The sequence below is a fragment of the Talpa europaea genome (assembly GCF_964194135.1).
Source record: "Talpa europaea genome assembly, chromosome: 16".
Classification (NCBI taxonomy): domain Eukaryota; kingdom Metazoa; phylum Chordata; class Mammalia; order Eulipotyphla; family Talpidae; genus Talpa; species Talpa europaea.
This window is the reverse complement of record NC_140084.1, coordinates 23,311,138-23,382,646: the sequence shown is the minus strand read 5'-3', so window position 1 is coordinate 23,382,646 and position 71,509 is coordinate 23,311,138. Positions and strand designations below refer to the sequence as shown.

General features: G+C 47.2%; 1 protein-coding gene across 1 annotated transcript; it reads left to right on the top strand.

Moving 5' to 3' along the window:
• Positions 1–22,900: 22,900 nt before the first annotated feature.
• Positions 22,901–54,648, top strand: GPT2 (glutamic--pyruvic transaminase 2; the record flags this gene model as incomplete). Its single annotated transcript, XM_084257254.1, has 11 exons — positions 22,901–23,143; positions 30,538–30,627; positions 32,672–32,780; positions 37,480–37,610; positions 39,691–39,934; positions 45,456–45,535; positions 47,597–47,733; positions 50,863–51,037; positions 52,688–52,843; positions 53,302–53,414; positions 54,558–54,648. The coding sequence occupies 11 exons, from the start codon at positions 22,901–22,903 to the stop codon at positions 54,646–54,648; spliced, it is 1,569 nt and encodes a 522-aa protein (XP_084113380.1).
• Positions 54,649–71,509: the final 16,861 nt, after the last annotated feature.

Here is a 71,509-nt window from a genome sequence, read left to right as displayed (position 1 = left end):
ACAGTAATTATAGGCAGTAATCATATAGGTTTTCTTTCTTTTAGCTAAGCCAATTCCTCTTTTAAAAAGAGAAAGAGAAAAAGGGGGTATGGTGTCAAAAGTAGAACTGTTTGGACAAAAAAATTAGCTTAAAAGGATATGGAGGAAGTTCTCTGCTACGTTAGCACCTGGCAACTGCCACACAGTAGGTCCTCAGTAAATGTGTGAATTTCAGGATGAAAATAATTAGAATTGATGTGTCTCTTAAAACAGAAAACAAACTCAAGGATATGGCCCATTAGGAATCCTAGCGGACTCCTAAAGGCACACACACCCACAAATAAAGGGCAAAATAAATTAAAACAGGAAGCTTTATATAACCTGCCTCTGTAGAATAAAGATGTGCCCAGTTTCACATGCCACATGCTGCCAAGACCTGAGGTTGTTACTAAGAAAGGGGTGGGAGGAGGCTGTTGAGGGAAATAAGATGCTAGGCGCAGAGAATTCAACATTTGAAGACTTGAAAAGAAAGCTTGAACACAAGCCTCTTTTGTTTTCCAGGCTTCTCTTAATTACAATGTTTGAGACCTGGAATATGAAGAAAGCACTATTTCAAAAGGACAGTTTACTCTTCATTGTAGAGAAAGTTCAATTCCAGTCCCTAATTTCCCCTCTAGTTACAACCGGAGTCATTTGTTGAATGGCTGTGTGTTAATCAGGGAAGAGGGCTATAAATGGTCTATAAATCAGTGTGTTGCATCACAAGTGAAGGCAGTTGCTCTTCCCCTGGCTGGCAGCGAAATCATGAATCACAGTTTAAAGTTCCAGATCAATGTTTGTGAATCAAATCTCACAATACAGATTACCCTTGTTGGCATTCAACAGTTAAGCTTTCACCCCAGATCTCAAGGCGAACCACAGGCCAGCACCCAGATGCCTGGAACCTGAGAGCACCTCACTCCAAGCTAAGTGAGCTGATAAAAGGGGTTACTACTAGTCACCATATCTCACAGCCTCAGGCCAAAAGAACCTTTATTCAATACTTGTCATATTGAACATTTCCTCTACACTCTCCTTGGAATCATGAAAGCTTTCTCAATAATGGCAAAGACTTATCTAGGTCTTCTCCCATGCCAGTCACTGTTCTATGTGTTTTATACACATTTTACCAATTTTGTGTCACAACAATCTGTGGGGGATGTGCTATCACCCTCCACTTTATAGATTAAGTTGAATCAAAGACATTTGGTAACTTGCCCAAGATCACACAGCCCTTAAATAATAAAGCTAGTATTAGAACAAAGGTCATCTGGTGCCACAGTCATAAGACAAGATGCCATCCAAGCCAGGATGAGCTATTTCTTGTCACTGCCCCACTCAACCATGTCTGCTTCCCTCCTTCCTGCTTCGTTCAAGAAGTTCTAAGCTGCTAACCTTGACCAAGTATGACCAGGGAACACCAGCGTTCCTTTCACCTCAGTGACTGGCTCAGAGCTGGGCCTCTGACCCAATCAGAGCTATGAAGCATGATGGGCTTTTCCTAGGGACCCTGGGAGAAGGAAGTCCTGTGTTCTCTCTTGGTTCTTGGTGATGAAAAGAGGCTGCTACAGCCCTCTTATTACTATGAGGGGAGGTCACCAAGGAGAGTTAAGCAACAGAGAAAGCAAGACAAAGGGAGGGACACACAGCACAGGGTTCCAGATCATCACCAAGAGGAGCAATTTTGGGTTCATGCCATGCAAAATAGCCAGAGCACGTGGGTGGGCAAGGCAGTCCTGTCATGACCTGATTCGAGCCCTAAATCCAGCTGCTCCTGAAATGCCAAACACCTCACACTGTTTGGTCCCATGAGCCAATGCATACCTCTTCAAAAACCAACTTGAATAGGATTTTCTGCAATTTGAACCATAATGCATCCTAATCAAAACAATCTTAGTGAAACTTGTGAAGGTTGAGCCAAAAAGCCCTTTAGTTATTAATACTATGAAGAAATCATAATACTATGAAAAAACGGGTCAAAGAGAAGACCATGACTGAAGACCCTCATCATGCTAAAGAGAAACAGCTGGGCTTCTCAAATTCTCAACCATTGTCAAGCTTTACGTTTATGTACAAGTGGAGGACAGCAACAGCACACATACTCCCCCCAAAATGGCTGTTTAGGGATCCACTTTCAAATTTACACTTAGCTCTGGTTAGTGTTAAGATGACTTTAAATGCTCTCTCAGCAGGGCAGAAGGTCATGGACTGTTGAAGATGGGTCAAAGTCAGCCAGGCATCAAAAAACAGCCAAGGGACTGGGTTGGTGATGAGTGGCTAAGGACTTTAGCCTTATCTATGTGTTAATCTATTATAAAGGAATGTATTTGTAAATTATTCATATAATTAAAAATTAACTTTAAAATAGGGTTAAAGAACAAGTCATGCACTTGCATTATCTGAGATGAGTGTTATCAGCCTTTCTTTTTCAGTAGTTGAACTTCTCGATAAAACATGAAATACTGTGATGAACACCTGTTATGTTTCTCCTTTTTTAGGATAGAATTTTAAAATATGATCACTCTTCCTGGGAACCACCTTCTCCGATTCACATCTTATTGTGCTTAAGCACATGGTCCTGGCTAGGGTGCAAATAGCCATGAGTGCAAATATACTAATATATGTCCTGGCTCTTTTCCCCTCCCCAACAATTCTGGAAAGACACCAGAATGGCATAGTTTTTCAATCTCCCTTAATCCTTTCCCCATAAAACAACAGCTGCAACAACAGACAGAACAACTAGCTGATAAAACCAAAGTCTCTGGACAAAATGCAAGTTATCTCCTGCCCTCCTCCCTCATCTCCAAAATACTGAAGAGTGAAGACAGCCACCACCAAAACTGCATGATATCCAGATATCGGAGGCAAGGACCTCACTGGTGGCGTAAGGGGTTAAGCACAGCACTATGAAGCTATCTGGAGCCTCTGAAGCATGAGTTCGATGCCCAGCCAGCCAGGGACATACCCACATGGTGCAGCAGACCTCTCCTGTCTTGCCCACTGCTCCCCTCAACAATGTATTGCGGTCAATCTGCCTGTTCTGCTCCCCATTCTGTCTCTGGTGAATCCTCTCACCCACCCCACACCTCTGGCCTGTACCCCAGTTCTTGTATGCATAAATAAATAAATCTTTTCTAAAAAGAATAGGAGAAAGCAAAGGGCATCTGATGAGCAGAAAAAGGTTTTGGCAGGAAGGCAGAATGGATTGATTTGGGATTAGTGCAAGGGATCTCTGATAAATGTGAATGGAGTAAAGCTGTCGAGGCAACATGAACTCTTTTTTTTTTTTTTAAAGATTTATTTATTTATGCACACAAGAACTGGGGTATAGGCCAGAGGAGCAGGGGGATGAGAGGATTCATCAGAGACAGAGTGGGAAACAGAACAGGCAGACTGACTGAAATACACTGCTGAGGGGAGCAGCGGGCAAGACAGGAGAGGTCTGGTGCACCATGTGGGTATCTCCCTGGCTGGCCAGGGATCGAACTCATGCTTCAGAGGCTGCGGATCACTTCATAGTGCTGTGCTTAATCCCTTGTGCCACCAGGGAGGTCCTCAACATGAACTCTTAAAGCTAAATGATCAGTGTTGGCAGCTACTGCTGCTTCCTTCTCTGGCTCCAGCCCAAGGAGAAGGCAGGTAAGTAAGGTGGACTCTGTACCACGGCTGGTACAAAGCTGACTCAGGAACTCAAAGGCTAGTAAGACATCCAGAAAGCAGCTGGCTACAAAAGCAGCTGAAGAATGCGCCCTCCATTAGAGGGGTAAAGAAATCTTGTTGTTACAGACCTAGTACTGTGGTGCTAAGTGAAATTAGACGTTATTAGAAAACCACTGATCTCCTGATTCACAAACTTCCCGACAAGTGCTTGGTGTGAGAAATTGCTCAGAACTTCAAAACAGAGTGCAGTTGCCCTTCCAGAGTGCAGTTGTTGCTTTGCTTGACGAAAGTGGGGTCTATCTGGATGACCTTTTTTGAAGACATGCCAGGTGTGTGCTATCCATGCCAAATGTGTAACAATGATGCCAGAATTCATCCAGCTAACATGCTGCATAAGTGGCGAACAGTAAAAAGCCATATGATGGGGCCTCCCCGGTGGCGCAGCGGTTGAGCACTGGGTTGCGAAGCTGCCCACAGCCTCTGCAGAGCCAGTTCGATCCCTGGCTGCTCCCTGGCCACCAGAGGAGGGTCCCACAGGGCGCGCAGACCTCTCCTGCCACCCGCTGCTCCCCTCAGCAGTGTACCTCGGTCCTTCTGCCTGCTCTGCTCCCCGCTCTGGCTCTGGTGAATTCTGTCACCCTCCCGCGCGTCTGACTGTACCCAGTGCTTGTATAAACAAAACAAACAAACAAACAAATAAATAAAACATGCTTTTATTAAAAAAAAAAAGCCATATGATGGGAAATATTGCACACGCACATACACAAACACACAGACTCTTCTTCCTGTTATTGGTAGTGCTGAACATTAGATATTCTTCCCCCATGGAGTCAGAGTGTATGATTGCAAGCAGAAAAATATAAGACAGAAATCAGGTATTGGTAGTTTTTCCATTTTCATTTGTATGTGAATTTTTAATATAAACACAGGGACATAAAGTAAGTTTGCTATTAAAATGCATTCAACTCTTTAAAAAGCTAATTTATAAAGCTCCCTTCACCAAATTTGATGAACAGTATAAGCCAGTACCTTAAAACTGGCTAAAAGACATTTAAAAAGTTACAAGATATCAAAAGAATAAGAAAAAGAGAACTAGAAAATTTTTTCTAAAAAAATTTGGAAACTAAGTGATGAAGCTCAGGAAAAATTGGAGATAAATGAAAAGTTATTTCACAGATAAAATGAGTCAGAAAGAAAATGAGTGAATACACACTACTGATATTTCCTTATGAGAAACAGAAAGTGGAAAAAGTTTTAAAATCAAAAATGAAGAAAGAAAAATAGTTCAAGAGAAAGTGAAGAATGTTGAAGTCATATAAATAAAAGCCAATATATAGAAATAACTGCAAAAGGAAGCCAAACCAAGGGAACATCATAACAAATACTAGAAATTAGGATTCAAGAATACTTTTTAAATATAGATATTTGAGGGCCTCCCCAGTGGCGCAGCGGTTGAGCGCTGGGTTGCGAAGCTGCCCGCGGCCTCTGCGGCGCCGGTTCGATCCCCGGCTGCTCCCAGGCCACCGGAGGAGGGTCCCACATGGCGCGCAGACCTCTCCTGCCGCCCGCTGCTCCCCTCAGCAGCGTGCTTCGGTCCTTCTGCCTGCTCTGCTCCCCGCTCCCGTGCTTCTGACTGTACCCAGTGCATGTATAAACAAACAAATAAATAAATAAATACATGCCTCTTTAAAAAAAAAAAAAAGAAAAAGAAAAGTAACGCTGGATAAAGAATGAGGTACTTCACATTAACTCTGGAATAACTACACAGCAAATAAATAAATAAATAAATATAAATATTTGAAACTACATATTGAAAAGGCACACCTTGTACTTGAAAATTTTGATTCAGAATGACCAAAAGGGTATCTTCCGAAGGTTAAAGAAAAAGACTAAAATTGGCCCTTTGCGTATCTAGGCAAAAAGGCCAAGGGAATTATAATGGACAGAAAATTAGATTTTTACTAGACTTTCAGCAGCAGTGCTTTATGCTGAGAGAAAATGGTGACGTATTTAAGATATTCAAAGTAAGAAAATGACAGCCAAGAGTTAGTATCCAGGCAAACTAAATATAAAGGGCACAGAAACAACCAACCTGTTTTCAACATGCAAAACTCAGGGAATTATGCTCAGAATTGTGACCACTTTGAGAGAGGGGTGGTTGTGATTGAGATGAGGTATGTGGGTGGTTTCTGCAGTGACCTGCAAGTTTCTATTTCATGTCCTGAGTGAAGGTTTTAAGAGTATTCACCTTATAATTCACTATGTTAAATGGATGTTTGGTACAATTATTTGTATTAATGTGTTTTATCTTATAATAATTTCTTTTTAAGTAAAACAGATAACAATTACACTTAGAAAAATTTGAACATGGACTAAGGATGTTAGGGAACTATTGTTAATTTTTTTATATATGCCATACAAGTGTTTTTGTGGGGGACAATCAGGTTTAGGCTGGAGGCATGGGCAGGGGAAAGAGCTCACCGGAAACTGAGTGGAAAATGGAGCAGGTGGGTTTATTGAAGTGCACTGCTAATAGAAGCAGAAGAGGGGCTGAAGGCTCTATTTATACTTGAGCATCATTGACTGGTTAGAGTGACTGGTCTTGGGTGTGTCCTGACTGATGAATTAGCATGAAGGATCATCAGCTCTTGGGAGCATCAACTTAATGCAGGTTCCCATGGCAGTTCCATCCACTCCCTTTCTCCATTCAAGCCTCCCAAACTTGCCTGCTGGGCGAGGAATTTGGGCTTGGGGGGGATTTTGTTTTTTATTTTAAGATTTATTTATTTATGCATACAAGAACTTGGGTACAGGCCAGAGGTGCAGGGGGTGAGTGGGGGGGGGGTGAGAGGATTCACCAGAGATAGAGAGGGGAATCAAACAGGTGGATCTACTGAAATACACTGCTGAGGGGAGCAGCAGGAGAGATAGGAGAGGTCTGCTACACCAAGTGGGTAGCTCCCTGGCCGGGGATCGAATTCATGCTACAGTGGCTGCAGATAGCTTCATAGTGCTGCGTCTTAACCCCTAGCACCACCAGGGAGGCCCAGGGCTTGGGTTTTAAATTTAGCAATGATACCATGACAGTATTGTTATTATGTAGTGTATATTCTTTATTTTGGAGATGCATGCTGAAGAATTTACTAAACTTGCTCTAGCAAAAAAGTTGATTCCAAGTCACATTATTTTAATTTTTTAATGAAGATATAACACAATCATGTACAGATCTTACCATTAAATGGTTTTTGAAAAATGCCACTACCTTACCAAATACAAAATATTTTCCCCAGAAAATTTCCTCCTGCTTCTTCCTCATCAATATTCTACCCCTGACTGAGGGAGCCACTGCTGTGATGATCTTTTACCACAGATTAGTTTTACCTGGGCTAGACTTTCACCTAATGGAATTAGACAATACATATTCCTTAGACAGACTTGTGTTTACATTTTGATATCCCTGAAATTGGAAAGTATCTTAGAAATTGATGACTTAACCATTAAATGGCAGAGTTTTTTCTTTTTTATTATTATATAAAAATGTGGGGTATCTTATAATCTTATGTCTTTGATTTGATTATATAGCTGGAGCAAATATGGCAAAAATGTTACTAGCTGTTGAATCTGGCTGGTGGGTATGTTAGGGGGAAAGGATGTACTGAGCAAATTCCATACAGGCTTTGTGGACTCCACCCCCACTCCAGACCAATTCTATCAAGACACTGGAAATGACAAATCCCATCATCACCAAAGGGAGGGTTGCTGGGACCTGAGGGTGGAGTTAAGCTGCCAGGTTTGGTAGAAAACCAGACATGTGGGCTTTGGGTCTCTCTCTTGGCCTCACGGCTCCTGGCTTGCGGCCACCTCTCAGTGTGCCTTTGGGATTCTAGGTCAGTGGAATGGGTAGGATGAATTCATGAGTTTATGTTCCTCATTTTCTCTCTGAGTTATTCATTTCTTCATTTTCCCTTTCTTTTGTAAATAAACCTTTTATTAACCTTCAGTGTGTGCCTGCAGTTTAAGTCCCTTTCAAGCATGTAGTTGAGGACCCACAGTCAGGCAACCTGTTTTAGAGAGGGGTTGCCTTGTAACAGGTATATGGGCATTCTTTTCTATGAGTTTAAAATTTTATGTGAAGAAGTTTGCTAAGTACACAAATAAATAAGCGGATATTGCAGTTGTACCTTGTTTTGTTCTTTGTCCTTCTTAAAGTGACCCTCAAAAAAAATAGAATTTACTGGAGAATTTCTGGACCTTAAGGCCCTGGGTGCTTTAGATTAGTACACACTCAGCGAGATTTATAATATTTTTTTTTTCTCAAACACATTTCTTTTTCTCTGCTATTTCCCCAAACTTTTCACAAGCCAAGAGTCTGATCAAATATTTAATCCAACAGGGCCTCCCTTGTGGCACAAGGGGTTACGACACAACCTATGAAGCTCTCCACTGCTACTGCAGCATGAGTTCAATCCCAGGTCAGGGAGCAACCCATATGGCACAGCAGACCTCTCCTGCCTCGCCCGCGGCTCCCCTCAGCAGTGTATTTCAGTCAGTCTGCCTGTTCTGCTCCCCACTCTGTCTCTGGTGAATCCTCTCACCCCTTGCGTCTCTGGCCTGTACCCCAGATCTTGGATGCATAAATAAATAAATCTTTAAAAAAAATATTTAATCCAACAAATTGAATGGCCATGTCTGAGATGACAAAGTAAAGATGGGGTATAAATGCAAAACCTTGCTGCTACCAAAGTACTAGCTCTCCTTGAGTAGAAATACTTACAGTTCCTTCTTGTGAATTATATTCTTGGCTTGGGAGCTGACACTTTTGCAATTCTAGGAAAGGAGACTGTGACGAGTAGCCCCGGTACTGTGCATTACTGTTGTATCATCTTAAACAATAGTCCTGGGCCTCCCTGGTGGCGCAGTGGTTGAGCGCTGGGCTGCGAAGCTGCCTGCAGCCTCTGCAGCACCGGTTCGATCCCCAGCCACCGGGTGAGGGTCCCACATGGCGCGCAGACCTCTCCTGCCGCCAACTGCTCCCCTCAGCAGTGTATTTCAGTCAGTCTGCCTGTTCTGCTCCCTGCTCTGGCTCTGGTGAATTCTCTCACCCTCCAGCGCTTCTGACTGTACCGAGTGCTTGTATAAATAACTAAATAAATCTTTAAAAAAAAAAAATAGTCCTGAAAAATCTGTTTCCTGTCCTGGGATCCAGCTTTCTTAATCCCTTACCCTTTAGAAGGAGGCAGCGTGCCCCTTTGGAGACAGAGAAAGTGACTCCACATGGAATGTGTGACTCCAGCCATAGGCAGAATTATAGCTGATAACACCATGGCACAGGCATAAATTTCCTATTGGAAGTTGTAACTCTGCCACTATGCAACCCACATTCCCCAGATGAGAGCTCTAGCTTTCTCAGTTCCAGTTTCCTCAACTGTCAAACAGGTTAATAGCACCCATCTCTCAGGTGGTTGGAAAATCAAGTGAAAGGACAAAAGGAAAACAGCAAAATATCAAATTGTAAGGCTGTTTTCAATACAGGAAGATGATTTTATTCCTAGGAAGGGAGAAACACTTCATTTCAGATCTTAATTGATGATCCAGGGGCAGCAATAGCCCCCATTATCCTTCTCTTGAAGCAAGGGACCTTTTGGCTTTGATATTCTAGTGTTCCTTCAACATGAAGGAAATAAAATGCCAGCATCCTTAGGCAGGCCCTGACTGGTCCCACTTCTTATACTGAGGGATGTAAAGGAACAGCTAAGATCTTTTTAAAAATCAGAAGTCAGATTTAGGGATATTAAGGGAAATTTAGGGAAATTAAGGAAAATTTTAGGGAAATTAAGACTTTTAAATGCTGCTGTGCATATGGGAGAATTGGGGGAAAGTATGTCACCCAGTGAAGGCCCAGAGAAGCCTGATGCCCAGAAAAAGTGAGAACACCTTAAGCCTTCACACCAAACTGATTAGTGAATTCCTTCCACAGCATGGAGCCAGTCTGCAAAGATTGGGAGATGTGCCTGTTTTTTCAAATGCCAAATATTGAACAAAAGATCACAAGGAATATTAAAAAAAAAAAAAAAACCACGAAAAATGGTCTATCCAATGGCTTAAAATAAATCATTTCTGAAGAAACACAGGTATTGGACTTGTAACAGGGTGGTGCCCAGGAAAAGGGAAAGTTCTAGGTTCCCTGCCCCACCCAAGGGAGGGTGGAGCTGAGCAGGGAGGAGGGGAGGCTGGAGAGGGTACAGGAAAAGGAAGGAAGCAGCATGGAGAGGCAGAGGAGACCTGGAGGAGGCGCATGGAGCAGAGAGACACATGAAGAAACTACACTTGCCTTTTGGTCCTGGACTGGGTGACACAGGCGTGGGTGAGAGACCCTTGGGGAGGTGACAATGGCGGGTTTTGTCTTGATTTTGATTTTGCTCTTCTCCTCCCAGACTTGTCTGCCTGTTTCTTGGGTCCTTTTCTGTGGGTCCCTGCTGAAAGGCGCTTTAGACCGAGGCTTAGCAGGCTTTAGCAGGCTTTCGGGCCTTGCTCTGGGCCAATCCCGTTTGAAGGAATGAGAAACTGTGGGTACTTGATTTAGAAACTGTATATTCTTCGTCTTTTCTGTATTCTTCTCTAATTGTATTAAAGTTCCTTTCCATTAAAGGTCTTATATGTTTGTCTTGATGCGGCGGATGGCAGAACCTATCTAGAGCGGGCAGGTTTGGGGGTTCTTGGGTGCCTCCTCTCCCTGCCCTGTAACACTCTCTAGACAAGGACTTTTAAACAAATGTGGTCAGAATCAAAAGAAAACAGGGTAAACCGGGGCCTCCCCGGTGGCGCAGCGGTTGAGCGCTGGCTTGCGAAGCTGCCCGCGGCCTCTGTGGCGCCGGTTCCATCCCCGGCTACTCCCCGGCCACCAGAGGAGGGTCCCACATGGCGCGCAGACCTCTCCTGCCGCCCGCTGCTCCCCTCAGCAGTGTACTTCGGTCCTTCTGCCTGCTCTGCTCCCCGCTCTGGCTCTGGTGAATTCTCTCACCCTCCCGCGCTTCTGACTGTACCCAGTGCATATATAAACAAAACAAACAAATAAATAAAACATGCCTCTATTAAAAAAAAATTAAAAAACAAAAAAAACAGGGTAAACCGTATGAATAAAATGAGAATACCCACAGAGACTTACAGAGCAGAGCAGGCATGAAAGCTGAATGAGGAGCTCCCCGGTGTCATAGGGGTTAGGTCTCAGTGTTATCACACTGTTACCACAGCACCTGAGTTCAATCCCCGGCCAGGGAGCTGACCCACATGGCACAGCAGGGTTCTCTTGTCTCGCCCACTGCTCCCCTCAGCGGTGTATTTCAGTAGATCTGGCTGTTCTGCTCCCCACTCTGTCTCTGGTGAATCCTCTCCCTCCTGCACCTCTGGCTTAGACCCAGCTCTTCTATGCATAAATAAATTTTAAAAAATTAAAAAAAAATCACTACCCATAGAAAAGGATCAGAAACAGGCAGACAAGTCTGGGAAGAAAAGAGCAAAATCAAGATAAAAGCTGCCATTGTCACCTCCCCACGGGTCTCTCACCCACATCTGTGTCACCCAGTCCACAACCAAAATGCAAGTGTAGATTAAAAAAAAAATCCCTAGTGGCACAGGGGGTTAAGACATAGCCTGAGAAGCTATCCGCAGCCACTGCAGCATGGGTTCTATCTCCAACCAGAGAGCTACCCACATGGCGCAGCAGACCTCTCCTGTCTCGCCCACTGCTTCCTGAAAGGTTCAGTGCGGTAAATAAGAGAAGAGCCAGGCTAACTTTCTCAAAGGAAGGGAAAATTTGTGCCCTGGGAGGAATTCGCAGACCCAAGGTGGGGGTTGGTGAAGTCGCACACATTGTCAGGGGGAGGCAGGCTTTTATAGGGTGAGGAGAGGTCAGGTGGAAGACAGGGTTTCCAGGGCAGGAAAAAATTCTAGGGCAGGGAGGGGTTTGTAGTCTGAATTTTCTAGGCAGGCTTCCTCATTCCTGTCCCCAGGTGGGCTTCCTGGTGGGTTTTTGCATTCCAGCCTCCTGCATCAACCTTTCACTCCCCTCAGCAGTGTATTCAATCCCCCTGTTCTGTTCCCCACTGTCTCTGGTGAATCCTCTCACACTGCTCCCACCCCCCGCACAGCCCCCCCACACCTCTGGCCTCTACCCGAGTTCTTGTATGCATAAATAAATAAATCTTTTAAAAAAAATCACTACAAAAAAATCAGTGAAACACAGATATGCAGTAATGGAGGAAAGAAGGCTAAAACAATGTAAGTCATACAGGAAACAACTAACAAAATGTCAATAGCAAGTACCTTCCTAACAGTCAACACTTTAAATGTAATTGGATTAAACCCCCCAATCAAAAGATGTTGATTCACAGCATGACTTTAATAAAAGAACAAACAAAACAAAAAACAGGGATTCAATTATAAGCTGTGGGTGGTGTAATAAATGTATTTGGTCTTTGTCCCCAGTTCCTGGCACAGAGCTCCTAAAACCCTTGGAATTTCCTGAGTGATAGGAGTATCTTTTGTTACTCTTAACAAGGTCCTTTTAACAGATACCTGAGTTTATGCTAACAAGGTGGCTCAAGGTGAGCCTCAGACAGATCAAGGGAGAGACTGGCCTGCTCCTGATTAGAGGGTTGGAACTTTCAGCCCAACTTCCCAAGCTCCAGGGAAAGAATGAGTCTAGAGGCTGAGTTCAGTCACCAGTGGTCAAAGATGTAATCAATCATGCCTCAGTAAAAACTCTTGAATGAAGAGGTTGAAAACCTATGAGCTGGTGAACACAGTGGTGTCCCGGGAGCATGATGCTCCTAGACAGGGCATGAAAACTCTGCACTCCCCTCCTCTGTACTTTGCCCTATGTGTCGCTTCTGTTTGGCTGTTCCTGAGTTGTATGCTTTGTAATAAAACTATAATCAAAAGTGGAGCACTTTCCGAGTCCTCTGAGTCATTTTATTTTATTTTATTTTATTTTTAAATAGAGGCATGTATTTATTTATTTATTTATTTGTTTGTTTGTTTGTTTGTTTGTTTAGTTTATACATGCACTGGGTACAGTCAGAAGCGCGGGAGGGTGAGAGAATTCACCAGAGCCAGAGCGGGGAGCAGAGCAGGCAGAAGGACCGAAGTACACTGCTGAGGGGAGCAGCGGGCGGCAGGAGAGGTCTGCGCGCCATGTGGGACCCTCCTCTGGTGGCCTGGGAGCAGCCGGGGATCGAACCGGCGCCGCAGAAGCCACGGGCAGCTTCGCAACCCAGCGCTCAACCGCTGCGCCACCGGGGAGGCTCCCTCTGTCATTTTAGAGAGTTATTGGATCTGAGTGGGGGGTCCTGAGTAGGGAACCCTTGAGTTTGTCGTTTTCTGCATAGAGATCCTGGTAACTTGGGGACTCCACTTGTGTCTGGTATTGGAAGTAGAGGTGGTCTTATGGGCTGAGCCTTTAACCTTTGCAGTTCTAAATTCACGTCTCAGTTCTGCCACATACAATCTGATCTTGACAAATAGCCCAATTCTCTGATCAATTTTCCTGTCTGTGTATTGAGGATAATAATAATAAGTATATCATAGGGTTGTTCTGATACTTGCAGGAGATAATGCAATAAAGCATAGTAACATATTAAGAATGCTTAATAGATACCAGCTATAATTCAAATAAAATTATTGATAAAACTTTTTGCCAGGCCACCCTGAGCTAACTCAAATCACAGATGTTCTAACTAAACATCTGTTCCTGTTTCTCTAGGCATAAAATAGGAAACAAATCTTTTTTAAAACACAGAGAGGTGTGAAGAATGGATAAGGACTTGAAAAACAAAAGAAGTAAATGATTCTGCAATGCATTAGGGCTTACAGTATTGCATAAATATTTTGTTTTCTAAGCTTCTAGATCCGGAAACTATTTTGCAAGTTTCTTTAGGTGAAAGATTCTGTGGTTTCATGAAGAAAATATCTGGGGAAACTCAGAGTGTAAACTAGCTGGAAATATTGATTTGCGTTGTTGCTTAATATTTTGTCTGTGTTTCAGGTCACTCAATAGCTTAAGTCACTGAGTTTGCTGCTAAGGATTCTCTTTGTTTTAATCCCTTGGACTGTTTCTTTCCCAAATGTCCTACATGGCAGAAGTAAAGGCAAAATGTCCCTGCAAGACTGGGAAACAAATCAAAGAATGTGGAACAACACACACTGAATGAAAGAGGTTGTATTTATTCATGAAGCTTATACAATAACTCTTGCTTCACTCTTCTACCCTTTCTCTCTTCACTCTTTTCTGTTGCTAAGATTATCATATGACTGCCTCTTCCCCAAATTGTAGCAATGCAATCCTGAACTGTAAATAACTTGCTTTTGTGAAATGTCTTTATTTAGTCTCAATTGCCATAAATCACACATATGTTGAATGTGCCGGTTGCCTGTGTCCAGCTTGGCTTTACATCACAAGTTTGTCTTTCACCCCTTGGCATGTCATTTTGAAAACTCAGATACATGTGTCCTGGCTCTTAGCTCACCTGAACTAATATTTGCTTGTTAGAGAGGCGATAGTATGTTTCCATAAGATTCAGAGCAGATGAGATCTCAACAAAACCCTCTAACTTTCCCCTAAAAGCTCAAGAGTGCATGACTTTTTAAAAAATGAGACCCTTATTTTGAAAGGAAAACAGGAGAGGTAAGCTTGGGAGATCACCAATATGGAGCGAGAGAAGGAAAATCCTGAGCAAATGCCTCTTCAGCAAAATAACCCACAGGGCCTCCCTGATGGCACAAGGGGTTAAGCACAGCGCTGTGAAGCAGTCCACAGCCTCTGCAGCACGAGTTCGATCCCCAGTCGGCCAAGGAGATACCCACATGGCACAGGAGACCTCTCCTGACTCGCCCGCTACTCCCCTGAGCAGTGTATTTCAGTCAGTCTGCCTGTTCTGTTCCCCACTCTGTCTCTGGTAAATCTTCTCACCCGCGCACCTCTGGCCTGTACCCCAGTTATTGTATGGATAAATAAATATATCTTAAAAAAATAAACAAAATTAAATAAAGCAACTGACAGTTAAAAAAAAATGGATTCAGCAACCATTTCTGAAACAAGATCATAATAAGCATTCTAAGATTGTTTCCCTTTAGAAATGTTCCTGCTTTATTTAAAAAAATTCACTTTTATGGTAAAATATAAATATGATATTTACCATTTAGACTATTTTTAGATGTATAGTTCAGTGGTATTAAATATATTTACATGGCTGAGCAACTATTACCACCACACATCTCCAGAAGCTTCTCATCATACCAGATCGAAATTCTGTACCCATTAAACATGAGCTCCCCATCCTACCTTTGCCCCACTCCTTGGTAATCAATTCTAATTTCTGTCTCTATAAATTTATCTGTTCCAGGCACTTCTAGAAATGAAACCAGAGTTTTTTTGTTTGCGTCTGTTTAACGTGCTTGCATCCTTTTCACTTGGCATAATGTAACTATTTCATCCATGTTGTAGCAAGTGTCAGAATGTCCTTCCTTTTACAGACTGAATAATATTCCACTATGTATTGTTTATCCATTCATCTACTGATGAAAATTTAGATTGTTTTTACCTTCTGAGTGTAAATAAATTCTACTATGAACATATACCCAAATGTCTGTTCTAGTCCTAGCTCTCAATTTTTTGTGTGTATATGCCTAGAAGTGGAATTGCTGGATTATATGGTGAGTCTATTTTAATTTCCCTAACTTATTTTTACTTTTTAACATTATTTTATGTTTTATCATTATTTCTTAAAGCATTGATAATATTTTAAGCAAAAAAAAAATTAGTCACCAAGAATCCTAGCCCTTAAAAAAAACCCCGCCATTAACAATGGAGTGTTGGGCCTTCCCGGTGGCACAGCGGTTTAATGCCGGGCTGCGAAGCTGCCTGCAGCCTCTGCAGTGCCGGTTCGATCCCTGGCCACTGGAGAGGGTCCCACATGGCACGCAGACCTCTCCTGCGGCGCCCGCTGCTCCCCTCAGCAGTGTATTTCATCATTCTGCCTGTTCTGCTCTCCTCTCTGGCTCTGGTGAATTCTCTCACCCTCCCATGCTTCTGACTGTGCCCAATGCTTGTATAGATAACTAAATTAAAAAATCTTAAAAATAAATAAATAAATAAATAAATAAATAAAGGAGTGTTTACACTTTCAGAATTTGTAATTTACCCAGCATGCACAAGGAAAATGAATGTTAAAGATATCGTAGCTACACAATGGAATACTAGCAGCAATCAGAAAGATAAATGCATGCCATTCACAGCAACATGGATGGAACTAGAAGGGATTTTGCTCAGTGAAATAAGTCGGAAGGAAAAAGAAAAAATATTGGGCAATTTCACTTATAAGAGGAATACAGGGAAACTGAGCAAAGGACAAAGAAGAAGAGAGAAAAGAGAGAGAGACAAACTTGCAGGCAAACTATAGATCTGAGGCAGCCAGCAGAGGGGGAGGGGTCAAAACAGGGTCAAAGGACTGTGATGATGGTTCATGGGTGATGTGTGGTGGGAGATTTATGAGGACTACATATGAGCAGAGATATCAAATATTGTGCAAAGATAAACAACAATATAAGAAAAGAAAAAGTTTAATAAAAAATAAAAATAAAAAAGTACATGAGAGGAAAAAAAAATCATGTCTATTCTCAGTGACCCTCTGTGGCAGATACTATCATCACCTCACTGATGGGGAGGAGATGGGGGCTCAGAGAGCACAGGCTGGGCTGTGATGGGGAAGCCAGCCAATTTGGAAGGGGAGGCTGGAATGTTTCAGGCTTCTCAGAAGAGCAAGTAAGTCAAAATCAGGTAGCCATGCATGTAGTTCTGAGATGAGGCAGCTAAGGCCCCCCAAAAGGTGTTACAAAATTCTTTGGAATAAATTTGGGGAAAAAAAGAATAAATTTGGAGATCTAATTGACTGTTAAACCACTTATAAATCAGGCTGCATCCTGCTAGCAAGTCGCAGGGCATTCAAAGGGGCTTGCACAGAATGGAAAGTTTTTTGTAGTCAGAAAGGGGGTTGGGGGGCAAGGCTATTAGCAAGAGGAAAGATTATTTTAGGCAAAGCCACTATTTAGGCAAGAGGAGGTCTTATCATTGATGTTTCCTCACTAGTGCTAATCCTGCAACTCCAGCTTAATTGGTATAAGATTACAGTTTTGGAAGAGGATGAAACTATAATTAGGTTAGATATATGCTTGGGTAGGCCCAGCAAAATGGGACATATATTTTCTTTTTTCTTTTTTTTTTTTCCAACAAGGGAGAGTATTGGCTCAAGGTCTCACATCAGATTAATGACAAATTTGTAACCAGAATTCAGAACCCCCTTGTCTCTGGACCTTCCCCACAATGATTACCGGCCACCCTTGCCACACACATGTGGTTCTCAAACCTCAGTGCACATCAGAATCCTGAGCAGAAGACCAGCCTTGGGCAAACCCATCCCTAGAGTTCAGAATCTGCATTTTAAGCAAACAATCAAGGGCTCCTTGGAGAAAGATTTAGAATCACTATTAGCAAAGGCATTTCACTACCGCAATCAGTAACTTCCACCCCACTTCCCAATGATAACACCTCCTCTTGCCTAAATAGTGGTTTTGCCTAAAATAATCTTTCCTCTTGCTAATAGCCTAAGAATTACTTTTGAGTCACCACAGCACCCAGCCCAAGCCGGATTTGCCATTCTGGGAGGTCATCCCTCTCTCCCTGCAGTCCCACAGAGCACTGTGATGTTCTTGAAAGACCCTCCCTCTCTTGTTCTGCGCTAAGGTTATTTGTGAATGTCCTCATATTCCTGCTGGGGCTAGTGACCCCAAGAGCTGACTGCTCTGTACTCTATGGGGCTGCCTTCACATACTTTCCACCACTGCCCTGTCCTGCTGCATGGTAAACACCTGAGAGCATGGATCTCATAGACTCAACTTCCTCATTTAGTCATTTGAAAAAACTTACAGAAAACCCCCGTGTGGCAGGTGATAGGCTGGGTTCTGGGAATGCCCAAGAACCTGTCCATTTCCTATTACCCACACCCCAGTCCAGGCCAGCTCTGAACCTTTTTGGTACCACAGTTCATAGCCCTGCGCTCTCCATTACACGCTCCCACCCTCCTCCAAGTAGTAGAATTTTATTTTTTATTTTTATTTTTAAAAGATTTATTTTATTTTATTTATTTATACAAGCACTGGGTACAGTCAGAAGCACGGGGGGGGGGGTGAGAGAATTCACCAGAGCCAGAGAGGGGAGCAGAACAGGCAGAAGGACCGAAGCACACTGCTGAGGGGAGCAGCGGGCAGCAGGAGAGGTCTGCACGCCATGTGGGACCCTCCTCTGGTGGCCGGGGAGCAGCCGGGGATCGAACCGGCGCCGCAGAGGCTGCGGGCAGCTTTGCAACCCAGCGCTCAACCGCTGCACCACCGGGGAGGCCCCACATAGAAGAATTTTAAACATAAATATGACCACGTCACTCTCATACTATAAGCCTTCCAAAGGCTTCTAATTGTTCTTAGGACCAAAATGCTTACATTCAGAACCTGGCCTGTTTTTCCTAACACCACTGCCCTCTGACCCCTGTCTTCCAGCCCTGCCCCTCCCTTGCAGTCACCCTAGCCTTCTTGGATCTCCTCATATTTTTAGGCCTTCTGTGGTGCCCGGACTAGGACGCTATCCAGCTTACCGCTGGCACTATGATGGAGTTTGAGGTGTACTGTTGATGGATATTAGGCATTCACTCCTGTAAGAGGGACTGGGAGGAGGCAGGATGGGTCAGAGAGAGAAAAACCATGATGCAGGCCTGCTAGGACCTCAGTCAACCTAGAGCGGACCTGGAGCAAATATTGCCCCAGAGAGTCCAGAGTCTTTGCTCAGTCCCTAAGCTAAGGTTCTCCAGTTAGGGCATGAAAGCAAGGCATGTAGGCGAGGCCAGGAGACCCAGATAGCACTGACAGGTGGAGGGTGTCACCTGACCCTTACTCCTATTCCTATCGACCACACCCACAGGTACTACTATCCCTTCTCATCTTGCCAGGCCTCTGGGTAATTCATGGGCCATCTTTTCCTGGGAGATCTTCAGAACTCAGGCTGTTCTAGGGCAGCCCCGATATTGAACGGGTTGCCTGGCTGTGGGTCCTCACCCACGCACTTAAAAGGGACTTATTAATACTCCACTACAGGCACACACAAAAGGTTAATAAAAGGTTTATTTACAAGGGAAAAGGAAATAAGGAAAATGTACAACTCAGGGAGAAAATAGGGAAATAGTCTTTACTGCGTCCTACCCTATCCGCCGACCTGGAAACCCAAAGGCACTCTCAGAGCTGGCCGGACCCTGCGAGCTGGCGGGAAGCCAAAATGGGGGGCCCCCCAAAGCCCATGTGTCTGGTTTTATACCAACCTGGCTGCTTAACCCCACCCTCAGGTCCCAGCCACCTTTCCTATGGTGGTGATGGGATTTGGAGTTTCCAGTGTCTTTGGCTTTGGTCTGGGGTGGGGGTGGAGTCCACAAAGCCTGTATGGAATTAGCTTTAGTACATCCTCTCCCCCTAACAAGACCTCTAGGCTATAAGCTCATATGAAATTCCTTTTCTCCCCAGCAGTTATCATAGTTCCTAATCACTTGTTTCTATGTGTGATTAGGAATCAATGTCTGCCTTCTGCAAAGAAACTGTATGTTCTGTGCAGGCAGGGACTGTCTGCGACTCACTATAATCCCAGAGTTTAACCCAGTAAAAACTTGTTAAGAAGTGAAAACAGGGCCTCCCCGGTGGCGCAGCGGTTGAGCGCTGAGTTGCAAGGCTGCCGGCGGCCTCTGCAGCACCGGTTTGATCCCCGGTTGCTCCCCGGCCACCGGAGGAGGGTCCCACATGGCGCGCAGACCTCTCCTGCTGCCCGCTGCTCCCCTCAGCAGTGTGCTTCGGTCCCTCTGCCTGCTCTGCTCCCTGCTCTGGCTCTGGTGAATTCTGTCACCCTCCCCCGCTTCTGACTGTACCCAGTGCTTGCATAAATAAATAAATAAATAAATCTTTAAAAAAAAAAAAAAGTGAAAACAGGTACCATGTCTTGTAAACATTCAACTGTCCCAACTGTGTGGGTCATTAAGATTTTGCCATGTATTTGGTCCCCTCGTCCTGCTCACAGGGAAATGCAATAGTATTTAGGAGCTTACTCTTGCCCCACCCCCATGTGGACTAGAGGGCCGAGGGCCGAATAAGGCAAAGTTCACCCTATTACCATGATTATCATCACCACAACCACCACCCAAAAGCCTTTTAAGGCTCAGTACATTGCCAAAAGCTCACATTTTCAAACCTAGAGGACTGTCCTGACCTGGTCCCCAGGTGTGTGAACTGCAGCGCGGGGTTAGGAATTACAGTTCCTGCTCTACCACGGTGCCACCCGAACAAGTAAGTAAATCGCTTACTACTAAGCCTCATCTGTAAACTGGGGTAATAATGCCTCCCTTTCTACTTCATTGGTGTCTGTCAGGTTTAAGAAAGAGTTTTGCAAACTGTAAAGTGTGGTTTGCAAAAAAGCAAGGGAGCTTCCTTCTCATGCAGTCATAAAGGTTGGCAGAGGATCTATTTGGGACACTAATTTGTTTTCCACAATGATGACGTGGGAGCCACGTAGATGGGCTGTGTGTTTTTCTCAGTTGTGCAACTGAATTTGTGCTCTTGTTTCTAAGTCTGGCCTCTCTTCCAGCTCCCCTGTCCCTTCTGATCAGAGGTGGAAACAGCAGGAAACACACAGGCCTACTTCTTGCTATTCACCTAGGGTGAACAGCAAAATTTATTAGAGAAGCAAAGTTTTTTTTGGGAAGAATCTTTTACCTGGAGACTAAATATTTGGCCATTGAAATAGGGGCTGGGAAGGAGATAGGAATAGATACTGGTGTGGGGCTAGAAACAGTAATAAGAAGCCCAAATAACTTGACCCTCAGTGGGACAAGCCAATTTGCTAATGGAGAAACATCCAGATCTTTTGTTTCTGTTGTTTTCCCTACCCCCTTAATGGGTAATCAATTTATTTATTTATTTATTTATTTATTTCAGTATTGATTTAATTTATTTAATCAAATATGTGTCATTCGCCTGACAAGGATGAACAAGAACTAAGTTCTAAACTCAGCTTTTATATAGTTAACTCACTGAATTTTTTTTCTTTGTGGTCTCACTAGGTAGATATGTTACCCCATTTTACAGATGGGACAACTAGGCTTACAAAGAGTTAAAAAGAAGAAACAACAGGCCCAAGATTGAGTTATTTATACCAAGGCCTAACAAGACTTAATACCTAACCTAACTCAGTCTCTCCCAAAAGTGGAATTTTACCCAAATAACCTGGAATTTCCTGGTTAGCACTAATCAGGTATTCAGCATGATAAAACTAAGACATCCCCTACACCCTTCTCCTAGAGGAAGGTGTCTTTACTGGAAATAACCTTTCATTTCTTTTGCTAACAGCCTTGTCCCACTCTCTTTTTGACTATCAAAACCTTCCATTTGCACAGTTCCTTGCAGCACCTTTCTGCTTGCTAGATGGGATGCTACCGGATTGTTGTGCCACTTAGTAAGGTCAATTGGATCTCTAAATTTATTCTGATAAAATTAGTTTTTGAATAAGTTTTTTGAGTAACACACTCAAAGCCAGCCAATTGTAAGTGGCTGTATGCACCTATATTTAAATCTAGATATTCTAGTACATTCTCCCCCACACTTCTTTAAAGTGCTTCCTGATCCCTGTTTCACAAATCTAATGTGTGTGTGTTTGGGGGGCTAGGGAGCTTTGGTTTGTTTTCTCCCTGAAAACATCTAGACACGGTATTCCCAAAATGGGAAGGGACCCTAGAGGTCCTTTAATCCAATTTATTTTGCAGAAAATCCGAGACCCAGACAAGGGACTTGACTTCTCTCATCCTCTGTTGACACTGATGTCTCAGACCCGGTTTCTTCTATTTTTGCTCCTGCCAGGCACTGACCCTGGGTGAACCAGGAAACCTTTGCCTGGGGATAGCCTTTGCCAAAAATAATAGCCACCCTGTGCTGAGCATTCATTCTCCAACCAAGACTTACTGAGTGCTCGCTGTGTGAGGGGAACCCTTAGGGATGCAGCGACCATGACCAACAAAAGCTGTGCCTGCCCCTTCTGAACCTACATGGTTAGAGGGGGTGGAGGCCATAACGCAGTAAAAAAGTATCAAGATAATTCGATACCCAGCAAGATAATTACTGCTACCTGGAAGGAAATAAAGAGATAAGGGACGTGGGGGAGGGCATCAATCGAATGGTCAGAACAAGCCCGACTATCTGCCCCTTGAATTGTTACAAGGATTCCCTGAGATCCCGACGAGGAAACCTTAGTTCAGCCGGGGTAAGAGAGGCAGTCATTCCCCAAATTCCCAAGCTCCACTTTCCAGCCCCCCCAGTCGAGCGAAGCAGCCACCGTGGGGCCCTAGATGATGAAACTCGGGGCGAGGACTACACCATCTCTCAGGCTGCGTCCTTGCAGGTATTGGGGGTAGGTTGGAGCGTGCCAGGAGGTGGACGCACCTCCCTGGAGAAGCTGCAAATACATCTAAATTCTAACAAGGCTCAGGACAGCCCCGCCTGGTCCCTTCAGCCAGGACAAAGGGCCAGCCCACCTCCAGGGAGAGTCGGACCACCGTTCCCGCCTCCCGCCCTGCCCAGAGCGCACCAGCACGGGGCACTATGGGGTTTGTGGTTCGGCCACCCCCCCGCACCTGCTCAGGAAGCAGACTAGAGAACTACAAGGCCCAGGAGCCCGCGGGCAGGTCCGGGGCGGGCTCTTGGGCGGTGGGTGTGCGAAGCGCAGGAGGCCGGGCGGAGCGGGCGCAGGGAGCTGGGATGCGGCTGCGGGCGCCAGAGCCGAGGAGCAGCTCCACACCCGCGCGCTAGCCGGGCGCAGCAGGGGGCTGCCGGCCGCGACAGGCACGTTGTGGGCATGCATTGGGCGCAGCCTTTGCACAACTCGGCCATGCAGAGGCTTAGCTCTGCAGTGGAGGGTCCGAGTCCCCGGGGGATGGGCACCCAGCCGCGGATCCAGGCTGGCACTGCGAGCTTGCAAGATCCCTTGGCTGGGTTTGGGGGCTGGGGAACGGGTGCCCGCCGGAGGCTGTGCGCGACGTGCCTGTTAAATCCCTCTCTTTTTTGTGTGGCAAGGTTTCTCAGGGACAGGCGCGCCATGCACCGGGCGGCGGCGTTGGTCCGGCGGGGCTGCTGCCCCCGAACCCGGGGCCCATGGAGCCGTAGTCAGAGCAGCGCTGCTGCCGAGGCCTCGACCGTGCTCAAGGTGCGGCCCGAGCGGAGCCCGCGCGAGCGCATCCTGACGCTGGAGTCCATGAACCCGCAGGTGAAGGCGGTGGAGTACGCGGTGCGGGGACCCATCGTGCTCAAGGCGGGCGAGATCGAGATGGAGCTTCGGCGGGTGAGCTCCCCGGACGCAGGGCTGGAGGGCTCGGGGAGACCAGGGGTGCTGATGTGGTGCGAGGGGAGGGGAGGGGAGCAGTCTTGTCCCCTGCTGGGGTCTGCTCGCCGGACTGTCTTCTACTCTGTGACCAGGTCCCCTTCCTGCCCTAAACTTGACCAAAGCAAGAGAATGCCTTCCCTTCCCTTCACCCACTCATGCCTTCAGGTCATCAGATACTGTTCACTTGTTGCATTGAATTATAATTATATTATAATGTGAGCGGCCAGTGCACATTATGTGGCAATCCTCCTACCCATATGGAGGCAAGATCCTTGGGGGTAAGGGGAGGGCCAAGCAGTAAAGAAATAAACAAGAGACTTCAGAGACTGAGTTAGTGCTTTGTGGAAAGAGGAATAGAGCAGGGGCGTGGGGGTACTGGGTGGGATGAGGAGGAGGAGATTCCATTAGGTAGGAAGGGAAGGATTCCAGAAGGCTCTGAGGAGACCAGGTTTGTGCCCAAAGGGTGTGAGCAGCATCCTGCAGAATTCCTTCCTTTGGTCCCCCTCTGGAAACTTGGCCGACTGCCATCCCTGGTGGGTAGTCAGAAGCTTGGATCTTGGGAAGGTGGCCTGGGACTTTCTTTGTCTTGATGACTGGCCAACTGGACTCTAGGCTTGAGTTTGTAGCTGTGTGTAAAGTGACCACACTTTACACCAGGAGTGGTTTCTGCCTCCCTCCAACCTGGGTGGCTGTCTTGAATGTAAGGGATGCCCCTGTAGATTACTGGAACTCTCACCTGGCTGAACCTCAGGCGGAGTCAAGAGTAGTGCCAGAAAAGTAAACACTCCAAAGACATGTTAGATACCGATGGAATAGTCACCCAGCTGCTTGGTTGGGGCAGTTCTGACTCAGAATGGCTGTGGTGGGAAGGGGACAAGTTGGTAATTAGTGTCCCACAATCTTAGGAGTAAGCAGTGGTGGGATTAGAACATTTCACCCCGATTCCCTAAGGGACTCTGGGGTTTTGTTGATCTCATGGTCGGCCAAGACCTCATTGGGACACCCAGTTCTGCTGACTTGAAACAGTGAGCTGACCAAGTTAGAGTGCCATGTCCCCCTCTGACTCCTTGTAGGGCTAAGTTTAAATCTTGGCCTGCTGAAGGCCGGCTCAGTTTTTGTGCCTCCCTGGCCTAAGGTGGACCAGGGGCAGAGAACACTGATTTTTCTGCTCTGTTCGTTCCTCTCTGGCCAATTGGAGCTGACCCCGCAGGAGACAACAGTCACCCTGTTAAACCAAAGCTGAGATGAAATGTTCATGGTTTATCACTTTACAGTGATTTCTCCCGGTCCAGAGCTGCCAAGGGCCCCAGGGGTAACCACTACCTTTTATAAAGCAACAACTTGGGTGTGGGCTCTGAGAAGTATGAGGGTGGTTAGGACAATGTTTTTGCCTTCAGGGAGCTGACTGCCATATTGCTTCCTGGGCCAGGACCTCTATCTCTCCTCCCCCAATTCTTTAGGGTTGTTGGGATTTTTTTTTTTTTTTAACATGCAGAGAAAATGTGACCACATTCCACATGGGAGCAGGGCTATGAGCAAGGACAGAAGTGTAGGAAGTTCTGGGCACTTGGAGAAGAAATGGGTGTTGTTTGGAGAACACTGGCTGGCAGAGGGATGTGGGAGAGAAATGAGGCGAAAGGTGGGCTGAAGTCTTTTGTGCCAGACTCAGGACTTTGTGATGCCAAGTTTTGGTGGAAAGTGGGGAGTCAGGAAGGATTTCTAACAGGCTATGACTTGATGCTTGAAGTGGACAGATTTCTTGGTCATTTGAGCCAGAGGCACCTTCTATTTCTGGGATAGATGCCCCCCCACTCCCACATCTTGCCCTGGAGTTAGTGGGGATGTCCTTTCTGTACACCTACTTTTTCTGGTATTTTCATTCAAGCTCTTTCACAGGTTCTCTTCTGATTTTGTTTGAGTTGCCTGGCTCTAGTCACTGGAGACAGTAGCCCCGCCAAGCCAGTATAGCCCCCCTTAAACCTTTCTTCCTTGGAAGCCAGCCTCTTTCCCACCTGCTTAAACAGTGCCCCTTCTGAGCCATTTTTTTTCTTTTCTTTCTTACTTTTTTTTTTTTTTTTTTTTTGGCTTGATTCAGCTTTCACAGCTTCAGTTTTTCTACCTCTGTTTTGATTCGGTTAGAGATGAGATGAGCAAGCATGTGCAGGGCGTGGAGTGACTTGGGGCGAATCGCAGATCCTCTCTAGGCTTTGGTGTAAAAAGAGAGACATGTTCTAGTGGATTTGTTCTAGTGGTTCCTCCCTGCCTGCATTTTGCCTCGTTGCCCTGCCACACCCTAGGTAGCTCTGTGTACTTCATGTTGTGGAATCGGCTCACCAGGTGCCCTAGGTGTTTAGCTGGACTAGTGGCTCGGCGTGTGACTTGGGGGTGGCTTGCTGTGTGACTTGGGGGTGGCTTGCCAGGCGAGTTTATCCTTGCTTTTCTGATAAGAGTGGAGAATGCTTGGGAGGCTGAGGGAGGAGAAGAGGTGGGTTAAGTGGGTGTGGAAGGGCCATTTTCTCCTGTGGTCTGTGTTCTGTGAGGGAGGCTGTTTCTTCCTGACAGAAGCTGCAAAGGGAGAAACTCTCTTAGCTCTTCAGATTCTGGTGTTCATTGGGAGCAGCACTTAAAAATAAGCTGCAATTACTAGGATTTTGCAAAGATCTGTCAGTTCTTCCTCAACCTACTTTTCCCCTTATTCTATTGGGGGAGGGGAGGAGTTTGCATAAGTAGAGACAAGAATGGCTTGACTTCTAGTTGTAAAAGAACACACAACTGGGACAAAACATTCTGAAATGGAGGAGGAAATTGATCACTACAGTTAACTCAGAGTGAGCTGCATCCAAGCCCCGGTGAAAACAGGGTACTGTAGCATACCTTACAGTTAGCTCAGGAACTGGATTAGAAATGCTGGACGTGCCAAGCACCACAGGTGAGATCTTATTGGTATTTCCTCTAGAATTTTGATGCTACTCTAAAATAAACATATTTTTAGTGTAGACTTCCAATGGGAGTAACCCTCTACCCACCCACCCCACCCAGCCACCCTGGACCTACGTCTTGGACTTTGTTTTTAAGTGCCTTGGGCCTCAGGCAAGTCATTCCACTTTGGCCTTAGTTTGTTCTTCCAAACTGGGTCAGTTGATTTGTCCTCTAGACTCGTTTGAGATGATATTGATGATGCTGTGAAGTGAAGCCCATCGGAATGCCAGAGTTTTTCTTCTCAAGCTAAGGAGAATTGCTTAGGGAGACACACCGAGGGGCCCTGTTCCCTTGCCTTACTCCTGAGCCCCTGGGTGTGGGAACCTGCTCAGGGTCTCACTCTCTTCTGCTTGGGCCTTACCTTGCTGTCGTGAATTATCCTGTTTGGAGCTCATTCAGCTTTTTTTTTTTTTTTTTAAAGATTTATTTATTTATGCATATAAGAACTGAGGTATAGGCCAGAGGTGTGAGTGTGGGGTTGAGAGGATTCATCAGAGACAGAGTGGGGAGCAGAACAGGCAGATCTACTGAGATACACTGCTGAGAGGAGCAGCAAGTAAGACAGGAGAGGTCTGCTGCACCATGTGGGTCAGCATCCTGGCCCGGGATCGAACTCGTGCTGCAGTGGCTGTGGATAGCTTCATAGTGCTGCGACTTAACCCCTTGTACCACCAGGGAGGCCCTAATTCAGCTTCCATCCCTGCTTCTGCTCTGTAAGTCTCCACTTCTATGATTGACCCTCCCACTGTCGCCCCTGAGCTCAGGAGCCTGCACCCAGCCTTCCTACCTTCAGTGGTTAGGAAACTCGGCCCTTGGCATGCACCCACATAATCTCTCAATTATGGTTGTGTATTGAGCTGTTTCTTCCAGTTTTGCTTGTCTTTCCAGAAGGGCTGGGGCTAAACCCCATGCTGAGTTTACTCACCTGTTCTCAGGGACTGTGGGGTCTTGTTGGTGTTTATCTCTGAGGCCTCCTTCTGGAGCTTTCTATAAGACTTCCTGCCTCTCTGGTCCTGTCCAGGTCTTTGGGGTCCGTTCACAGGGTGTGCCTGGCCTGGGGGCTGCCCAGTCTTCTCCTTTCCCTGAGTCTACTTGTTATTCCTCAGCAGCCTGGGCTTTGATGGGTGGTAGTCTCCACGGCCTCGCTCCCTCTTCTGATGGGGCTTGAGTGATCCGTCAGCACAGTAAGTCCTCACTCAGGATCATCGACAGGGTCTTAGAACTGTGACGTTAAGTCAAACAGTGTATGATGAAAACAAGCCCTCGAATAACATTCTTTCATTCTTGGCCAGGATGTTTTTTTCTCATCCATGTTATAACAAAATGACATTGTTTGAGGACCTGCTGTATTTGTTGAGTGAGAGGGAGGCTCCTGGGGAGTGACCACACCTACCAAGCCCTCCTGCTTATGTGTGGCCTACAGTGATGGGAGCCATCTGGCTTGAGGAAATTGCTGTGCCCGTTAGAGTCATGTGTCGTTTCCTGGACCCTCCCGGTGATGCTGGGCCTGTGAGCAGGGGAGAACACCGATAACTTCTCTCTTCAAAGCTCTCAAGGATGCCATCCCTGGAGCTGGGGGCCTACTCCCCTGATCCCTACTTGAGCTGAATTGTGGAAAAGGAGCTCCACAGGGTAGGACCTTCTGTCAGTGCCCCACAGTGGGCAGCTGTAGGCAGGATTGTCCAGGGACATTAGACAAGGGGCTCTTGGAAGCTGTGAGAGAGAACTGGGGACCCTGTGTGCTACCTGGCTGGCTCCTGGAGGCTGGGCTAAGGCCAAGTCACCGTTGGGTGTGCCTGCCAGGCCTGTATGAGTCACTGTGGCAGAATCTTTGAATCTTTCCCAATCCCTGGAGACCTCAAGTGCCTCAATGCCGAAGTCTGCCCCGAGCTGTCTCTTCTGTGTGGCCACCCTGGGCTGGGCAGGCTGATCTGCTTGCCCATTCAGGGATGCCCGTTTCCCATCCCCCTAGCTCATTGGTCATAGCAGTGTCTACCCAACCCAAGAAAAGAGATGCTGAGTGATCCCAGACTCATGGGCAGGCCCTGAAGTGGTTGAGCAGTGTGTGTGTGTGTGTGTGTGTGTGCGCGCGCGCGCGTTGCGGGGTGACACATAGGAAAGAATATCAGGGCTCCACCCCAGGCATGATCTTCTCCCTGCATTGGGCTAGCCCAGGGCCTGCCGCTGGGTGTTGGTTCCTATCAAGGAATGGACTGTGCCCACACCATGGAATCACCTGAGTTCAGCTGGCCAGACCTGGGCAATTCTGGCAGTTCAGTCAGGCTGACAGATGGCCCTGTGCCAGGAGCCCAGGCCAGTGCCAAGGGGTGGGTCAAGCCCGCCCCTTTGCACACAGTGACCGGGTCCCTCCCCCACTCCCAGCCTTCTTGGCTCCTGCTTGTGGGGTGAGCCCTGAGGCCACATGCCCTGCAGCCTGTCTCTAGGCTGCCCGCCCTCACCCTGGCCTAGCCCAGCAACAGAGAGTGGCACTGCCCCTGGACACTTGGTTGCTTCTCTTATTGACCAGTCCTGAAGAACTGGATGGAAGGGCACAAGGGAATTAAAATGCTTCTCCTCTCTTGGGCCTCCCTGATGGTGTAAGGGGTTGAGTCTCAGCACTATGAAGCTATCCGCAGCCACTGCAGTGTGAGTTCAATTGCTGGCCAGGGAGATACCCACATGGCTCAGCAGACCTCTCCTGACTCGCCCACTGCTCCCCTCAGCAGAGTATTTTAGTCGATCTGCCTGTTCTTTTCACCACTCTGTCTCTGGTGAATCCTCTCACACACAACTCTGATGCCCCTTGGGTGAATCCTCTCACACACAACTCTGATTCCGCCCCCCCAACTCTGGCCTGTACCCCAGTTCTTGTATGCATAAATAAATAAATCTTTTAAAAAAAGCCTTCTCTTCTCAACTTCCCCTGTTCCCAAACAGCTCTTGGAGACTCTTCATGCCCTGTTTATGCAGGTGCAGGGCCATTTCTGGTGTGCTTTCCACAGCCCCCAGGAAGCCTCTTCGCTCCAGAAGCAGCTGGAGAAAATTTGCATGGGAGATGCTTGGGGTGCAAGTGAAAAGTACTTGTTTGGCAGCTACTTTCAGCCCTTAAGCCCACTGGTTTTTGCTTAGGTTGATTTTTTTTTTTTTTTAAAGATTTGTTTATTTATTTATTTATACAAGCACTGGGTACAGTCAGAAGCGCGGGAGGGTGAGAGAATTCACCAGAGCCAGAGCAGGGAGCAGAGCAGGCAGAGGGATCAAAGTACACTGCTGAGGGGAGCAGCGGGCGGCAGGAGAGGTCTGCGCGCCATGTGGGACCCTCAGCCAGTGGCCGGGAATCGAACCAGCGCGGCAGAGGCTGCGGGCAACTTCACAGCCCAGCGCTCAACCACTGTGCCACTGGGGAGGCCCTGCTTAGGTTGATTTTATAAAGGAAAGTCTTCTAAAGTTGATTTTATTCACATACATTGTATCATATGGAGAAAAAGAAAAGTGTCAAAACCATAATTTTACACCTTCAAGATTTGTATCTGGGGTCCCTCTGGGGAAAGGGCTGCTGGAGACAGGAAGGTGACCGGGTTCCAGCCAGTCCACCACTCACTGCCCCTTCTTGCCTGCCACCTTCTTCCTCCACCATGACCCTTGAGACCTGGGGCCCATCCGGATTTGTAAGATGATATTTGTACGCTGCCAAGTGCTTTCATAGCGCTTGACTCAGATAATCCTGTTAGCCGCCTTGGGAGGCCCTGGAACCTGCTGCTGAGTCTAACTCGTCCGGTGGCCAGTTCTAGGTTTGTCAGGGAGCTGTGTGCAATTCCCACAGTCCCAGAGCCCCATAGTCCTCCGTCTGAACCACCTTTTCTCCTTTGTAGAGCATGGTGTCATTTAGTCACCTCCCCAGCAATGTCGGGGTCGCAGTGCCTCCGTCTCAGACAGTGGCCTCAACTTTGCTCTTCAGCCAGTCTTTTCATCCCTGGTGCCTTTCTTTAAAAATATGAAAAATCAGTCCATATTCTGCATTTTGCAAAGTCAAGCTTGCCAGGAAATGATGGACTGAGAGACTCTACTGATCAGGGTCTTCCAGAAAAGGGAGGCCTCGGTGTCCCTGGCCATTTGCTTAGGCTGTGGAAGTGGAGCTGCACTTGGGGGCAGGGAGCCCGGGAGCTATGGGATCCTCTCCCTGACATTTGTGGGTTCTGTTGCTGACCCCTGCCTCTCTCCCATGAGACCTGTGGGACCAGGCCTGTTAGGGGCTTGGCACTATGCCTGACACCCGGTAAGGCTCAAAATAGGGCTGCTTATTTTATCCTGTGGGAGCACTGTCTGTGGAATCCAGCCTCTAAGTAACCACCTGTTGCCTTCTCTCTGCTCAGGGTATCAAAAAACCGTTCACTGAGGTCATCCGTGCCAACATCGGGGATGCACATGCTATGGGGCAGCAGCCAATCACCTTCCTCCGACAGGTGAGCTGAGTCTTGGAGCACAGGGAAAGCAGGGAACTGGTGTGGTGCGCCCAGCCTTTTCTCTCATCTCTGCCTCCTGGCCTGTCCAGCCACCTCAGGACACAGCAGGCCCCAGAATCACACAAGGAGGTGGAGCAACAGCCCCCTCCAGTTCCTGATGTCCCTGGTCCTCTCCCTTACGTCTCCCCTTCCAAGGTTGCCTACAGTTCCTAGGCTGGCTCTGGGGTTGCTCTAGTGAACCCCAGGGGCTGCTCCTCTGTGTACATGGTCTGGATGCTGAGTCTGGAACTTGGCTAGTGGGAGCATAGAGAGGTAGGCTGGAGACATAAATACCCAGGCCGCTGGGAGGTGGTGTGGGGGTTCAAGAGGCAGCTTCCTGAGGGAGATGCCCCCATGTGAGTGTTGACTCTGCCACTCACCAGACGGGTGGCTGTGGACCTGTGGGCCTGTGGGCACCAGAGCACTGACTTGGGGACTGTTTGGCACCTCAGGAAGGTGATGGGTGTAAGGGCCTTGACCCGGAACAGCCTGAGAGTGTGGCTGGTGGAGACCATTGTTAGCTGTGCTCTCCAGCTGCCTTGAAGTCATTACTCAGCTGGATATTGAGGTCTCAGGGGGCAGCTTTCAATGTTTGGGTTTGGCTCCAGGGATGCCACATGGGCTGGAACTGTAGTATTGGCGGACTGGCAGGGAAAGGAACTGGGAAGGGGACATTGCAGGGTGCCTGACCGGAGGCCGCACACCAGCTATGGTGAGTTTTCTCGGGAAGCAGGGTGGGGACCTGCTTTGGAGAAAAATATGGCCCTTGGGTGACTAAGGGTCAGAAGCTGGGTCAGAGAGGGAAGCTGGACACCCCAGCCCCCTTTCCTCTGTCCTGTCTCCTGCTGCAGAAGCAGCCCAGCCCCTCCTTTGGGTACGTGCTCTCCAGCCCTGCAGGGAGTTTGCACAGGGTATGGGGGAAGAGACCCAAGGAGCATCCACAGTGACTCCCTCCTGTGGCAACCGCTGCTGACCTCGGGAGCATGCTAGTTCCCCCATGATTATCTGACACCCCAAGCTGGGCCCAAGATGGGGATATGGATCACTGTAAACAGGGAAAAGAGGAGCCCAATAAGTCAGCTCTGCCAGGGAAGTGGAGATGGATGGAGGGCAGAGGGCTGGAGTTGTCCTGGAAACTTGTTCTGGAAGCATACAGCTCTGGAGGGGAGAGGTTGAGAGGGGCCTCTCTTGGCAGAGGCTCCCCTACATGCCTGGTGCTTTGGGTGTGAACACTGTCCTGTGGCCCCAGCCTCACCCACCTATGCTGGACAACTCCAGCCCTCACCATCTCTTCTGACCTTCACAAGTGCCCCTGGAGGAGGGCAGGCCAGGTCACTGCCCGTTGTCCGCTAGCGCCCACCTGAAGTCAGCCAGCGGGTGTCAACGCTGTGAGCCCCAGCTCCTCCATGCCCCTGGCACGGCATGAGCTGCCGGCTTAGACTTGCCCGGTGAGCTGCGGTTTACTGGCACTTTTGCAAACATTTCCTTGTTTAATCTTATTAATTTGTGAGGTTTAGGGTGATTTTCTTTGTTACAGAAACAAGAAAGCTGGCCTGATTTTCAGTTATGGCCGGGAAGCGGGGAGGAGGTCAGCCAGGGGCCCTAGGGAGGGAGCTGAGGGGGCTCTGAGGTCCTCTCCTGCCTCCTTGGTTCACCTGCCTGCTCAGCCCAGGCGCCTGCTCCCTGTCCTTATGGCCTTGGCCACGCGAACAGCTGTCCTTCGTGTATGAACCGGGGCTAGTGCCTCAGTGGCCTCCTCTTCTGACAGCACACCCTTGGGCTCCAAGCCTGAGTCATGATGCACCCCACCTCTTACCACCTCCCCTTCTGCTGCAGAGTACCCAGGTTCCCCCTCTCTCACCTCCAGGCTTCTTAGAGAGGTCTGCTACCCCTGCCCCTCAGAGTTGTCTTCCTTGCTCTGTCTCCTGCCCAGTGTCCCTCATGCTCCTCCTGGGGCTCCAGGGTAGAGGGTACTGGGAGCCCAGCCTCGCCTCTGTTCCCCCAGGTGATGGCACTCTGCACATACCCAAACCTGTTGGACAGCCCCAGCTTCCCAGAAGATGCTAAGAAACGAGCCCGGCGGATCCTGCAGGCTTGTGGCGGGAACAGTCTGGGTGAGGCCCCGACTTTGCCCGGTCCTGGGGGGTGTGAAGTGAACATGTGTGCTCAGTGTGGGCCTAGGCGCCACCTGCGTGGAGGCTGTGCCTGCGAGTGACTGTGTGTGGGGTGGTGGCCGTGCAGAGTAAATGCAACGTAGTGTTCCTCTTCTGCCTGTGCTCCTCTGTGTTAGCCTCCTGTGTGCTGAGCCCGGGAGACCAATCAGTGGGGGAACTTGGGGCACAATTTTGGTCTTATACCCGCAGCCACTTCCACCGCTGAGCCTTCCATCACAGCAGAAGGGTTCATGGGAACTGGCCTCGCGGGAGCGGGAGGCCAGTGTTCAGCATCCTGCCTCTCTGTGCCCCCAGCTCTGGACACACGTCCCACGTTGGGGGGGTGGCAGTCAGTCATTGGGGAAGGAAGTGCTGCAAGATGCCCCAGCCCTCTTGTGATGGCTTCATTCAGACTGTCCGGTCTCCCATTTCATTGCCTCCCATCACACCGCCTCTGCTCCCGTTGCTGGGAACCCGGGCGCTGCCTAGGAGGGGAGCACACCAAGCACCAGAGGCCTCCATGGACCTGGAATTTGGCCCCTGCAGATGCGAAAATGATATTCTCTCTCCTTCCCTGCTGGAGGTAGAGTTTCAGCCCCCAGGCCTCTGGCTCATTGCTCTCATCTTTTTTGTTTGTTTTTGCCTCATTTATTCACCCAGCGCCTCCACAGGGCAACCAGCTTCCCCTGCCCTGAGGAAAATGGTTGTTCTTGGTGCTTTTTTAGGATATGCGCCTAAATGTTTCAGAAGGTAGGACAGGGAGTCCCATGGCTTCCTCAGTAAGGGGTCAGCCACCCTTGGCCTCTCTGACATCGCCTACCTCCTTCCTCCCCTTCTCGGCTCTGCCCTTCATCAAGAGCCCTAGGCTAAACTTCCTGGCTGTGGCCACCCGACCAGCCCCCTGTCTCAGTCTGGACAACTGTTCTTAATGGTGTCCTAATCAGGTAGGTTGCAGGACCTGGATTTCCTGCGTGTCAGCCAGGATGCGGTGTGGGTCAGCACCTTCTGTGGCAAGAGCTAAGGCATGAGCTGGCAGAGCAACCGACAGGCTGGAGGCCTGATTTCCAAGCTCCAGATCCTCCTGCACCCATGGTGCAGCCCAGAGGACAAAGGACTTCTCAAATAACTCGGGCAGTGGGCCTGAGACTCTTGGAAGCCACAACCAAGAGGCGGGGCGGAGGCGTTGGCCTTCTGTGTGTCTGATGTGAATGTCTGGAGGAGGCTGGGGGAGTCTTTGTTTCACTTACTAAGCTTAGTCAACAGGATTTTGCAACTCTGTGTCAGTCAGGGCTGGGAATGGGTTGGGAGGCCATTGTTCCTGCCAGTCCCTTCTTGGGGTAGTGTAGCAAGAGAACATTTGGCCTGTGGGGTTTGGGAGACCTGCCCTGAGTTCTCTCTGAGGATTTTGTGAACACAGGTGAGGCCTCTGAGCCACCCTCCTCATCCTGGCTCTAGAAGTACTTTGTACTCACCCTGGGCTTGCAAGGAAGGTTGACACTTTGCAGAAGTCTCTTGTCAGGTGTGGAGAAGCCCCACCCATGGGGGTCATGACCAGGCCCTGCCCATTGCAGGGATGACACGTGTCTTGACCTGTGACCTGAGTGGTGAGGGGTGGTGCTTTCTGTCGGCTAAGCCTTGGGCGGCTGGGACCTGCCCAGGGAAGTAAGAAATGGAAAGTGTTCGTGTGCCCCGGGATGACCCTAATCCGAGTGTGGATACTAAAAATTTACTTGAGATCTTTGAGCTCACCTGGACATGAGCTCACCTTCCCATCGTGCCCTTTAAAATGATTTCTTAATAGAACCTCATTTGTTGTGTTTGATGAGTAATTTGGTTCTCACATTATGTTCTAGATCTTTTTTTTTTCTTTTAATTTAATTTATTTATACAAGCACTGGGTACAGTCAGAAGCGCGGGAGGGTGAGAGAATTCACCAGAGCCAGAGTGGGGAGCAGAGCAGGCAGAAGGACCGAGGTACACTGCTGAGGGGAGCAGCGGGCGGCAGGAGAGGTCTGAGCTCCATGTGGGACCCTCCTCCGGTGGCCGGGGAGCAGCCGGGGATCGAACCGGCGCTGCAGAGGCTGCAGGCAGCTTCGCAACCCAACGCTCAACCGCTGCGCCACCGGGGAGGCCCATGTTCTTGATCTTGAGTAGGATATTGAGGTGAACTCTAGATTCCCCCTAGGGGAAGAGGGAGATGGAGAAACCCAGAGGCCCTCATTCAGTGCCTCCCTGAGCACACGCCGTGTCTCAGGCACTGACGATTGTTGTCGGTGCTGAGAACATTGGTGAACCAGCCAGATGGTGCCTATGCTTGTGAAGCACACCATCAGATTTGGGAGAAACAAATATGTATTTTTAAAAGATTTTTATTTATTTATGCATACAAGAACTAGGGTGTAGGCCAGAGGTGGGGGGGGGTGGTGGTGAGAGGTTTCACCAGAGACAGAGTAGGGAGCAGAACAGGCAGACTGACTGAAATACACTGCTGAGGGGAGCAGCGGGAGAGACAGGAGAGGTCTGCTGCACCATGTGGGTAGCTCCCCGGCTGGCCTAGAATCAAACTCGTGCTGCAGAGGCTGCCAATAGCTTCACAGAGCTGTGCTTAACCCCTTGTACCACCTGGGAGGCCTGTAGATCTGAGCTTTGAAGGACAGATATGCTTTGAAGCATAACATGAAACCTGAAGGAAAAGGGTGGGAGGTCATTGGGCAAAGCCAAAGGGAGGCTACCAGTTGGTGGACACCTGGGAATTTAAGGAAGCTGGTGTGCTCAGAGCAAGGAGAAGAGACTGGGCTAGTGGAATGGAGTGGAGGGAAGGGTGCTGAAAGAAGGCAAAGGGAAATATGGGGTGCTAGAAAGTTTCTGAGTACAGGAACTCGGTAATATCAAATAAGTCACCCAGTGGAGAAAGGAATTTGTTACACCAACATTTGAACTTCATGACTTTCTTTTTTTTTTTTTTTTAAGATTTATTTATTCATGCATACAAGCACTGGGGTACAGGCCAGATGCACAGGAGGGTGAGAGGATTCACCAGAGACAGAGTGGGGAATAGAACAGGCAGACCAACGAAATACACTGCTGAGGGGAGCAGTGGGCGAGACAGGAGAGGTCTGCGCGCCATGTGGGATTCTCGCCGACCAGCAGGGATCGAACCGGCGCCACAGAGGCTGTGGACAACTTCACAGCACTGCGCTCAACCGCCTGCACCACCAGGGAGGCCCACGACATTTTAATGTACAAAATATTTCAAATGTATTACAGTACCCCAAATTACAACAAAGGATGCAGACTTAATCCATTAATGTTTATCACTTGAGCCTTAGAGAACTGAGCCAGTCTTCCTTCTCTCCCACCCCCATTTTACCGTTGGTCACAGGGTGAGGCCAATGCTGCACAGAGAGGCTGAGGCAGAAACCCAGCAGCTGCTCTTTGAGTCAGCATGTTAAACCTAGTACCTCGGAGTGCTGGGCCTGAACTGATGTGCTCAGAGGCTCTGGGAAGAACCAGCTGCTTTCTAGAGCCCCATCATACCTGCCAATGTTGGTTTGGCAATAACCTTAGAAGGAATAGGCTGGTTTTCTTTAAATGTAATATAAGATTCCAGTGGTATAGAGTGAAAAATCTGCCTCCCACCTCTGGCCCCAGCCTTCTGATTCACTTATTCAGAGAAATCACCTCACCAGTTTGTCTTCTTCAAGAGGGATTTTATGTATGTACAAGGATATATTTCCAATTAAAAAAAAAAACACAAATAGTGGCATGATATTAGGGGGAAACAAACTTTCTTATTGAGGTATTACAGACACGCAGTAGGATGCATAAATATTTATGTGCAATTTGAATAATCTTTGCAAATGTACACACTTGTCTCAGCCTCACCCACATCAAGGTACTGAACCTTTCCAGCACCCCAGAAGGCTCTGCTGTGCCTCTGTAGTCAATACTTCCACCCCAGAGTAGTCACCACTGGGCTAACTTCTAGCACATTAGCTTTCCCTGTTTTTGAACTTCATTTTGACAAGGTCTGGATTACAGTCCTAAATGGCAGTCAGAGGATATTGTTGACATGGGTGGTGATAGGAGGGTTCACGCCCAGCAGCCCCAGGGGTCTGGTTAGTGCTAGTCAGGGTTCCCGACTCCTAGCCCGGCAAATGGTACCATTTGGGGTTTACACATTCCCTCTGGTTCTCTGGAGCCATGTGTAGGAGTGGACTTATCCTAGCTATGACTTACATTGTCATAGAACATATGTAATCCCAGAAGAATAGGTGAAATGGGGATGTGCCCCATCCGACCAACTAGAAGCCAGAGCCTTGAATAATGCTTGACATCTAGTAGGTTCTCAGTAGATATTGGGTGAATGAGTGGATGGGTGTGTGAGTGAATGAGCAGATGGGCAGATGGGTGGGCAGACGGATAGATGGATGAGTGAGTGGGTAGATAAGTGGGTGGATGGATAGATGAGAGGATGGGTAGATGGTGCCCAGATGGGAGGCTAAGCAACTTGCCACAGTGAAAAGCCTAGGGTAATGGGAGTTTGGATCCTACCTGAGACCTCCCTAGTCTTTTCCCTTCTAGTAAATGACATGGTTGTCACCAGCTATGGAGCCAGACCTTGTGCCTGCAGTCACTTGTCTCACTTGCTCTCTTACAGGATCTTACAGTGCTAGCCAGGGCGTCAACTGCATCCGAGAAGACGTGGCTGCCTATGTCACCAGGAGAGATGGCGTGCCTGCGGACCCAGACAACATTTACCTGACCACCGGAGCTAGCGACGGCATTACTGTACGTGTGCGGGAGGCCCGTCGTGAGCCTGTGTCCACCCTTATGAAGAACAGCCTTGCATGTTAGGGCCAAGCATGTGAGCCTGCTTGCGGGGAGACAGGCCTGGGGTGGGGAGGCGGGTGGCCAGAGGGGGCCCTCTGGCTCCTGCTGTCTACCCTGCCATGGTCCTTGGCGCATTCAGTCTTCTGAACTCGAGTACTGCTGCAGCCTCAGTTTCCCTCCAGTAGGTCTAGTCAGAAAGGGCTCGGGAGGGTGTCCCTCTTTCTGGTGGCATGGGCCTTTCTCACTCAGCATTGCTAGTGTTGCTTCTCCCCTGGGCACTGGGGTGCCAGGGAGCCAAACACGTTTGGTCTCCATTTACACGCTGGTGCTGAAGCACACTGGCATTACTAAATCATTGGTGAGGGGCAGAGTTACCAGAAATGGGCTGGGGCAGCAGAATGGGGCTCTGAGTCCTGCAGGGCTTTAGGCCACAGTGAGGACTATGGTTGGCCTGAGAGCAATAGGAAGCCAGTGAAGGGTGTGGTTTATCAGTTTTAACTTTGGCAGTGAGGTGACGCTTAGGAAGTGAAGGAAGAGGTGATGTGGGCAGGGGTGCTGTTGAGGATGTAAGAAGAGGCTCAGGGGTCAGGGTCACTTAGCAGGGGGAGTCTGGGATCCGGGCTTGCAGGCACTTGTGGCCTCTGCCCCTTGCAGGCTGTGCTGTCTGGTGTTCTGCCCAGGGAGCAGCTGGGCTCTTTCCCTTGCACCACACTCCTCGCACTACCTGGTGGGTACTGGTGCCACCTGCTCACTCTCCCTACGCGGAGCCAGTGCTGTGATTCCTACTTTCTTAGGGTTATCTTTGTGTCTCCTGACCTCCAAGGCTGTTGTTTTGGTATTTGTTGAGTGCTTCAGTCCTTTTCAAAGCCTTTCAAGTGCATTACATTCTGGTTGGAGCCCAGAGACAGCAAGCGGCCTGCCTGCTTTTAGTCAGCTTCAGTGACGTTTGTGCTGGAGTGTTGAGGCTCCAGTCTGCAGCCACAGCATCTTTTATGTGGTCTGCTGTCAGAACTGTGCTGTGTTCTGCTGTCGGGGCCTCCATCCAGTCCTGGAAAGGCCTGGGCAGGCAGAGAGAGGTCCTGTAGGAGCCAGGAGATGCCTTCTTACCGAAAAGAATCGAGTCATTGAGTTATTCAGTCTGGTGGCGATCTTGTAGCAAGGGAACTGAACCTGAGAAAGGACCTCAGCCCTTGTGTAAGCGGGGAAGTCTCCGAGAAGAGGGCTTTGGCTTATTAATTCAATGAATAAGTGCCACCTCCACCAGTTCTCCCAGGACTCCCACGCGCCCTGCCCACTCAGCTTTGGAAACGGGTGGAAGCGCCACCTGGTGGTAGTAGATGAGTATTTATCCCATTGCAACAATGCTCCCTTGTGCAGGGGTCTTCCCAAAGTCGGGCACAGGTAATTTACTGACCAGAGTACTGAGCCCCACCCCAGCCATTTGGAATGAGTTTCAGGGGTGAAGTCAGAATAATTCTGAGAAAGGCCAGTTTGCAGAGCACTGCTTTAGTTCTCTTTAGAAAGAATTGAGTCTTCACATGCCAAGTACTGTGTTAAGAACTTTTTCTTTTTTTTTAAAGATTTATTTATTTAGGCATACAAAAATTGGGGTGTAGACCAGAGGTGCAGGGGGTGAGAGGATTCACCAGAGACAGAGTGGGGAGAACAGGAAGATCTACTGAAGTACACTGCTGAGGGGAGCAGCAGGCGAGACAGGAGAGGTCTGCTGCGCCATGTGGGTAGCTCCACTGGCTGGGGATTGAATTCATGCTGCAGTGGCTCTGGGTAGCTTCATAGTGCTGTGTCTTAACCCCTTGAGCCACCAGGGAGGCCCGTGTGTTAAGAACTTTAAAACATTTTATGTTGCTCGGTCCTCACAACCGATCTCATTTTATAGATAAGGAAAGTAAGACTGGGAGGAAGCCTTGTTTAGGGCTGCAATGAAGGCAGTCTGTGGGGTGGATGGGGCCAGGCTGGAGTCAGCCCTTGAGGCGAGGGGAGTTGCGCTGACACTGTAGATGTGACTTCTCGGTTGCAGACAATCCTGAAAATCCTGGTCTCTGGGCGTGGCAAGTCGAGGACGGGGGTGATGATCCCCATCCCGCAGTATCCCCTCTACTCGGCAGTCATCTCTGAGCTCAACGCCATCCAGGTGAACTATTACTTGGACGAGGACAACTGCTGGGCTTTGAATGTGAACGAGCTCCGGCGGGCGGTGCGGGAGGCCAAAGAGCACTGTGACCCCAAGGTGCTGTGCATCATCAACCCTGGGAATCCCACAGGTTTGCACTTCACTTCCTTACTAATTCTTTGGGGTGCGGCAGCTGGTCCAATGCATGCCTAAACACTAATGAGTTAAGAAGTAATGCAAAGTCCTCTCTTTGTTCCCAATTTCCCAATCCAATTCCAGATTTGGTAACATAAAGCTATTAAATTTGCCTCAGGCCACCTTGGCTGATGAGCAAATGCAGGCATTCTGTTGGTCAGGGTTGTATTATTCAAAGACCAGTTTTTTCCTGTTCTCACATTGGCAAAGTATCCCTCCTTGAGGTCACTCACACAAACTGTCACCAGTAATCCCTGGCTCCTTGTTTGAGACTCGCTCCTTGTTTTTCTGAACCAATTTCCAGGATGCTGGTGTATGCATTTTTTGTTTTCTTTGACACGACATTGCTGTGTACTTTGAGACCTGAGAAGGAAATGCTATATTAAAAACAAAAGCAAACAAACCCAAAAAATCTGTTTCTGCAAGTTATAAAGCACTCTTAATTTTGCATCATTTTTTTTTTTTTAAAACCAACAAAAAAGAGCACAGTCCTGCCTGTTTTGATCTTTCTGGGCTGCTGGCTTCCTATACCCCCGATGCTGTTTGGATGCAGAGAACAAGGGCTCCTCTCTCCTCCTTTGTTGAGATAAATTGGGTCAGGGCCAAAATGCGTTGGAGTTAATTGTGGAATCTGCTTCTCGGGAACATCGAATGATGCTTTAATCAGCTGAAAGCACCACTTGAATTCCTGAGTGCAGAAAATGGGTGCATCTGGCTGGAACACTGGTTTATTTACCCCATCTTGGGGGAAGGGATGAAAGATTCTAACCATGATGCAGTAGGAAAATGATCTACAGCTGGCTTGCACATTAGAATCACAAAGGGAGCTTTTAAAAAATCCCAGAGGCCAGGTCACATCCCAGAATCTCTGGGGACCAGTGGCCCTGGCAGCAATAATTCTATGCAGCTGAGGGTGAGAACCATTGCTTTTGCTTGTTAAGATCCAGACTTCTGTGCCCACTCCTGGAAATTCTGCTGGGCTGGGCTCAAGGATTTATATTTCTAACAAGCTGCCAGGTGGTGCCAATGCTACCAGCCCTGGAACCACACTTGTAGCAAATCCTGCATCTTACTCCGGACACCTAGTTTGTATTGGAGAGCCTGCTATTCCTGACCAGGTGTTTACATAAATCTTTACCTGGTGTCTGGGAAGAAATGACTGCACCACAGACTTTCCTGTTTTAGTCAAAGGATTCGTGTAAGTGTATGCTAGGGTAAATCATTTTAAAAAGCTATGAGTTGACAGAGGCTGGTTTTGCTCCCTGGGGTCTTAATGTGTAAAAAACAGTCAGTTAATGTGAGATGGGGGTTTGGAAAATAGAAACAGACCATGATGACTATGAATTTTGTCTGGACCACACACAGTGACCACTGCCTGAGAGGTGCCAACACGGACTGGGATATTAAGCCAGGGCTCTTTGGGTTTCAAGGCAGAACCCCAGCGCAGGAGTAAAGGGGTCTGGTCACAGAACTGTAATGTCCAGGTGGTGAAGCTGAATGGGTGTCATTGTTCAAAGTCATGTTTCCTTCCCCTCTGCAGCACTGTATGTGTTTGTCCATTCCTCAACTCGACAGGCATGTCTAAGTACTGCTGTGTCCTTAGGACTGGAGAAAAAGAAGCTCTGTTCTTGTCCTCAAGTTTGCATGCGCACACTGGAATTGTTTGTGTATGGTGGATGTCATTTCCTCTACTGAACTGTTACCAGCCTGACCAAATCTACTGAACTGTAGGCTTTCTGAGGCCCAGGTCCTTGCTCTTTTCTTCCTTGCATTCCTCTTGGCATTATGTGAACATGGTTTTGAGATTCTTGGTGCTCAAATCTTTACTGCACATAACAGTATACAGTTTGTGGAATCTCAGGCACGAGAGGGCAACATTAGGAGGGTCTGCAGCAGGCTCCAGAATGTATCCCTCAGAATCTATCAGAGGGAACGGTGGCTGCTTCCTTCGAGACTCGAGGGCTTTCCTCTCAGAATCCCAGAACCTGAGCTTGCTTCATAGGAAGTCCAGTTGGTGCTGCTTGACAAGAGAAGAGTCAAACCCTTCATACAGGAATTGGTTCCTTGCTTAGTACAAGCCTGAAATCCTGGCTGAATCATTGCATGCTCTTAGAAAAATTGTCTTTCTATTTTCTCCAGACATATTCTTGACAGTCTCACATAGGCTAAAAAAAAAGATGTTTTTGTTTTTGACAAAATACTCTGCATATTATTCTGCATCAAGATATAAATAATGCATATGCACCTAAACATGTATGTACTTAATATCCAGAAATACACATCTATTTCTTGCTTATAGTGAGGAAGTTACCAGCCTGACCAATGCAGTGCTTTCCAGAGAGCATGTGAGTGCCCCAGGCATCCCAGGGTCATGCTCACGTAGGTCGGAGGAAATACTGGGAGCAGGTTCCACAGTCACCTGGTTGCATTTATTCCTTTCCCACCTAAATCCATGACCCTGAAGGGGGGAACCTTGGGGTGCACCGCATCCCCGAAGATGCCTGGCTCCCACATCTCACTGATGGGATGCCAGCACTGGTGTGCAGCCTCATTCATGGGGTGCTCATTCCACACAAATTTATTGTGCACTTGTTGCCATTGGCTTTGAGGGTGACCAGTGATTGGTGCAGTCCTCTCCCCTGCCTAGCGGGGGCGCTGTGCACCGCCGTAGGCACGGTAAGGGAGAAGTGTACTAGCTCCAGCCAGCTAATGTGTCCTCTCCGTTACCTGCTGGTGTGCTGGGAGGAGCTGAGCTGATTGATTTAATCCTTCCCTTTTCCCCCTCCCTTTTATTTATCTGTTTTTATTGAGGTGGCATTGATTTAGAACACCGTATAGATTCAGAGGTCTGGCTTCCTACTTCTCAGGCATACCATACCACATTCACCACCAAGGCACCCATGTCCTTTGCCACAGGCCATTGGGTCTGCTTCCTCGACCCCTCCCCACCCCTGTTTTTTTCTGTTTTACGTTATTGTTAATATTTTGACAGGATAGGATTTCTCCTCTCAGGTGTGGTAACCGTGGCTCTCCCACCACCAAAGCACCCATAGTCCTTTACCATAGTCCACTGTGTTCTCCCCCACCCTGCCACCCCCTTTTCTCCCCTCCCCCTTTCCCTGGGTCTCCCCATCCTTGATGCCCCCGATTTATGGTCAACATTCAAGGATTGGTTTTAAAGTTTGTCCTTTTTTTAAAAAAAGATTTATTTTATTTATGCATACAAGAGGTGGGGTACAGGCCAGAGGTGTGGAGGGGGTTTGAGAAGATTCACCAGAGACAGAGTGGGGAACAGAATAGGTGGATCTACTGAAATACACTGCTGAGGGGAGCAGCGGGTGAAACGGAGAGGCCATGTGGGTTGCTCCCTGGCTGGGGATTGAACTCATGCTACAGAGTGCTGAGACTTAATCCCTTGTGCCACCAGGGAGGCCCTAAAGTTTGTCTTTGTTTTACCCTCGGTTTGGTTTTCTCTATATTCCATCAGTATTTATCTTTCTCCTTTTTGCTCACTTCACTTAGCATAAGCCCTCTCAGCTCCATCCATGTTGCTACAAATGGCATGAGTTTCTTTTTTGATCACTGAGTAATATTCCATTGTGTATATATAGCACATCTTTTTTTTTTTAATTTTCTCAGAAAACCAAGTTTCTTTTGTTATTATTTTTGTAAAACTTTTTATTTTATGTATTTTTTACATCATTTTTCATTTTTGTACAATGTATGCATTTTCATCTTGGTTATAGTCCCCATACAATCCCCACCACCCTTTTTTTTTTTAATTTAAATTTTATTTTTATATTCCCCATACAATTACAACCCCCTTATTTTACCCCTTATTTAAGTTTTCTAGATTCCTGCTATGAGTGAGACCATCTTGTACTTTTCTTTTTCTTTCTGGCTTATTACGCTGAGCATGATCCCTCCAGCTCCATCCATGTTGCTGCAAATGGCATGAGTTTTTCTTTTTTGATTGCTGAGTAATATTCCATTGTGTATATGTTCCGCATCTTCTTGATCCAGTCATCTATTTTTGGGCATTTGGGTTGTTTCTAAGGCTTAGCTATTGTAAAGAGTGCTGCTATAAACATAGGGGTGCAGGTGCTCTTTGGAATTGATGTTTCTGTGTCCTTTGGGTAAATACCAAAGGAGTGGAATTGCTGGATCATATGGAAGCTCTATGTTTAGTAGGTCAAGAAATCTCCACACAGGGCCTCCTGGTGGCGCAGCGGTTGAGCGCTGGGTTGCGAAGCTGCCCGCAGCCTCTGCAGCGCCGGTTCAATCCCTGGCTGCTCCCCAGCCACCGGAGGAGGGTCCTACATGGTCCCACATGGTCCCACATGGTGCGCAGACCTCTCCTGCCGCCCTATGCTCCCCTCAGCAGTGTACTTCGGTCCTTCTACCTGCTCTCTCCCCGCTCTGGCTCTGGTGAATTCTCTCACCCTCCCAAGCTTCTGACTGTACCCAGTGCTTGTATAAATAATAAATAAATTTTTAAAAATTAATTAATTAATTTAAAAAAAAAGGAAATCTCCACACAGCTCTCCATAGTGGTTGGACCAGTTTGCACTCCCACCAGCAGTGCAGGAGAGTTCCTTTTTCTCCACATCCTCGCCAACATTTGTTGTTGCTAGTTTTTTTAATATGTGCCATTCTCACTGGTGTAAGATGGTATCTCATGGTAGTTTTGATTTGCATTTCCCTGGTTACAAGTGATGCTGAACATTTTTTCATATGCCTGTTGGCCATTTGCATTTCCTCTTCAGAGAAGTTTCTTTTTAGCTCTTCTGCCCATTTTTTGACTGGATTATTTTCTTTGTTTTTGTTGAGTCTCATCAGCTCTTTGTGGATTTTTGTGATCAGTCCTTTATCATTAGTGTTGGGTGCAAAAATGTTCTCCCAGTCGGTGGGGTTTCTCTTTGTTTTGGTTATTGTCTCTTTTGCTGTGCAGAAGCTCTTTAATTTGATGTAGTCCCAGCTGTTTATCTTTGCCTTCACTATCACTGCTTTGGGTGATGTGTCTGTAAGGATGTCTTTGAGGTGCATGTCATGTAGTGTTTTGCCTATATTTCTTTCTATGTATTTTATGGTTTCAGGTCTTATGTCTAGTTCTTTAATCCATTTTGAGTTGGTTTTTGTGCATGGTGTGAGGTAGTGGTCAAGCTTCATTCTTTTGTATGTGGAAGTCTAGCTTTCCCTGCATTGGAAGAGGCCTCCCTTGTTCTAGTGCATGTTCTTTATCTCTTGTCATAGATGAGTTGTCCATATATGTGTAGTTTTATTTCTGGGCTCTCCATTCTATCCTATTAGTCTGTGTGTCATTTTTGTCCCAGTACCGTGCTGGTGTAAGATGAGGCCTTGCCCCAGCAGCCTCCCTGGATATGACCCTGGGTTGGGTTCTTACCTAGGGACTATTTAAACAGCATTACAACCTACATTCTGGTTTTATTTTTTGTTGATTTTTTTTTTTTTTTTAGGTCAGGTGCAAAGCAGGAAGTGCATAGAAGATGTGATTCACTTTGCTTGGGAAGAGAAGCTGTTTCTCCTAGCTGATGAGGTAAGAGTGGCCCTAACGCTCCCCTCAGAGAAGGGTGAAGGTGAGCTTTCACTTGCAGTGGGAGCAATGCAGGCCTGACTGTTCTGTGTCTAGAGAGTTTTCAAACCAGGGAGGAGGATGTTAATTCAATGTAACAGCTTAAGAGTCTGTGACCTAAATCTAATTCAAACCACTTTAAACTTAAGAAAAAAAAGTGTTGATTGCAGTGTGGGAACTGTATCTTCCATATTCTCCCTCATTCCATTCTGCTGCATTGGCCTAACAAGGGCCTGCTATATTCCCTGCCTGGAGAGAGAGCCTTTCTTCCTGGTGGGTCTAGCAAACATCTCAGAGCTGAGCCTCATTGGTGCAGCTTGGGTCAGATGCCCATTGCTGGACCAATCACTGTGGCCTGACAGTTACAATATGCAAATAGACCAGGCATTGAGCAAGGAACAGGGTCTCTGCCCTGTGCTGCTCCAGACCAGGGAGGAGAGAAGAGAAGAGAGTGATCCCTGAGGTCAAATCGAGGGGCTCTTATCCTTGGAGAGAAAGTTGGTGCTGGCTGAGCTTATTGCCGGGATCCTGTCCTTCCTGTGCTTCCATATCCACCATCTCAGTTCTCACAGCCTATGAAGGGGGGAGTCTGAACCCCATTCTGAACCCCATTCTGGAGCCTGTTCTTGCCTACCTTGCAAGCAAGAGCTTATCAAATCCTGTTTCACAACATTTCTGAGTGATTTCTGGTTAGTTGTAGCTTCTAGCACACTTGCTTCATTTCTTTGTTCCTGAGCCTCCCTACCGCCCCCCACCCCCAGCTTATTAAATTGTTGCCCTGATTACTAGCAGATGTGCCTAAGATCTTCATTTCAAAAGGAGAGAAGGGATAGCAGAGTAGCCCACGGGTTTTCTTGTGATCTGGTACACAGACCTCCTCCCCACTGGGTCTGGGAAAGGGGAGGGAATGGGGAGAGCAGCAAAGGGACAAGGGGACAAGGGGAGGTCAAAGCAGTGGGAAGAGGAGGAAGCTCTGTCCCCCTGGGCAGTGATGCAAGGAAGTTCCTGCCCCACCGCCCACCACAGTGCCTGATCTCCAAAATGGGTGTGGGGAGTCCATCTCTAAGGGCAGAGCGGGGTGCCTGCCTGCTGTGATCACTGAGCTGTGCAGACAGGGAAGAACAGAAGAGGTGGAGTTGTGAGTGCTGTTCACACTTACAGTCTAGGGGAGACTGAGACTGGCAGTGAACGTGGTGTTGGAACAGGCTGAGAGAACAACAAGGTCAGCTGTTCAAGCAGGGAGGTCAGAGACACGGTACATGAGCTGCCGTCATTATTTATCTTTTGAAGAAAGTAATATTTTTTTTTTGCAATATTTGCCTTTCTCTGCCTGACTTATTTCACTTAGCATCATCCCTTCAGTTTCATCCATGTTTTTCAAATGGCAAGAGTTCATCCTTTTTTTTTTTTTTTTTTAAAGATTCATTTATTTATTTATACAAGCACTGGGTACAGTCAGAAGCGTGGGAGGGTGAGAGAATTCACCAGAGCCAGAGCAGGGAGCAGAACAGGCAGATTGACGAAGCACACTGCTGAGGGGAGCAGCGGGTGTGGCAGGAGAGGTCTGTCATACCATGTGGGACCCTCGCCAGCGGCCGGGGATTGAACCGGTGCTGCAGAGGCTGCAGGCAGCTTCTTAGCCCAGTGCTCAACCGCTGCGCCACCGGGGAGACCCTCTTTTGAAGAAAGTAAATGTCTCACTGCAGAAAGAAAATTTGGCTAGACAGGTAGGAGCTCTTGATGTCATCACTAGTTGGATGAGGTAGAAAGGTCTGGAAGCTGGGTGGAGGGTGAGTCTGAGAAATCATGTAGGCAGTCCAGCTCAAGGCTGTTTGTCCTGGAAGGTTCCTGTGGGCATGCTCTTCCCTGGAAGCAGTGCTGGAGGTTGGGCTTCACAGCACACAGCCTAACGGGTGTTGACCCTGACTCTCCAGGGCCCTAAGGGGCTTGGCCACACTTGACAGCAGCGTGCATGGGTTCAGGCTCCTGGGGGATTCTGGGTGACTGTTCTGTCCTGTCCTACAGGTGTACCAGGATAACGTATACTCTCCGGACTGTAAATTCCACTCATTTAAGAAGGTGCTTTACGAGATGGGTCCTGAGTACTCCAGCAACGTGGAGCTTGCCTCCTTCCACTCCACCTCCAAGGGCTACATGGGCGAGTATGTTGACCTCCACTGCCTCCTGTTTCCTCTGGGCCTTCTTGGCCCTGCTGCTCCTCTGCCCTGCCCCAAGGTGAACTCGCTGGGCAGAGACAGCCCTCTGTATCTGCTGCTTCTGCTGATGTGAGAAGCAGAGGGGGCAGCCTGCACCCCTAGCCCCTCCCTCCAAGGAGCTCCATGTTGTAAGGATGGCCCTTGAGCAGAGGCTTGTATAAAAAAGGTCATGCTTTAAAGAAACCCAACTATGGATAAATGATGAAAATTATAGAACCTTCCAATGCCACTGTTTTTTTCCAGACCTGTCACTGTTGTTCTGATATTGACAGAAGTCTGAGGGCCCAGGGAAGGCAGATTGAGAGGACAGATGCTGTCAGGCCTACGGGCCAAGCTTTGTGAGCTCTGCATGTACCTTGCCTTAGCACTGGGGTCAAAAAGCAGTGAATCCTGTATTCGTTCATCCTGCTAACATTTACTGTGCATCTGCTGTAAGTTCACCACTAATCTCAGCACTGAGAACATTGCAGTCCACAAACCTTGTGGTTTGGGCTTCTTTGTTATAGCAGCTCACCCTGAACCCTAACTAATACATTAGCCTGTGCCCTAGAGGGGCCATTGATTCAAGCCTGGCATCTCCCTGAACAGGCTCTAGGGTTGGGGATGTGTTTCATTGGTGCCAAAGAGTATCAACCTGAAGACTTTTGCTGGAATTTTCTGCTACCTGAAAACAACCAATCCAAAACTGAGCAAAGCTTATATTCTAGGGAGGAAAGAGAAGCAATAGACAAATGAGTAAAATCATGTGTTAAGTGGAGAAAAATTAAAAATCTTTAGAGAAGAGATGCCAAGGGGAGTGCTAGGAGGTTGCAGGCTTCAATAGTGCTCCACTGAGGAGCTGGCTTTTGAGTTAAGACCTGAAGGAAAGGAGGGAAGGAGCTATGTAGGTATTTGAGGGAAGAGCATTCCAGGGAGCTGGAACAGCATCTGCAAAGGCTCAGAGGTAAAGACATATCTGGCATGTTCCAGAAGCAGCATGGGGACAAGGGAAGACAGAGTGAGGAGCAAAGGGGCAGAAGTTGAGACCAAAGAAGTCACAGGAGACCACATCACCTGGGTGCTTAGGTTCTGTTTCACTCAGTGAGACGAGGCACTAGAGGATTGAGCAGATACATGGCTTCTGTTTTCCTAGGTTGATTGCAAGGTGATGGGGGAGGGCAGGACAGAGCAGAGACTCAGTCAAGTGAGAAGGCTCTGAGGGGGGGTAGACATGGCAGAAGATTCTGGATGTATTTGAAGGTGGAGTTGCTGGTTGGAGAAGATGGGTATGAAAGTCCCATGTTATTTGTTCAAACAGCAGGAAGAATAGAGGTACTGACAGATGAGGAAAGCTGTAAGAGAAGCAGATTTGGGGGAGATGGGGAGTTGGTTTTGGAGGCATTCAATTTGCAAATGCCCAATGCGTGGCCAGATAGATAGAGAAGGTCCAAGGACTGGGGCTGAGCCCTCATTGCCCAGACCCTGGGAGAGGAGAGGGGTCCTGGAAAGGGGACTGAAGAGGACAGGCAGTGCATTTGCATCTTGAGGCCTTCATTCCCCTACGTGGCAGCTGTTTCACTGTGTGCCTGGTGTCAAGATGGAGATGGAATCTCACCCATTGAGCAGGAGGCCATTGTCAGTGTGAAGCTTGGAGAAGTATGTGGGCCTGGTGGAGGGAGCTGTGGGGTGGTCGCCTAGCTGTCTTTGGCTTTATTTGATGTGGGCAGGGTGAATTGATGCCAGTCTTTTCCGTCTGCCTCAGTGGCAGAGCTGGCTCCTTGCCAACATCATGTGCTGCGAATCTTTTTTTTTTTTTAACATTTATTTATTTATGCATACAAGAACTGTGGTATAAGCCAGAGGTGTGAGGAGTGAGAGGATTCACCGGAGAGAGTGGGGAACAGAACAGGCAGACTGACTGAAACACACTGCTGAGGGGAGCAGGGGGCGAGTCAGGAGAGGTCTGCTGCCCCATGTGGGTTGCTTCCTGCCTGGCGGGGGATCAAACTCGTGCTGTCATGGCTGGCAGTAGCTTGATAGCCCTGGAAAGTCTAGTTGAGGTATCAGGTGGGAACCTGTCTCTGCCAGTTCAGTTTGGCAGTCTGATCCCAAACCCCAAAAACATTTCATTGAGTGTCTCATTGTGTCGGGTGCTGGGGGGAGGGTGCCTGCATTTCAACACTCTTTAGTCTGAACATTATCAATCATAATGCAAAGAAGGAAGCATAGTTCCAAAAAGCATGACCGATGGACCAGATTTGGTTCTGAAAGGTTTTCTTTAAATCACTGCATGATCTCATCTTATTTTCATGTGATTTGACTCAGTCAGAATCCTTTTGACTGTAAGAAACAGAAACTCAGTTTGAACTGGCCTACACGAAAGAGGCTTTTTAATATCCACATAGGTAAAAAGTCCAGGAGTAGAGTTGAATCAGAGGCTTTTAGGATGTCCATGGAATATTGTCTCTGCTCTGTCTCACTGTCTTTCTCAGTTCTGTTCTCCTTTGGGTTGACTTGTTTTCAGGCAGCAGAAAATTCCAGCAAAAGTCTTCAGGCTTGATGCTCTTTGGCATCAGTGAATCACATCCCCAGCCCCGGAGCCTGTGCAGGGAGATGCCAGGCCTGAATCAATGGCCCCTTTGGAACAGGGATTAGTGTATTAGTTAGGGATCAGGCTAAGCTGCTGTAATAAAGACGCCCCAAAATACAATGGCTCAAGCATGATGGAAGTAAAGCTCCCTTTGACATAATAGTCCAACAGTGAACGAAGTCCAGGCAGGTCCTGCTCTCCAAGGGCACTCAAGGACTGGGGCTGTGGCATCTACCTATGGCACCGAGGCCACTGCTCCAGCATCTCCATGTCTCAGTAAGTGGGAAAAAGGAAAGAGGACAGAGAGAAATGCCTTTTCCTTGTAAGGAAACAATGTAGACTGTGTACATGTCACTTCCCTTCACCTTTCATTGACAAGAAATTAGCTACCCTGGCTGCTCAGCGTTGGGCATGGGGAAGGTTGCAGAAGACTCTGGCCAACTGAATTGTCATTACTTGAGGTCTCTCTCTGATTGGTGTGTCCTCGCCCCCTCTTTACCTTCCAGGTGTGGCTACAGAGGAGGTTACATGGAGGTAATCAACCTGCACCCTGAGATCAAGGGCCAGCTGGTGAAGTTGCTATCGGTGCGCCTGTGCCCGCCCGTGTCTGGGCAGGCCGCCATGGACATTGTTGTGAACCCCCCAGTGCCAGGAGAGGAGTCCTTTGAGCAGTTCAGCAGGGTGAGTTTGCATCACTGCTGGGGCGGGGTCCCCAGTGTTCGGCACCCCCTCCTCTCCAGCCGTAGGCGCCTGCCTTCAGGGGTGTGACCTCTAGGGGGCGCTCCTGGTTCTTTATGATGCCCGCCCCACTCCCACAATGTTGTCTGAGGATGCAGCTGTGAAGTGTTTGGAAGGGGAGCACTGTGTTCCCCAGGTCCTTTTCCTCACCTGTGAGCACCGTGGGTAGGTAGACACCCAGAAGGAAGGGCCTTGTGTCCTGAGAACACCTTGGGGTGTTGTGTAATTAAGGTAAAAAAGGGACAGAGATGGGTATGGCCTTCATCTAAGCCTTGGGTCTCCCCTTTCTTAACCCCATGTCCTCACAGCTCCAAGAGGTCCAGCTGGACCATTGCAAGTGGCAAAAACCCAACTCAGACTAAGAAATCTATGGGTTATATAACCAAGAAGTCAATTCCCAACTCTCCCAGACTCACATCTATTTTCATTTAAATTGTGGTAAAATACACAGAACATAAACTTTGTTGTTTTTTTTTTAAGAATTTTGTGTTCCTTTTTTTTTTTATTTTTAAGATTTATTTAATTATACAAGAACTGGGGTACAGGTCAGAGGCCAGGGAGGGTAAGAGAATTCACCAGAGACAGAGTGGGGAGCAAAACAGGCAGGCGGACCGAAGACTCTGCTGAGGGGAGCAGCGGGCAAGGCAGGAGAGGTCTGCCGCGCCATGTAGGTTTCTCTCTGGCCAGCTAGGAATCGGACCCCACTGCAGAGGCTGCGGACAGCTTCACAGCGTGGCGCTCAACCCGCTGCGCCATCGTGGGTGCCCAAACTTTGTCTTTTTAACTGTACAGTTTAGTATATACAGTACACCCATATGCAGTCATCACCACCACCCATCTCCAGAACCATTCATCTTCCCAGACTGAAACTCTGCTCCCATTAAAAACTAGGCCCCGCCCACCATTCTACTTCCCGCCCCTGAATTCAGCTACTCTAGGTGCTGTAGGTAAGAGGATTCATACATTATCTGCCCTTTTGTGTCTGGTTTATTTGACTTGGCATGTCTTCAGAGTTTGTCCATGGTTTGTCCTTTTTAAGACTGAATAATATTGCATTTTGGCTCACCTAGTCATGGGCAGGCCCTACCTCCTGGTCTGATTCTGCTCCAGCTTTTGGACACATGTCCAGCGGTGAGCCTGCCACTGATCTGCTTTTCCTGCGTCATGTTGCCCATTACACCGTACAGACTGAGAGTGGGGAAGGGTGGCCCCAAATGAAGTGGTATGGCTGCTTCTTAGGAGCTTGCTCTAAGGTCTTCCATCTAGGGCTAAGTCCATTCAGACTGCTGAGAAAGAACTGGTTTTCCTTGTTTTCAGGATTGACATCCTGGTAAGAGAATAGAACCATGACACCTGTGGCCAGGAACTCCTTGCGTGCCCGTGCCGCAGGGCTTGTGGCAGCCTCGTGGCTGAGCATCCGTGAAGAAGCTCCTGCAGGGGGGCATGCATCTCGCCCACCTTCCAGATTTGCAGTGCTTATGGGAGGCAAACACGCCTTTTACCAGTGTGTCCCCTCACCTGGCACTGAAGGGAGCTTCCTGTGGCTGGAGCCATTCTGGGGTGCTGACTCCTATGCTTTCTCTGTCTCGTCAGGAGAAGGAGTCCGTCCTGGGGAATCTGGCTAAGAAAGCTAAGCTGACAGAAGACCTCTTTAACCAAGTCCCGGGAATTCAGTGCAACCCCTTGCAGGGGGCCATGTATGCCTTTCCTCGGATCTTCATCCCTACCAAGGCCGTGGAGGCCGCTCAGGTCTGGGGCGCCAGCGCTCTCACCGGTTTCACTTTGAATTGCTGGGTTGGGGGCTACTTCTTTCTTCAGGGAGCAAACGTGCTGGCCCTGGAGACTTGAGTTTTGTGGGCCACGTTTACAGAGGGGTTCTCAGAGGCCTGGCCCCTTGAGTGTGTTGTGGTGATGGGCAACAGCTGGTTGGTCCCAGGAAGCAGTGCTGATCCGGGCTCTGTTAGCACTGGTGCCCTGAAGCCCGATGCCCAGCCATGTGAAGAGCTAAGTGGACACTGGGGATGTGTGAGCACCCCTCCCTACCCGGCCACTGTGCCCTAGAACCATGATCCTGTAGGAAGCAGAGGGGTGAAAGGCTTTGCTGTGGGAAAGAATTTCAACTATATTTGGCCATGAGTGTTTAATGCTGTGTATGTGCAGTTGCAAGCCAGGAATGAATCCTAAGTTCTGTCCTGCTCCCCACGCAGGCCCATAAGATGGCCCCTGACATGTTCTACTGCATGAAGCTCCTGGAGGAGACTGGCATCTGCGTGGTGCCTGGCAGCGGCTTCGGGCAGAGGGAAGGAACCTACCATTTCAGGTACAATCCTGCTCCGCACCCGGGGCTGGCCCCACGTTTGTCTTGGGAAACAAGACACAGAGTACAGGCCGGCCTCCAAGGCCCGGAGGTGTATGGGCTTGGCCTGAAGTTACCGAGACCCCCTCCAGGTTTCCCAAACCTGGGAGGAGGGGAAACCTGGAGGTGGTCTCCAAGATCATCTCCTTGATCACTGTCTCCCCTCCACTGCTGCATCTGTCATGTGTGCCGTCTGAAATGTTCCCCAAGATGTGCTTTCTTCTTTACTCTCTGTCCCTTTTCAGCTCTGTAACAGCAGCATCCAGCATCCAGGCGCTCAGTAGTTCAGGGCCTGCTGAGATGCTTCATCCACAGCACAACGGAGGTGGCTCCACGTGCTGTTCTTGCTTCCCAGAGTGAGCCTTGCCTGTCCCTGCACAGATGGAAACTCTTGGACCTGCGCGAGCAGGCACAGCTCAGCCAGGTTTCCCACAGAGGCCAGTCCGTTCCATTCAGAACAGCACTTTCTCCATGCCCGGTGCTCTCAGATGTCTCCTGCAGCAGGAGCTAAAAAAGGAAATGTCATGAGCTTCGTTAGCATCTGGAGCCAAGTGTTGACTCAGTCAAGGTCGTGGGCAAGGTCGTGCGCATACCTTTTTGCCCGAGTTAGGTTCACCTCAACATTCTACAGCTCATTCAAGAAGTGATTAATGCTGGGGAGCATTTTAACCTTATTGGAGTGGGGCTGGGGGGTGGGGGGGTTAGTTACCATGGCAACCAGGGATTCCTTTGTTGGGAGGGGTGTGGCTGGAGGTTCTCAGTGTAAGAGACTGTGGGGTGGAGATTTCAAAAAAGCCCCGTGTAGCAGGAGTGGATTTTGCTCTGTGCTCTAGAGAAAGTTCTGTATGTTGGTGATGGTGTGATGAGGTAGCAGTGGCTTAGCCAGAAGGCTACTGCCAGCTCGCCTCTTTTGTTCATATGTACTAGCAGGAAAACAAGTGTGCAAATGGGAAAGAAAAAAGAAAAAAGGGGTTCTATAGGCACCAGATGCTATCCAGCCACACTTCCTGGCTTCCATGTCTACATGAAGGAATGAGTTTTGGGGTTCAGTGCTTGCTGCTTTCCCAGAGCAACTGGGTCCAGGCTGACACTGTTCTCTCTCAACAGAATGACCATTCTGCCTCCAGTGGAGAAGCTGAAGACGGTTCTCCAGAAGGTGAAGGATTTTCATATAAAATTCCTGGAGAAGTACGCGTGAGGCCTCCTTGGGCCCCAGAGGGAGACCAAGCCCCCGGCCTTCCTCCTGATGCCCACCCAGGCCAGACTGAACTCACCTCCCCCAGCGACTCTGCCTCAGGCCTCACAAAGGTCACCAGTCGCGTTGTCGTTTCCCCAGGAGACTTCTTTCTCTGTGCCTTGATGTTGGGAGCACTTAGCAAATGTGAATTGAGGATGTCTCAGAGCCCTGTTTTTTCTCTTTTTTGATGCAACCAAAGTAGAGGGGACTTGCTCAGCGTCCATGACCAGCGTTCTCTGATCTGTTCTGTTGCTTTTAGAAAGTTCATTTAGGGGTTAAAATAATCAGGGTGTGTTGGGTGAGGTGTTGCAGATCTGCAGAAACAGGGTGTCGGGAAATGTATGACTTAACTACGATAAGGACTGGAAATCCCAAACTCATCACCGTGATCTGTGAAATAAAACCCTCAGCGTTGTGAAAATCTAGTCCTTCAAACAGGAGAACCTAGAAGTTCGTGGAGGCTCAGAGGACCCCCGGCCTGGCCTGGAGGCAAACAGCCTGTCTCAGACAGGAATGGGGAGAGCAGCAGCATGTGAAGGTGGCTGGACGCCAGGCTAGCCTGTGGCAGCCACTGGGGACTATGGCCAAGGTCATGAGAGCTCCTACAGGGGAGGAATGTAAGCCAGACTCTAGTTGAACTGGGATTCGACTTGGGAGCATGCAGCTGGCAGTGAGGACTCTGCACATGAGGGCCGTGGGGTGAAGATTCTCCTGAACATGATTAGGGTGGGACCCCCAGCTTGAGGTCTCCCTGGAGTTCAGGAACACTGGGTACAGCCCAGCAGTTTCCCAGTCCCAGGAAAAGATTCTGCTTGGTGGCCGGTGGCTCCATCCCCCTGTTAGCCAGCAACCCCTTTCTCCCAGGGCTTGATGGAGCCTTTACATACATTGCCCCTCGCTGGCGACAGCAAAGACAGGTAAACACTGAAAAGGCCCAGAGGGAGGGGCATCTGACTGTGGTCAAATCCCCTAGTGTCAGAGTTATTTCAAACTGAATTTGGTCCTTTTCCTAGCTCTTAATTGGTCAGAGTGCCTGGCACCTTGGCTGCAGTGGAAGAGTAGATGTGACCCAGTCTGAAGTTAATGAAAATGTTTTAATGCAGAGTGTTTTGCTGCCCAGGCCACAGAGCATGTGTTGAGGCTTTGGTGGTCACTATTCTGGAGGATCATCCACCGAGGGTGCAGCTCAGCTGGAATTAGCAAACCTGAGTGGCAGCCCAACCTGCACACCTGGAGAGTGGGCGCTACAGCAGGTGTGGTGCCCGCCTCTTCCCACTGGCTGCCCCCGGTGGCACTTTGGGAAGCCAAGGCCCGCCCAGGAGTCTGAGGACCCAGCAAGTCCTAAAATGGAGTTAAAGGAACTGGAAAGAGAAATCTGAAGAGGCTGAAGGAGTGAGCTTTGAAAGCAGCCTCCTAGGCTGTGATGTCCTTGCTGGGTCCATGCAGGGGATTGCAGCAGAAACTTTGAGGCTCCACACCCTAACATTACCGCCCTCTGAAGAAGTAGCCACAATCTCAAAAAACAAAGGGAATCCTTCCTTTAAAAATTGAGAAAATTGCACTTGTACTTGTGTGGTCTATAAATTAGGATGTGTCCCAAAGTTGTAAGATTTCTGGTGGAAAGGTTAAACGGGAGAAGCTAGTATATTTTTTATATTTTTGTAACAATTGCTTTTTTCATGGAGGGAGGAGGGGTTAGTATTTGTAGTCTTAACAAGTCTGGTAGTTTTTTTATAAATCTCTTCAGATGATAAATAATCCCTAAAAACTTTGCAATGTTTACATGATTTTTTTAAAAAGATACCGAATACACTTGGTTTGCTTTTAAAATAAAATAAATGAATAAAAACATAATATAGTCAACTGGTTTAGAAAGCTTAGGTTTAAGAGTTAACTTCAGGTAGGAACAGCCATGACAAGAGATTTGACTTTCTGCAGATTCTATTGTAATAATTTTCCTATTTGGGCACTGCCAGAGCACGTCAAGTCATTTAGGGTCAGACTTAACTCCAAACCTGGGATGTTTTCTGTCCTTCATCCGCATGTGGGGGGTGCTGGACTGTACCTCGGGTTGTCGGTCACCTCACCCCTTGAAGCCAGGCTGGTTGTTTCAATGTTCTGTGGAGTTAGCAGGAAGAGCAGACAGGCCTGCCTGGCCCTGTTTTCCAATCTAGATTCTCACAGGCATCTCCTGACAAAGGTATTTAATGATAGCTCTGCTGGAAATTTCTAAACAATAAAATACATGTCCAAAGCAGTGACTGTGTTTTCATTATAATTGAAAATTGAATGGATATCATTAATGTGTCTTCACTCTTTGTGTTTCCAAAAATGAACACTTTCCCCCAAATACCATACACTTTAGCCATTACTTCTCAACATTTCTTCTTAGGTGTCAGCCCCAAGTACACTGAGTTGTTATTTTTTTTTGTCACTTGTGGTAGGGAAACTTCATGGATCCTTCGAAATGGAATGTTAGATTTTCTAATTGACATGAAATAAGAAATAGTAGCTGCTCTTGGTGGCAAGCAGGGGTGGGGGGTTGAGAAGAGCCTTTGAGGCCAGGGGAGAAGGGGAGTCTCCTATCTAAGGGATTTCATTCATTTCCCCCAGACATTCCCAGATCCACATCAATTTTGATATGTGGTTTAGGAATTCAAAACTTTTCAGCAAACAACTATGAACCAGAGACACTCTTTGGGGGGTGGGGGGGGGGAGGGATTGGGGTTGCAATTGTATGGGGAATATATATTTAAAAAAAAATTTAAAAAAAGAAAAAAAAAACTTTCCACCCTCCAAAACTCCTATATTGTTATCAAAGAAAAATTGAAAAACATAAGAGCAGTGCTCTCATTTGGAAAAAATGGAAATCCACTAAAATGCACCATAAGCAGAAGAGAGGAATTTATTGCCTCTGTCACCGGTAACTTGGAGGGAAGCTGGCTTGAGTTCTCAAATTCACCATGTTAAATACAAAGCCTGACTTGCCCATGTCCACAATGAAAAATTCCAAGGAGGAAATTGATTGCCCTCCGCTTGCCCCATAAGCCCTCACCTGAAGCATGTGACCTGGGAGTGGGAGAGGGCAGGGACTTGCAATCACCAGCCCTGTTGGGTCTACTGGGTGGGATGCTGTTCCCTGTAAATGGGACTTGGAGTGGCGCTACACCTCCAAACCTGATTCATCACAGGTGGCCTTTTATTTATTTTATTTATTTTTAAATATTTTATTTTATTTATACAAGAACACTGGGGTACAGGCCAGATGTGCAGGAGGGTGAGAGGATCACCAGAGACAGCGGGGAACAGAACAGATAGACTGACTAAATACACTGCTGAGGGGAGCAGCGGGTAAGGCAGGAGAGGTCTGCTCGCCATGTGGGTTTCTCCGGGGATAGAACCTGCACTGCAGAGGCTGCGGACAGTTTCACAGTGCTGCGCTCAACCACCTGCACCACCAGAGAGGCCCCCAGGTGGCCTTTTAGATGGGTAGGGTTGGGTAATTGTTCAAGGTGGGCTGAGGGTCATTGCTGGTTGATTAGGGCCTGGAGACGCCCTGCATCTTCCCTCACCACACATAGACCCAGAACACACACATCTCTCTTGAAGAGTAGACTTGGTGTATTACACAGTTTACTAAATAGATAGGGAGCAAGAAACAGTTATTCTAAGTCATCTTCAGTGTAGAACTTGTCCCCACACCTAGAGAGCCCTGAGCAAGTGTTTGATTAGAACGCATGGGGCCATGGGCTTCTAGGAGATGGGGAGGCAGAGGTTAGTAAGATGGGGTCAGTGTCCTCAAAAAGACTGCATGTGAAATGGCCTCCGGCCAGTTCAGTGCTCAAATCCTATCCAACCAGAGACATTTTTTGTTTCCTCCCCAATTTGACTTGCTTTTGCTCGGAGACCTCCCCTTGACGTCTTTTTGAAGGCACTAAAAACATCCAGGGTCCTAGTGGCACTTAAGATCAGGGCACAAAAGTATGCATTTCAAAAATGTATAAAATTCATTTTGACAATCTGATTATCAAAGTAAAAATGTCTGTGTGGAAAAGTTAGAAAATAAACGTCAAGGAGAAAAAATGAAATCTTATAATCCTCTAAGGAGAGTAACATTTTGAGAGATTTCCTTCGCCCTCTTCTGGAGAGTACTACTGTGTGTGTGTGTGTGTGTGTGTGTGTGACTGTGTGTGTGTGTGTTGTGGGTGGAGGGTGGGTATTGAATCCTAACCTTTTCTCCCTTCAACATCAGAACATGCTTAATAAAAGCATCCAGTGAGCACTTCGGATGGATGGCTTCTTCATCAGTTCCATGGATGACCCATCATTTAGCTAGGTAAACCCTTATGCATTTAAATATAGCACACTTCTTGGTTTTTAAAAATGATGCCCCATAAGAAACACCCTTAACTAAAAGGGGTATCCTTCCCCGCCCTTGAATTGGACCTGCTGTGGAGCATTGCTAGGAGGGGCATTTTTCATGAACTTCAATGGCAGACTCCAGGGTGGACAGATCAGGTGTGCAGAGTGGCCCTGGTGCTTCCCAGCTCTGGGGTCTCCGAGTCTCAGTGTTTTAATCTATAAAATGGGCTAATAATAACTATACGAGGGGAGCCGCCCTGGTGGCCTAGTGGTTATTCTCAGTGCTATCATCACGACACCCTGAGTTCAATCCCCAGCCAGGGAGCTAACCCACATGGCACAGCAGACCCCTCCTGTCTCTCTGCTGCTTGCCTAGCAGTGTATTTCAGTGGATCCACCTGTTCTGCTCCCCAAACCTGAGAAGTCAAGAACTGGGTAAATAAAACCCACATTTCCCAGCCTCTCATGCAGCTATGTGTGTTTGTATTTTTAATGGGACATAAATAATGTCATGTGGCAGATCCTGGGAACTTCCTGTAGGAGAAGGCTCCCTTCCCTTCCTTGTCCTTCTCTTTCTCCCAAAGCTTGGAATGTGTCATGGCATCTGAGCCATGATGAAGACCACAAGCTTCCACATAGTAAGATTTGCTGTGTAAGACTTAGCTATCTTTGCTATTGTTATTACTCCACTCTAATCTAAATGACAATCTTTTGGGCTTTCAAAAACATTTGTCTGGAATTTACTTTGATTGTCTCATCTTGGTTACCTCCCCAACAGCTTAGTAAGTGTTGGCATTTATGGATATGGCAAATGGTCCCACAATTTATAAAGTTGATAGTGCCCCCTACTGGTAAGAATGTAGAAGCAAACCCTTACGCACTACTGGAAGGAATGTGAATTTGCATAACCTTTTGGGAGGACTTCTTGGTACCATCAACATTAACTATATACACTATATACATCAACATCAACTATATACACGCCTACTTCAGTATTACTGAGAAAACACTAGAACAGAATAGGGTCCAGAAATAGACTCACATACTTTTAGCACTTTGGCATAAAATCAACCACACACTCATGCATACATATATATCTTTGGCACACTGGTATGACAAAGTAAGTTTTGACAAGCATGGCAGAGAATATAATGGCAGGTAAAGTCTCTTCAACAATGGAGTTATAACATTAGAATAATGGGCAAAAATGAATTTCAGCTACTGCCACACATATATGCAAAATTTGAGATGAATTACAGACCTAAAGTGTAAGAGTCGAAACTATAAATCTTCTAGGAGAATACATAACAGAGTATCTCTATGACTTTGAGTTATGTAAATATTTCTCTTTTTTTATATTAATTGCATATTTATTTATTTATTTTTAAATAACAAATTTTATTTTTATATTCCCCATACAATTGCAACCCCCCCATTCTGACCCCAATCCCTCCTCTCCCGCCCCCCGAGTTATGTAAATATTTCTTAGGATAAAATGTATAAACCCTAAAAGAAAAAAATGATAAATTAAGCTACTTCAAAATTAAGGATGGGGCCTCCCCGGTGGCGCAGCGGTTGAGTGCTGGGTTGCGAGGTTGCCCGCGGCCTCTGCGGCGCCGGTTCAATCCCCGGCTGCTCCCTGGCCACCGGAGGAGGATCCCACATGGTGCGCAGACCTCTCCTGCCACCCGCTGCTCCCCTCAGCAGTGTACTTCGGTCCTTCTGCCTGCTCTGCTCCCCGCTCTGGCTCTGGTGAGTTCTCTCACCCTCCCGCGCTTCTGACTGTGCCCAGTGCATGTATAAACAAAACAAACAAACAAATATAATAAATAAATAAATAAAAAACATGCCTCTATAAAAAAAAAACTATAAAAAAAAACATTTAAAAAAAAAAAAAACAAAATTAAGGATGTCTGTTTTTTAAAAGTCATCATTAAGAAATGAAAAGACAAGCCACAGACCGGGAAGAAATGTTTTCAAAACATATCTCATAAAATACTTGCGTCAGGAATATGTCAAGAACTTCAACAACTCAAGACAAACAGCTCAATTTAAAAAAAGGAAGAGGGACTCCCTGGTGGCCTAGGGGTTAAGTCTCAAAGCTGACCGCCACAGCCACCTGAGTTCAATCCCCACCCAGGCTGCTAAGAACAACAACAAAAAGGAAAAACAAGAAAGACTTGTACAGACACTTCATGACGATACACAAACAGCTAATAAGCACATGATAAAATGCTCAACAGCATCAGTGATGGAAAGGACTGAAAATTAAATACCGAGAAGCCACTAGAATGACTAAAATGAAAATACTGACAAGGCCAAATGTCAAGGATGTGGTGTAATCAGAATCTCAGTGGTGAGAATGAAAAATGATATCATCGCTTTGGGAAACTGGTGGTGTCTTACAGTATTAAACATACATCTGCTTCGTGACCGAGCAATTTCACGCCTAACTAGGCATTTACCCGAGAAATAAAAACACATGTCCACAAAAGGCGTGTATAAGGAGGCCCTGTTGGGATTGTCCCTGGCCTGAAAACTCTCTAGTGAAAAACTGGGGTCCACCCTAGCACACACTTCACTTTCCCATCTCTCAGGGACCCCTGTCTTGTGCAGTCTGGTGTCCAACATTTGAAAGTGAACTGCACAGTTTGTTTTTTTTTTTTTTACTTGTTTAAGGGAATCAGGTAAATTCAATTCTTGTTACTATCATGGCCTAGAACAAAAGTGTCCTGTTCCATGTTTTCATAAAGTGGTGGTTTACACTATCAAAACTTGTTGGATGGCCCACTTATGATTTATGTATTTCACTGGATGTAAATTATAGCAACAGGCAATGGGTGGGAGGATACATATATCCCTTGTGCTAGATATTCCAGCTCTAGGAATTTATCCTAGAAAGTTTTCCCCTGTGTGAAAGATATATGTACCAGTATGCTTTGACAGCATCGATGGCCATAGCAAAAAGGAGGGTGGGGTGGGCATCCCTGGTGGCACAAAGGGTTAAGTACAGCACTGTGAAGCTATCAACAGCCTCTGCAGCATTTGTTCGATCCCCAGCTGGCCAGGGAGATACCCACATGGTGCAGCAGACCTCTGCTGACTCGCCTGCTGCTCCCCTCAGCAGTATCTTTCAGTAGATCCACCTGTTCTGCTCCCCACTCTGTCTCTGCTGAATCTTCTCACCCCCCCACACCTCTGGCCTGTACCCCAGTTCCTGTATGCATAAATAAATGAATCTTTTTTTTTTAAAAAAGGGAAGGTAGGGTGGGGATGGGGTTGGACCAAATTATCTGTCATTTTAAAAAAGATTTATGTATGTATGTATGTATGTATTATTTATGCATAGAGGAACCGGGGTGCAGGCCAGAGATGTAGGGGTTGAGAGGGTTCGTCAGAGCAGAATGGGGAGAAGAAAAGGTGCATCCACTGAAACACACTGCTGAGGGGAGCAGCAGGTGAGACAGGAGAGGCCAGGGATCAAACTCATGCCATCGCAGTGGTAGCGATGAGACTTAACCCCTAGATCATCAGGGAGGCCCCAGTATCTGTCATTAATAAAGGGTTGGTATATCCCTTTGAAGGAAACCTTGCAACTGTTAGTCAAGTACATCTATTCCGACTTACATGGAATGTCACCCAAGTTTCACTATTACCTTGGAGTAGCAACTTCAACTGCCGTAAGTAGGGCCATGGTGGGAATCTATAGTATTGCCTGTCTCCTGCCACTGTTGTTCTCTCTCCAAGTCAGGGAACTGCTTTACTCATAGATGGGCTGCAGCCCTTGGCTTTTGGATAGGCCAGTAAAGACATTCCCATGGTTTTCTTTTCTTTTCTTTTTTTAAGATTTATTTATTTATGGGCCTCCCCAGTGGTGCAGCAGTTGAGCGCTGGGTTGCAAAGCTGCCCGCAGCCTCTGCGGTGCCGGTTCGATCCCTGGCCACCGGGTAAGGGTCCCACATGGTGCGCAGACCTCTCCTGCCGCCCGCTGCGCCCCTCAGCAGTGTACTTCATCAGTCTGCCTGTTCTGCTCTCCATTCTGATTCTGGTGAACTCTTTCACCCTCCCACGCTTCTGACTGTACCCAGTGCTTGTATAAAAATAAATTAATTAATTAAAAAAAAGAAAAAGATTTATTTATTTATGTATACAAGAACTAGGGTACAGGCCAGAGGTAGGGTGTGTGTGTGAGAGGATTCACCCAAGACAGAATGGGGAACAGAACAGCAGGTTGACTGAAATACACTCCTGAGGGGAGCAGCGGGCAAGTCAGGAGAGGTCTGCTGCGCCATGTGGATAGCTCCCTGGCCAGCTGGCTGGGGATCAAACTCATGCTGTAGAGGCTGGGGATAGCTTCATAGTGCTGTGCTTACCCCCTTGTGCCACCAGGGAGTCCCCTCAGTTTTATTTTTAACAAAGACCACTGAGAGGAGGAAATGGTCTGACCACTGCCATCCACAGCTGTTGCCAGCTTTGTCAGACAGTAAGTGGAGTGAGGTTGGCGCTGGCTGGGGCTGTTGAAAGGTAGGCAGTGTGCATTTGGAGCAGGGACAGGTGCCTACTGCAATCTTGAGAGAGCACTATATATAAATATTATTTCACTATGAAATCAGTCTCACTTTCTCTGTCTCTGTGTCTCTGTTTCTCTCTGAAAGATAAGGGATTTTCTCAGGATACTGTTCTACACTAAAAATACTTAAACTGGCAAAGCTTAAGGAGAATCCTGAAAATTCATTGAGTTGCTAAAAAGTTGCAAGCTTTATTTGTCTTTAGAGCATTACAGAATCTACCAGATTTAACATTTAATTGCTTAATGTAATTAGTGTGTTCCTGGAAAATGTGTGTAAATCAAAGGGTTTAAAATTTTTAATTGCTGCTTTTTAATAATGTTATATATATTGTAAAATATTAGAAAACACAGAAGAGAAATAACTCATGGAAATGCTAATATCTGGGTGGTGCAGAAAATGACATTCTAAATACACACAAAATGTCCTTTTTAAAGATCATGTTTAAGGATATAAGGATAAGTTCGGTGATGTCTGATATTTGTTTTAAATGCTTTAGGAGAGTGGGCCTCCCCGGTGGCGCAGTGGTTGAGCGCTGGGTTGCGAAGCTGCCCGCAGCCTCTGCAGCGCCGGTTCGATTCCCGGCTGCTCCCCGGCCACCAGAGGAGGGTCCCACATCAGAGGAGGGTCCCACATGGCGCACAGACCTCTCCTGCCGCCCGCTGCTCCCCTCAGCAGTGTACTTCCGTCCTTCTGCCTGCTCTGCTCCCCGCTCTGGCTCTGGTGAATTCTCTCACCCTCCCGCGCTTCTGACTGTACCCAGTGCATGTATAAACAAAAACAAACAAACAAATAAATAAATAAAACATGCCTCTATTTAAAATAAATAAATAATTAATTAATTAAATGCTTTAGGAGAGAGAGGTCAGTTAATGAAACAAGAATGGGGGTGGGGGAAGCAAAAGCAAAAAACAATCAAACAATAAAACAGCAGGTGAAGTAAGTTGACCAAATATTGATAATCAATAATTTGGTGCAATGAATGATTACAGATTCATTATATTAATCTACTTTTGTGTATATTTTCATTATAAGATATTGACAAAACTCAAATGCAAAGACAATTCATTACTTTCAACGTTGGGCATATCGCCTAAAATATTATTCAGGAATATATTTTGAAAAGAAGCATCATATTTAATCCTTTGTCTATTATCTAATTAACATGCCATAAAACATTCTTTACAATATTGTTTTCTGACAACTACATACATTGAATGGATGGAAACAAAGAAAAATTTCGCATCTAAAATTGACATACAAAATTTAATGGGAGATGTTTTGGTAATTTCCAGTTCCTCAACCATCCTTCAACGACATTCTTGTAATGAATCTTGTTGCACTGCCATCATTTCCGGAAGACAAAGGCCTAGAAAGGGAATTTCCAGATTAAAAAAAAAAAATGTTTAAGCACCAGGGGGTGCTGGTGCCCTATGAGTTCCACACAGGCGGTGTTGCTTTTAAAGCAAACCCTGGCCCTCTAACTTAGTACTTAAACCCATCTCAAAAGGGTTTTATATTTCAGTTTTGTAAGATGACAATGCAAAACACAACTCCTGAGCAATGCCTGGTACCTAGGAGCAATCAGTGGAGGTCCTATTTGAAACAACTATGGAATAAATAGACATTACAGAGACAGGCCAGTTAGTTACACAGCGATATCAATTTGGAGATTCTGTTAAAAATTTTCACACTAGGGCCTCCCCGGTGGTGCAACGGTTGAGCGCTGGGTTGCGAAGCTGCCCACAACCTCTGCAGTGCCGGTTCGATCCCCAGCCACCAGGTCAGGGTCCCACATGGCACGCAGACCTCTCCTGCCGCCTGCTGCTCCCCTCAGCAGTGTACTTTGGTCCTTCTGCCTGCTCTGCTCCCCGCTCTGGCTCTGGTGAATTCTCTCACCCTCCTGCGCTTCTGACTGTACCCAGTGCTTGTATAAATAAATAAAAAGAAAAAAAGAAAAAAAAGAACCTTGCTTTAAAAAAAAAAAAATTTTTTTTTTCACACTGTAAGACCAACTAGCAGTTACCAAAAGGGAAGAGGCATGAGAGGTGTGTAAATCAGTCAAAGGGGTCAAGTGCATGATGAAGAATAGTATTGGACCTTTATACTGAACTTAATGTAGTATATACAGATGCTATTGATAATGGCACACACCTGAACCCAATATAGTGTTATAAAGAAATGTTAATTAAAAGAATTTTTTAAAAAGAGATTTTATGCACTGAGAGGATGGGAGAGTCTAGTCAAGGAAGAATTTACTTCCTTTATTATTCACTGGGCAGCCTTTAGCCTGCAGATGATTCTTTCTGGTACAATCTCATTTTGCATACAGACTTGTGGTTATTTTCACCCTGTTACTGACTTTGAGAGCTTGATCAGCCTTTTTCACTAGATGGTGGGGTAGGAACGTGTGATATTTAAAAATTGACTTGCTACAAATTTAAAAAAATAAAGACAAATTAAAATAAATAAAAAATTGAATTGCTTCGTCAAAATCCTCTTCCAGGACAACTCAGACCCAGGTGCTGCCTACAAGTCCCATCCTTGATAGATACACATTTCTTTGTCAGAAAGGGCCTTCTAAGGATGACCCCTCCCCAACATTAAGGGGGGATAAATTGACAGTGAGAAAGGACAAAAATACCAAGTAGAGGCAACACCAACTCCCTGACTCTCTCTGGCCCCGACCCTTTGCCCCAAATGCAGATAACTGATGTTTCTCAAAAACATGAAATGCTGTCACCTTTCAGTCCCAAGCCTTTCCCAGCACGGATGTGCTGACACGGGTGCTGCCCAGGTCTCATCATCTGGGTGTGAATGGCCCCACCTCAGGTCAGGGTTGAGTTATTTTCACCCTGTTACTGACTTTGAGAGTCAGTACCCAGACCCAGCTCCCCCAACCCAGTGACTGGTTCAAGGAGCACCTATGAAACAGACCACCCCAATGAGTGTCCCCTGCTTCCCCCCACCCCCACCCCAGTCCTCAGACTTTTGCTGGAAGTGTGAAGGAAGGGGAGCTGCTTTTTTGGGGTGGCGGACAGGTGAAGGGTTTCTGACTTGGTTTTATAACTGCGATTTTCTGAAATTTCTTAGTTTCTCTGAGGTATGACCTCCTTACCTGTAAACTGGAGCAGTAATAATTTCTGCCTTGTTGTGAGTTTCCTATAACACATGTAAAACACTCAGCTCTGAGCCTGACACATAGCAGTCATTCCATGACGTCAAGCACCGCCCACACCCTGTGATGTGGAGGTGGCAAACTTCCATCTTACAAAGCCGGTTAGTCCACAGCTTTATAGCTCTCTCACCAAATACAGATTTTCTTATATCCTTTCTCGCTGTCAACATACACACAAACGAGGTATTTCCGGATGGTTACAATTGAGACCTTCTGAGAAACTCCCAGTTTCAAATATTTGACCCTGTTGACAGAAAACTTGCAACTTCTAGTCACAGGAACATAGTTCTGTCTATTATGGTAGGAATGGACCTGTGCCATCACTCCAGTAATATCCTTCAAGCCACGCCAGGAGATAGAGTGAGTTGTGCTGGACGGCCTTTGTGTCATGTAGGACTCAACTGGTTGCCAGGTGACAGAAAACCCAACTAGTTCTAACTCACAAGAAGTGCGAGTAAGGAAGGTAATGGTTGTTGGAGTAGAAATAGGCATATTTTTCTTGTGAAAGGTCAGGTAGTAAATAATTTAGGCTTTGCAGACTGGTAGGATTTTATTGTAACTGCTCAGTTCTATTATTTTAGCATGAGAGCAGCATTAAAAATATGTAAAATAGTGGCCTCCCTGGTGGCGCAAGGGGTTAAGTCTCAGCACTGTATAGCTATTGCCAGCCACTGCAGCACAAGTTTGAGCCCAGCCAGGGAGTTGACCCACTTGGCGCAGCAGACCTCTCCTGTGTCGCCCGCTGCTCCCCTCAGCAGTGTATCTCAGTAGATCTGCCTGTTCTGCTTCCCACTCTATCTCTGGTGAATCCTCTCTCACATACACACACACCCCTATCCTCCTGCCCCCACACCTCTGGCCTACACCCCAGCTCTTGAATGCATAGATAAATAAAATAAATCTTAAAAAAGAAGGCAAAATATGTAAAATTATGAGAATGGCTGTGTTCCAATAAAACTTCATTTATAAAAATAGCCAGTAGGTTAGATTTGACCCATGGGCTGTAGTTTGCTGCCCCTGGATTTAGAGGAAAACTAGAGTATAAATATTATCCAAAGAGAGGGAATGGAATGAAGGTAGTCATAAATCCAAAAGAGGGCCTCCCTGGTGGCACAAGGGGTTAAGACGCAACCTATGAAGCTATCCACAGCCACTGCAGCACAAGTTGGATCCCTGGCCAGGAAGCTACCCACATGGTGTGGCAGACCTCTCCTGACTCACCCACTGCTCCCCTCAGAAGTGTATTTCAGTCAATCTGCCCATTCTGTTCCCCACTCTGTCTCTGGTGAATCCTCTCACCCCCCATGCCTCTGACCTGTGCGCCAGTTCTTGTATGCATAAATAAATAAATCTTTTTTAAAAAATCCCATTACCAGGCCCTAACACTATTGACATTGGCTGTGACTACCTTGGGCCAGGAATCCAATCTATACTTGTAGAACAAAGAGAATTTCTTTTTGTCTGTGTCTTGATTATATTAGGAGTTCAAACTCAGGACTTTAAATAAAAGTGGACTGTATGTTAGGGAGCTTGTGTGCTAAGATTCTACTTCTTATAAGCTGATTTCTTTTGTGCCAACTCTAATTTCTTGGCAGACCTCTGGACCAATGATTGTCCAACAATTAAGCCTCTTGGACTTTAACAATACAAGATAACGCCTTTTGTGGCTGCCTTTTGTGGCTGTTATCACAATATGTCTTACATGTAAGTATATACTGATCAGTGTTAATGGAACATGAATCAACCATTATTGGGATGGTTGGATAAATAAAAAATGCATACCATTGGCAAAGGCATTTCAAAAATCTGATGCTTACCAAATATTAAATAGTTTGGGGACTCTTGTATTGAGCAAATGTAGTCAGTACTCCTCTGTGACTAAATATGTGGAATGACAAGAAGTCTGTGGACAATTTCCTTGAGATGACAGTCTTTCTAAAAATAAGGACTTGGTCCTCCCTAGTGGCATAAGCACCACATTATGAAGCAATCCACAGCCTCTATAGCATGAGTTTGATCCCCAGCTGGCCAGGGAGCAACCCACATAGCACCGCAGACATCTCCTGCCTTGCCCGCTGCTCCCCTCAGCAGTGTATTTCAGTCAATCTGCCTGTTCTGTTCCCCACTCTGTCTCTGGTGAATCCTCTCACCCCCTGCATCTCTGGCCTGTACCCCAGTTCTTGTATGCATAAATAAATCTTTAAAAATACAAAAATAAGGAGTTGGAGGCAGAGCAGGCTAGTAAAGCACTGCTTTTTTGGAAGTTTCAAGATTTTTAACTTTCCCACCTCTGAAGCATCAGTAATGACAAGAGCTGAAAGAGTAGTTCATTCTCTTTTAATTGATAGCAAGAAATGAAACACTCAAAGCATAGCTTCCTATAGTGGGGTCACCATAGTGGATATCTGTAGACACACACTGTCTGTCTTTCCTAGAATGATGATTCTGGGTATTTAGCTACTAACTGATATCTAGGACCAAAGCAGAGAGGACCCAGAACTGAAGGAGCTTAAGTTATAAAGAATCTCTGAACCAACAAGATAAAAAAGAAAATGGGATGATCTGTCATGTTGTTTGTCAAGCCGCTGCTACCCATATTAATAGACTTGATTGAGAATGTTGCAACCAGGGACCATCTATGCCTTTGGAAGGAATGCCTCAACCTTTCTGATAAGCTCTGAAGAATCCAGCTCTATCTGCTTAGGCAAGGTCAGAACCTGCAGACTTGAGTCCAACAAAAATCAGTTGCTCAGGACAACCCAGTTCCTAATGACATCAGGATTAGTACATAAAGCTTGGTACTGGGCTGTCTCTAGTTGGGTGGCTTGCAGAAAAAGTACCAGTCCACACAGGCATTCTCCTTGACTGAATTTTCTAAAGATAAGTAGACAAAAAAAAAAAAAAAAAGATAAGTTTAGCAACTTTAAATATAGATACCCATTTCGTAAATTTGGTTGTACCGTGAATTATGTCACAGCTTTCAGGACTGAAAATTTTACCTTAGTAAAGTAAACAGGTTAGTAATCATAACTTCATTGTAAAGCAAAACCACAGTGAGGGCCTCCCCTGGTGGCACAGCAGTTGAGCACTGGTGTGTGAAGCTGCCCGCAGCCTCTGCAGCCCTGGTTTGATCCCTGGCCGCCAGCGAGGGTCCCACAAGGCGTGACAGACGCCCGCTGCTCCCCTCAGCAGTGTATTTCATCAGTTTGCCTGTTCTGTTCCCTGCTCTGTCTCTGGTGAATTCTCTCACCTTCTTGCTCTTCTGACTGTACCCTGTGCTTGTATAAGTAAATAAATAAATCATTTAAAAAAAAAAAAAACCACAGTGAGATACCACCTCATTCCTGTGAGAATGGCCCTTATCAAAAGACCAAAAACAAGTGTGGAGAAAAAAGGACCCTATTACACTGTTGGTAGGAATGTAGATTGGACCAACTCAATGGAAAGCAGCATGCAAAATTCTAGAAAGATTAAAAATGGAGCTATCATACTACTCAGCGATTCCACTCCTTGGCAAGAACATAAATACACTAATTCGAAGAGAAATTTGTACTCCCAGTTTATTGCAGCATTATTTTTTTTTTAAAAGATTTATTTATTTATACAAGCACTGGGTACAGTCAGAAGCGTGGGAGGGTGAGAGAATTCACCAAAGCGGGGAACAGAACAGGCAGACTTGACCAAGTACACTGCTGAGGGGAGCAGTGGGCGCCAGGAGAGGTCTGCGCGCCATGTGGTACCCTCACCCAGTGGCTGGGGATCGAACCAGCGCTGCAGAGGCTGCAGGCAGCTTCACAACCCAGCATTCAACCATTGCGCCACTGGGGAGGCCCATTGCAGCATTATTTACAATAGCCAAACTATAGAAACAAACTAAGTGCCCTAAAACAGATGACTGGGCCAAGAGGCGTGTATACACAATGATCAAAAAAGATAAATTCATTCTAATTGCAGCAACATGGATGGAGCTGGAAAGAATATTATGCTAAGTGGAATAAGTCAGAAGGAAAAAGATAGGGCCTCCCCGGTGGCGCAGCGGGTTGAGCGCAATGCTGTAAAGCTATCCGCAGCCTCTACAGCTCGAGTTTGATCCCCGGCCAACCAGGGAGCAACCCACATGGCGCGGCAGACCCCTCCTGACTTGCCCACTGCTCCCCTCAGCAGTGTACTTCAGTCAGTCTGCCTGTTCTGTTCCCAGCTCTGTCTCTGGTGGATCCTCCCCCACCTCTGGCCTATCCCCTAGTTCTTGTATGCATAAATAAATTAATCTTTAAAAAAAAAAGGAGAAAGACAAATACCAGATGGCATTTTATGTGGACTATAGAGAAACCAGACAAAGGGTTGATTAAAGCTGAACTCAAAGACTAGCCCTTGAAAGCAGACTGTAGAACTGAGACATTCAAAGGGGAGGGGCAGAGGTGGCTGTTGAGCACAAAGCAATCAAGGAGGGGCCACAGAGGACTCTGTGGTGGACAATGGGTGCTTTGGTGATGAGGGAGCTATGGAAATGTAAACGGGGCCTGAAGCCAAAGGCTGTTACAGGTGGCACCCCCTGGTGGGGGGCACAGGTGAGGATGAATAGCCCCAGGTGAAATACGGACAAAGTATCTGTGGGAATAGAGGCTCAATATAAGGGACCTAATATAATATAAATATAAGGGACCACAGAAGGAGCCGCTGGAGGTTTTGGGGCTTCATCCATTTTGGGGTTGGC